Raw genomic sequence first — 72,089 nt, forward strand, 5'->3', positions numbered from 1 at the left:
CTTACAGAACACCGACAGCCAGGAAAGGAGTCTAGTAGCTGGAGCAAGGGCGAAAACCAAGAGAGTGAGCAGAGGGTTGCTGCTCTTTTTTAAAGAGAAATAGACCACGCCCCGTGGCTGGTATCTCAGCGGCTATTGGCTGAAGGAGCAGAAGGCGCTCCCGCAACACAAGTTGCCTTGGCAACCTATCTTAGTCAGTGTTTTATTGCTGTGAAGAGACACCATGACCACACCAACTCTTACTGTATCTTACATTTAATTTGGGCTTGCTTATAGTTTCAGAGGATTAGTCCATTATCAAAATGGTGGAAAGCATGATGGTAGGCAGGCAGACATGATGCCTAAGAAGGAACCTAGATTCCCACATTTGGATCTTGAAGGCTAAGGCAGGAACAAGCTCAAGTTCTCTTGTCTTCAGCAACAAAGTGAGTCCTAGAGGCTGAAAAGCTGTATTGCCACCTACTAATGATCAAACGTTCAAATATATGAGTCTACTGAGGCCATTCCTTTTCAAACCACCACACAGGGAAGTGACACCCAACCATCAGAAGGTCAGCACCTTCATTAGTTTTTTTTTTTTTTTTTTTTTTTTTTGGTTTTTTCGAGACAAGGTTTCTCTGTGGTTTTGGAGCCTGTCCTGGAACTAGCTCTGTATACCAGGCTGGTCTCGAACTCACAGAGATCCGCCTGCCTCTGCCTCCCGAGTGCTGGGATTACAGGCGTGCGCCACCACCGCCCGGCCTAGCACCTTCATTAGTTAATTACAGGTGCCCAGCCACTCAATTGCAGTAGTAAATGATCACACATGAGTTTTGCTGGTACCCTTCCTGAATGCTATGCTGATGTGGGAATAAAGGGTAAATGGAACATCTCTCAATTCAGAATTGAACTTTTCTAAAAAAAATATTTGATTATTTGTAAAGGAAGGGGTTATGGAAAGTGATATTCTAAGGTATACTATAATAAGGTTGCTCTATAGTGAGAATTGACCAGATCTTCCAAGAAAGTCTTAGTGGGAAACTTCACCAAAGAGATAAATTTTGAGCTGTGACACTGACACCTGAGGGAAACAGAAAGAGACACAGAGCAGATTGGTGTGAGAGCAGTATATGCTGGGCAGACCTGGAGGAGCATGTGGTGTAATCTCACAGGCTGTGCTACTTAGGATTCTTAACTCTAACCAGAGAATCACAGTGCAAGCTGCATATGAGTTTTAAGGTTTTAGTTACTATTTTATTGTTGGGATAAAACAGCATAACCAATGACACTTATAGAAGAGTTTATTGTATTTAGGGTTCCAGGCTGAGTTCATAACCATCATGCTGAGGAGTCTGGCAGCCATGATAGGCATGGTACTGGAGCAGGACCTGACATCTCATGTCTGATTCACAAACAAAAGGCAGAAAGAGAGCTGGCTGGGAATGACATGGGTTTTTGTTTGTTTTTTGTTTTTTGTTTTTTCTGGTTTTTTGAGACAGGGTTTCTCTGTGGTTTTGGAGCCTGTCCTGGAACTAGCTCTGTAGACCAGGCTGGTCTCGAACTCAAGAGATCCACCTGCCTCTGCCTCCCAAGTGCTGGGTTTAAAGGCGTGCGCCACCACCGCCCGGCTGACATGGGTTTTTGAAACCTCAAAATCAACATTAGAGACACACCTCCTCTAACAAGAACACACTTCATTCAACAATTTCATACCTTCTAATCCTTCCCCAATAGTTCTTGAAACTGGGAACTAAGTATTAAAATATGTGAATCTATGAGGACATTATCATTCAAACCACCACAGGGGCCCAGACAATATCTTAGTTTTCTTTGAAAATTAAAAAGAGTAAAAAGACCTTTTTGGTCTATGAAAAAAAAATGTATCAGTAGATAATTTCAATATATTTTCATTATTGAAGCATGATACTATTGTTTCAATATTGCCCATGTTTTTTTTAAAAGTGTATGTGTGTCCTCAGAGGCTATAAGATAGTGTCAATTGCTCTGTAGCTGGAGTTGTAGATGGTTTTGAGGCACCAAATGTGAGGGCTTGGATCCAAACTCAAATTGTTTGGAAGAACAGCAGGTGCTCTTAAACACGGAAACATTTCTTCAGTCACCTATGCTCATTTCTAATATTTATTCTAATTCTTAATATCACCATCTTAAAAATGAAGAGATATTTAAGAATTTAAAATTGCATTGATATGTGAGTAATTTTCTTGATTTAAACTAACTTGTGTGCAGTTTATTATTAATCAGTAAACACTAACACACTGAATGTGCATGAATTAAGGAAAGAATTTAAATAAATTTACATAACTTAAACTTTCAATTTTCATGTTAAGGTACAGAAAGCTGATATTACCCAAGTTTATGTAACTTTCTTCCTTTTATACATTTTAAGCTACTCACACCCACTTCAAAGCTGTGGTATAAAGATATTTAATGTCCAGAGCATATGTGTGGGAAAGGAAAATTTTCTGCATTGTCACTGACTTTTATGTTACATTTTGTAATATGTCTTTCTTTCTTCCTTTCTTTCTTCCTTTCTTTCTTTCTTTCTTTCTTTCTTTCTAAGCACAATACTACTTTTGAAGAGAATTAATATTTTCACAATATAAACTAAGAAATAATAAAAGACCTCTAAATCAAAATGAATAGAAATAATTAAATATGTAGAAATGTCCAAAATCAGAGAAAACTATCCCTGATCAAAAAAGGACGTGATTCTGGAAGTCAGCCAGAACAGCTACTTCTAACAAAAGAGTCAGGAGTTGAAGATTCCGCATAAATTGCTAGTCAATCATGACTATTGGGTTTTAAATATGGTAAGACAAACATTTTTGTTTTGTTTTGTTGTGAGTTTTGTTTGTTTGTTTTAATTTTTGGTTGTTTTGTTATTGTTGTTGTTTTGTTTTGTTTTTCGTGACAGGGTTTCTCTCTATAGCTTTGGAGTCTGTCCTGGAACTTGTTCTATAGACCAGGCTGGCCTTGAACTCACAGAGATCTGCCTACCTTTGCTTGTCAAGTACTGGGATTAAAGCTATGTGCTACCACCACCCAATGGCAAGACAATTTTTACTGTGAAGCTGTAAAGAAGTCTGTTTAAAGAACAGACCTAATTTCAGGAAACAACAATGTCTACCACTCATATGCTTATACTTGCCTCTCTTCTAAGCAGGAGGCCTCTGCAGGGAATTCGTTATCAGAGGAGAAAGGCATTTTTCTCATGCCCTGTGCTGGAGGAGAAGAACAAGGAAAGGAGTGAGACAGACATTTCTGTGTTAGATTTTTTTCTCGACACCAAGGAGCTACACTTGAAGTAGTATGTCCTAGGCCTCTCAATGCCAGTTCAGTAAAGCACAGATAAAGAAACGCACAAGTCTAAGACCATATGGCCAAGGTCAAGAGACACACAAAAGCTATCTAGTGGCCTCGGAGAAATGCTTCATCAGTGGAACAGATGTGGGCTAGAATGTCCTGCTTGGAGACAATAGGCATGACATTGCTATGTTCTACCATATCCTTCCTTTATGAATATGTTAACACTTTATGAAATCTGGAAGCTATACTTTCTAGAAGAAAAGTCGGCATCATTGTGTATGGGTAGGTACAATGGCTTCTCTGGCTTGTTTCCCAAGCTTTTATTATTTTAAAATAATTTTCCATCCTTCTCTTTTATGGACAACTTTGGTTTATCCTTATTATGCCATATGAAAACCAACCTCAGTGATGGTTAAGAATAATTCAAATAGATGGGAAATTATGAAAGGCTTTTATGGGTTTCTTCATTGCCTCTGAAATTTCATATGCATGCACACACACACACACACACACACACAAAACATGCTCCCAAGCAGTAGTGCTAACAAGGAATGTTTTTATACTAGAACAAACTGAACATATAAAGACTGGGAATCTTAATCTCATTCACTATTTTTCTTTATTAACTGTGAGCAACGTTAGATGGCCAATGAGATAAATACAGCAGCTTGTAAACAACAAACATTGTTTTTTTCTTGGTTCTGGAAGCTGGCACAATCAAGACCTGGAAGACTGTGTGGTTGATGTCCTCTTTCTTGTTTGATGGACACTACCTTGGCATACTGCATCCTTAGGTGTAGGGAAGGGCACATGACTTCACACAGGCCTCTTTCCTGTGAGGGCATCGTGCATTTGTGAGGGCATTCATTCTACTCCTCAGAGTTTCTAATGGATAAGTAACAAATTCACAGTTATCTAGAACTGCAAAAAAAAGCTCCTGGAAATATTTTTAAAACTGTCAGTTATTCTCTAGTCACCAACGTTTTAAGTTATTTTGGCTCAGTTGGCCTCGTAGACACCAACATGAAGACTGATAGGGTCCTGACACACTAAGTGCAGAAGCAAATGAGATGACATCATTCCCAGGTTCTTATCTAGAATTTTCAAAATTGCCTGAACATTCCTATCTTATGTGACTGTCATGAATATGTGACAATACCACAGATGTCCAGTACCTGCATCAAGTCCACCACACAAGGAAGCGTCTCTTCACAGTGTGTGTGAGAAACACAGAGACTCATGAATGCTTGGTATACCAAGAACTGAGCATTTATTGCTCAGCCATAAACCAGACACTTATTCCACAGCTTCTAAGACATAGATAACAATGTGAAAGTGAGGAAGTAAGGAACATAAAAGTCCAAAGATAAAAGAATTGTGAGACGCAGTCTTCAGCATCAGCAGCTGCCTACAATGGGACTGCAGAGACTGGACCTGTCACTAATCAGTCACAGGCCAGTCACAGAGGAGCATGTCTTCAATTCCAATATTCTGGACTAAGGGCAGACAGATTTCTGAGTTCAAGGCCATTCTGGTAAACAGAAAGAGTTCCAGGACAGTTAAGGATATACAGAGAAACCCTGTCTTGAAACAAGCAAGGTAACAAAAAAGAGATAACCACAACATTTCTAGGAGGGACCGACATACTCCTTCCCCTACAAGCTGAACTATGTGCTACTGACTGATTATGGAAAAAGGGCCAACATTGTACTCAAAGATAAGCCCACCATGCTTTGATGGATAGTCCCCAAAATACAGTTGGATCTTGTTAAACTCAGTGGCTCACAAAACAATAACAACTGAATGTTGGAGACGGACTTACAGAGAGGAGTGGATTACTAGAGGTTAGAAAGATATAGAAGAGAACAGAGGGTGATAGTGACATTAATTAGTATGTTACATATGGTCAAAGATCAAATATAATGAACATTATTATGAATATGGCTAAGTTAATAACTTGCTGCCAAACCTTACAACCTTATTTCAAAACCTATACATGGTAGGAAGAGAAACCAACTGCTGTGGAACGATTGTGCATCCTCCCTATCCAACTCTCACACAAAATTTTAATGGATTTATTTTTTTCTTTTAAAATTTATTACAATATATTTTAGCATATTCTTTCATCCTTCTCTAACTCTGCCCAAGATTTTGCCACCTACCTATACAGTCAGCTACACCCTTGTTTGATTCCCCATGCTTTCTCTCTTTTCTTTCCTCCCAATGGAGGAAAAACTAAGAAATAAAACCACACAACAAAATCAAAAACATAATGCAAAGTACCCAAACAAACATAAAGCATGCACACGAGAATCGTTGAGTCCATTTGCCTTTGGCCAGCTACTCTTGGGCATGTGGTCTGCCAGAGTGTGGTTCATATACCTAGTAACACCTCACCGGAGCTAGCTGATTCTTCTCTTCCCAGAAGGCATCGATTACAAATAGATTCTTGATTAAGGGTGGGACATTGCTTCCATGTCCTCTTCTCAATGATATGATTATTTTCTGCTTTACAGTTGTGCAGGTCTTATGTATGCTGTCACAGACATGATTGTCATATTTCATTCCCACTGTGTCTACATGATGCTCGCTCCTTGAAGTCATTTACCATCTCTGTCTCTCAAAGTTTGCTATCTCCTCTTCCGTATGGGTTCCTGAAACTCTAGGAGAGGTCTTTGATGGAGACATCCCATTTAATACTTACACTGTAAATTTTCTCACTTTCTATACATTGTACCGTTGTAAGCTTCTTTCTAAATTACAACCTACTGAAAGAAGCTTCTCTGATGAAGGTGCTCTGATCTATGGGAATAGTGACATATCATTTGGAGTCATTATATTGCTATGTTCCTTTAGCAAAACAATAGGTGTAAGATTTCCTCTAACCTGTGAATTATCAGGTTTGTTCATTTTAAGAGTGAATAAATATACTTTTTCAAAAAACTTTCATTATTAGTTATTCCTCCCCATATTGCCCTGTTTATCCTACCATCCACTCCCTTTTTAATCTTCCTATTATAATTTCACATTTATCTTTTTATAACACTGTATTTCTCCTTCCTTAGAAGACCCATCTTCCCCACTGGTCTCTTACTAGCTGCTTAACATCTGTGGTTATTCAGAGTGAAACATAGATATCTACAACTTAAAAGCTAACATCCACATGTAAGAGAAAACTTGTAATATTTGTCTTTGGGGTATGCCTTATCTCACTCAGGATGATTGTTTCTGGATCCATGCATTAATTTTCAAATTTTATAATTTCATTTCTCTTAAACTGCTGAATAGTATTCTATTGTGCAAATGTACTGTATTTTCATTAGCCGTTCACTGCATATTACAAATAGAACAGTTATGAACATGAGTGAGAAAGGGTCTCTGGAGTATGATTTAGAATCCTTTGGGTACATCCTCAAGAGTTATGAGGTAGGTCTTGAGGTAGATATAGTCCCAGTTTCCCAAGCAAGCACCACACTGATTTCCATAGTAGTTTTACAAGTTTTCACTTCCACCAGCAATGAATAAGTGTTCCACTTACTCCATATCCTCACTACCATGAACTTTCATTTGTTTCATTGATCTTGGCCATTGTAACTAGAATAAGATATAAGTATCAAAGTAGTTTTAATTTTCACTTCCTTGATAAAGAAGGATGTTGAACATTAAGTTCTCAGCCATTTCTGTTCTGTATTTTGAGAACTCTGTTTCATATTCTATTCTCAATTGTATTATTTGTATGCTTGTTGCTTGTTATTTTTAGCTATTTATATAGTGTAGCTACTGACCTTTTGTCAGTGTAAAGACATTTTTTCCACTCTGTATGCTCCTGTTGTGTCCTTCGACATATAGAAGCTTTTTATCTTCTTGAAATCCATTTTATTAATTATTGGACTTAATGCCTGTGCTACCCATGTCCTGTTCAGAAACCCCTCTGTCAAGGAGTTCAAACCTATTTCCTACTTTCTCTTCTATCAAAACAAGTACTTTATTTTTAAGTATCCATGAAACTAATACATGAGCCTTGAAGAATAAGCCTTGGTTTCTTTATAATAGATTTTTTTCTTTTTATTGTTGTTTTTTTGCCATTGTATTTGTTTGTTTAACTTGTGAAATGAAGATCTCAAATTGTCCAGGTGATTTTATAAATAGGAAAGCGGGGTGGGGGGGGAGGTAATGTAACGGAGGTTAAAACAAGCACAATGCATGTGATAGACAACTTTAAATAACTTACACACATGTGCTGACCACACAGTTTAAACTCAGTTTTTACATTAGTAAGTAAGGAGTTGAAGGGGAAAAACCATTCCATTAATAACTGCTGCTAAAGCTCAGTTCCCATAGCCATGTAGGTGGAGGTGAATGCAGGAGAAAAGAACAGGCTGTGGAAGCCCTGAAAGGGGTATAGGAAGGATTCCATTCTTTACATTCTGTAAAGAGCTCTTTTGCTGAGCATGGGAAGTGCTGTTATGCCAGTACTGAGCAGAAGACAAGATAAGAAAGATTTGGGAACTATAGTTAGAATCACTGTTTCCTCTATTAGAAATCACTTTGGGGAGATTTAAGAATTTTCCTGAAAACAAATGATAAGGGGAGGACCTAGGACTTAACACAGGGCAGGGAACCCGGACTGCTCTGTGGACTGGAGAGGGAGGGGGAGAGGAGTGGGGGGAGGGGGAGAAGGGTGGGAGGAGGGGGAGAAGGGTGCGAGGAGGGGGAGAAGGGTGGGAGGAGGGGAAGGGAAATGGGAGGCTGGGAGGAGGTGGAAACTTGTTTTTTTGTTTATGTTTTTTTTTCTTCTTTTCGCAATAAAAAAAAATAAAAAAAATAAAAAAAAAGTTATTATAAAGGGGGCAGTCCTCACCAGAACTGAGCTGCATCCATTCCAGACACAATACTGGATGAACAGCAGATTCCCAACATGATTTTACTACTGCTTTCTTGGAGCTGTCACCACTGTCAGCACAGATATTCCAGGAAGCTACTGCCAATGAAAGGGAGATGAACTGCTCAGCAGAGACTTGTGGGATGCTGAGCAAATCCAACTGACAAGGGTAATATCGGAAACTGCCAATGTATTGCTACTCTGAGCCATTGGCAAGGACCCCTATAAAATGGGATAACATTGGAAGGTTTCCCCCACCACACCATGATGGTTTGACACTAAAGCTACCTGTTTCTGTCTGGCCTCTCCTATTTAATCCTAAGTGACACTGAGTTTCTTGAATAATATTAAAAATTCAAGGTAAATGTTATAAACTGTGTATTTCCATACATTCAACCATATATTCCTCTTCATTCATCAAATATGTGTGGTGCCCTGCACAATATTAGAACATTTTCTGGTTGCTATAGATAGACTGAAATGTGGTTTGTGTATCTTATTGCATAAAATCAGAAGAAAAATTATACACAAATATAAAGTTTTAAAAATTGAGAGTAAACTAACAGTAATAATTTACTGTGAGATGTGTAAATGCTGAGTTGATAAATAGATGCCTATTATTATAAAATCTTACTGGTGAAATCTAGGGGATAAATATCCAGGAAGCTATTGCAAAAAAAAAGTTATTGTGAATCAAACCTCTTCTTAATAAATATTTAATAAAGATAAAGTATTTTCTCACTCGTCCTTGCTTGGTTTATACCCCAATTCATGGCAGGATTACTGAAATGCTATTTTATAATCTTCAAACACTTGGTTTGATGAATGCTTGGTTCTCACATTTCATGATGGAAATGAATGCATTTTCACTAATAGAAAGACATATGTTCAGCCCTTAGGTAGTGTGTAGGAAAAAAAAAATGTGATATTGCAGGGTTTCTTGTCACTTCTCTATAGCTGTCAGCCTGTCAGTTTCACACCCCAGGAGCTCAGAACACTGTAATTGCTGGAGTTCTCTGCTGAGGGCACACACAGTGCCTATAGAGCTGACCTTCCATAAAAGTCATAGAATCCTGCTACCATGAAAAGAAAAGAACAACTAAAAGGTTCTAAAATGATAAATACATTGGTTGCACAGGTAATCTGATCTCATTGTTCTCTTAATGTGTAGATGTTATCAATTATCGGGGCCCAATGCTAACCCAGACCATAAATTATTTCTCTTGACCAGACCCCAACATAAACTATCTCACTGGACTGGCGTGGAGGTGTGGAAATAAAGAAACAACTCACATGGCTTTATCGGGAGGGAGATTCTCAGTGATCCCTCATGAAATCCTGAGTTCACATCCTGAAGAATTCCTCCTGCTTTATTCTCCAAATAGTCTCTATACCAAAACTTAGCTGAAGGAAAATACATTAGCATTTTGTTTCCTAGGTAACCAGGTGAATGGTTTTTAATCACATCCACAACTACCTGTCTGCTCTGTATGCTAGCTGTCACGTAGGCTTAAATCAGTATCTCTATCAGGAATCCTCCAAATTACAAAGAAAGGAGCAAAACAACATCCTGACCCCTTGTTAGGGCAGTTACAGCCTGTCTTAAAGGCTACCTGACCACCTCAGATGGGGCCTATTTAGAGCCTGGCTGCCACACCATGTAGAAAAATGGGCCTACAATCAATACTGAAAGTCCTACTTCATGACCCAGTTTGTGGACTAAAGAAGCTTGGCTTTCATATAGTCAAAATAGATGCCATATGACAATTTCAATTCCCAAAGGATATTCTCAGTAGAACTACTTGAACTGTGTTTTGATTCCTTTTTTGGTTGGCAAATATGTGCAATTGATGTACAATATACTGCTTTGATTTATATAAATATTAGGTGATAGTCAATAGCAGAGAATGATGCTGGTGTGGAATTCACTGTTTGTTCATCCTTAAAGCATGGTGTGTAGTATGCATTCCTAATTTACCCTTTTATTACCGTGGTCTGTCACTTCTCAGGACCTCCAATAATCTCCACAGCTTCCTCCTTTCCCTGTTCTCACTCAAGGTGATCATATATATTTCCATGGATATAATGATCTAAACACTTTCTGTTTTCTAGTTTCATGTTTCTTGTCTCTCAGGGTGATGAACTGAATATTTTACAGATATCTTAGACCTAATATGTTGAAAACAAAACCCTTGGGTTTTCCAAAAATTCTGTTTTTCCTGGAGTCTTCTTCTCATATATTCAGAGCACCTTCAGGCTCACAGATACTCAGGCCATGGCCCCTAGAATGTTCCCTGACTCCTTTATTTTTGCAGACCCCACATTGACCAACCAATCTGACAGTCCTGGTTTCTCTCTACATCAGAAGTCTGATCAGTGTGCAGCAACGCAAACTTAGTTTCATTAAAACTATCTTGGAGTGAATTATTTTGATTTTTCACTTTAATAATAGTAAGCTTCCAAAATGAGTTCCTTGTTTCTTCTCTGGCTCTCTTGCCTTTTCATGACTCAACAATTGAAACTGTCTTGATAAGTAAGAGTAAAAGTATGTCACTCTTATGCTCAAAATATTCTAGTTTTTAGAATGTGGTCCAAGAAAGGATTATGTGACTCTAACAAGTCCTTGACCTGAGAGCTGAACTACAGAATAGAGGAGAAACTTGTATCTTTCCTTTGTGCTGTGCTGTCTTGAAAGAGAAGACAGTCTGCTTAGTTCTCAGTAAAGTATAGACAGACTCCACAAGTTAATACCTAAGTAGGCACACTGCACTGATAACATGTTATCATTAGTTTTTTCTTATATTCATATATCCTGCTACTTACCTGCAGTATTCCAAATTATCACAAAGGCAATGTAACACTCAGAAGGGAGTTTTTAAAAAAGCTGACTAAATTTAACCATATAGATTCATTTCTTTACATTTGAAATTCCTACAGTTTTAGTCCAAAGCCATCTGGAATTCTACTTGTAGTCTTGAAACAAATTTTATGAAGAATGAACGACTGAAATGAAATTACGTGTATACAAGGATTTACAGAATGGAAAAAAAGAGAAAATCTCATACAGATCATTATGATTGCAATTGAGAAAACAGACATTTAGTTATATTTGAGAGATCAGAAAAAAAAGATGTTGGAAAATTTGTCCTGATATCCAAAATGACATTGAGGTAAGCAAATTCTGGAATCCAGAACTTTGTTTCTGTCTCCTGCTGTATTTTCCCCCAAACTCATTAGGAGTGGACATGTTCTCACTATTCTCACAATTCTATCTCTGAAAGCCTTTAATATGGGCTTCTTTGCTGGGCAATTAATCAGTGACATCAAAACTAAGAAGCAGCCGACATAAAACAAACAATAAGCGGTCCCTGGTTGGTGAATGGGACATGTCATGCTAAGAGTTCCTCAGTCAGCCACCCCTCTTTCTAAAACTAGGTGACATACAGTTTGCTGAGGAACATGAGATTGAGAACCATGAGTTGTGGAAGTGGTAATAAAAATAAGGGACATGGTACAAAACAAGAGGATCCTACTCACTATTGATGTTCCAGAACCACACTAGTAGCCCGTAAATCTACCTCCACATGCTGATTACTGAGACCAGGTGCATAAAATACCCTGAAGACTGTATTTGGTCTACAAAAACTCCTCTACTAGACCATCCCCAAGTAGCAAAAGTGTAAAAAGTGAATTACAATTACCTACTGTCCAGTAACTGTGATCACAAATATTTGCATCTGTGTCTTAACTCCTAGAAACCCAAGTCCAAACCTCAGGCCCTCTGAGGAGTATTTCTGTGAACTTCCCATGGCTCAGTTATACAAATTGATATTCTATGTCAGAGGATGAGGCTGCCCACGTGGCTGCATTGTTGTAGTACATGTGAGGAGGAACAACTGGAACATTCTTGACTTGAGATTTATCAGGCATGTTCTACTTATAACCTATATCTTTAAGGTATACATTGTCTTCATTATACAAAAATATGAAACTAAACTGTATTATTTGGAGAGTTCAGCACATATAAGGAACTAGGTTCAATCTCAAAACTGAAAGAAAATTGTATTATTTTACCAAATGTTTCATAACTAGTAAAGTGGAACCAGTGTTAGTTCTGCAGCAGTCTTCCACCTGAAGCTTGCATTTGTTTTCTGTCTGTTTGTTTGGTTCGTTTTTCCTTTTCCAACTCATATCTCACCAAGCAGACCAAGCCTGGAACTTGGTGTCTAATTCAGACCTAAATTCACAATCCTTCTGATCTCAGCTACTCCGGTATTGTGATTATAGATAGTGCTACAACTCTTGGTTTGAAATTGGTTCATCAATAATGAGGAATGCTAAACAATCAGCCCTTCTTGTATGTCCCAGTCATTCAGATTTGACTTTCTAATGTATCACTACAATAAGCAAAAAAATAAATTTTTGTGAGTCACCTTTCTCTCAATTTTCAGCAGCTGACAAACAAAACATGTTTTACTCAAACATCATCTCTTTTTATTCTGCATAATTTCCCAACTTAGAAATTAACCAGATAGCAGAAAATATGTGCATTTATATGTATTCAAGGCATGAAGGCACATTTTTATTAGTCATTAGAATTGTAAAGCTTTCTTCTATGTGTCAACTAGTGTCCCTTTGAGTCATCTAGATAAAGTCATACCAATAGTACTAACAGGACTCATGACTTGCTGAGTAAATCTGGTAGCACTGATGACAGACTGGAACAGCAGGATAATGATACTCACTAGAGCAAGATTTAAAGTATCAACTTCTTCATCACTGTACTTTGCTGTAGGAAATTCTACAGCCTAGCCTTTAAGTTAACTGCCCACATGGGCATGGCCACTTATACTATAAATGCTGATGGAAAGCAGGAGTTCTCTCTCTTGTCTGGCTGTGGGATTCGGTCCCTGTTCCCTGTTCGAGCAGAGGACTGTGATCTGTGAGTCAACCCCTAAGTAAATAACATTTCATTATACTCAGTTCTGAGCTGGTGTAGGATTTCTTTTTACCATTTGTCTTCAACTGGAGCCCCACATGGATCCGAACTGCACACCTAGTGGGTGGATAGGCGCAAAGGCCCAAATGGTCTACAGCCCAGATGGTCACACACCCTTGCCGGCTTGGCTTGCTTTCATCTACTAAGTGTTTTTTTTCTTCTTGTAAAACCCTTGCAACAGCAGAGCTAAGTGCACATGGTGACCTGGAAATTTCCAAGCTTGCACACATCCCTCCACCCAACTGCTGCATTCCCTGATGCTTCTGGTGTGTGCTTTCTGCTCCTGATTTCTGGAATCCTTGCTCTGTATATGGAATTGATTTAATTGCTTTAAATTTGTTAAACAAAGCATATTTAACCAGCACCAAGGCAAAAAACCAAAGAAGCACAGGTCTGTTTGTGGCTCCACTGGTTGTGCTGCTGGTGGCTACTCTGCAACCACAACACTTGCTGGACAATAAAGATTATTACACCTAAAACAATTTACCAGACCTGATAACACAGGTAAATATATGATTCATTAATAAATCAATAAACCTGAAAGTTTCCATTTATTGGAAATTAGGACTCAGTTTTTGTCATATTATATCCTTAAGAAATGGTTTTATAACAGAACTAAGAGTGCAGAACTTTTAGAAATGATACATTCTTTACAGACTAATAATGAACAGCTAGCCAACAGGATTAATACCCTCAAAAATCAAAAGTTACCTAAAAAATTAACACTATTGAAAAGGATAACATTAATTTTACAGAAAAAATTCAATCCATGTCAAAGGATACTGAGAAATTATCTGAAAGAACACATACTCTCGAATTTGACACTCAAAATCTGTTTAAAAGTTATGTTAGTTTACCAGATAAAGTGTCTCTCCAGGAAGGCAATCTTGTACACTGTCCAAATAATGTCCAAAGATGAGATGTTGTCTTTAAAAGAAAAAAAAAAAACTTCAGACCTTGGAATCACATGTGCAGAATGAGAACCAGAGGCTAGGTGCCTCAATGAATATATAAAGGCCAAGAGATTTAGTCTTTAAAAAAGACAGTAATAAAAAGATTTGAAATGATTGAGGAAATTACAGGAGCTGATGAGCAGAACAAGAAGGTACAAGGACAGGATTTAACATCACCAATACCTATCAGAGATGACTTACCCAGGGTTTTAGCTTCCTATCCTGTAATCTACTCTGACAAAACATTAAGTTCTAAATGGTCAAAAGGATGCAAAGAAGGTAGATGGATACTTATAGGAATGAATGATCTAAAAGAAATTAAGCAAACAGTAGTAACTTATGGCTTGCCTTCCACATTTATTAGGGAGAAGATAAAGACGTAGGTTTCTAGCATTAAGGCTACTTCATATGACTGGCTTCAGTTAGTTTCAGCAGTCCTGGATGATGGGTCAGAGTTTATGTGGAAATATTATTTCAGAAAAGAGGCTAAAATTTTAGAGCATCAGGGAAAAGCAAAAGGACTTGAGACTTCCCAAGATCAAATTCTTGGTGAAGAAATTTATGCTGATCCACAGGTTCAAGCTATTTACCATGAACAAATCTTGTCCCTATGCCACAATATCAGACTTAAATGCTTGGGACAGGATTCAAGAACCAAGCAAACGTATTTAATGATATACCAGCATTAAACAGGGCCAGAGAGAACATTTTACAAAGATTAACTAAGGCTGTAAACATAGGAGTAACATACCCAGGTGCTAGATGAGTACTTATTGAATATCTGGCATTTGAAAATGCAAACGTAGAATCCAAAAATATACTTGGGCCTTTAAAGGTTAGATCAGCACCAATAGCTGAATGAATCCTGCATACAATTAACATTGAGACATTTGACTATAATACTGAATCTTGGGCAGGAGAAGCAGTTTCTAAGGGTATGAGGAGACACCAAAATGCCAAATGTTTTTATTGTGATAGAATAGAACACCTGAGAAGAGATTATAGACAAGGAATTCCTAGAAATAATGCCTCCTCTGGGAATGGCAAAAAAAAAAAGGTGTCAACCTTCTGGATTATGTAGAAGATATGGCAAAGACTGACATTGGACCAATGAATTCAGATCAGCAAAAGACAGACTAGGCAATCCAATACCATTGAGAAAGTCCTTGAGGGGCCTCTGGCAGGTCCCCAAGTCAAAAGTGGTCCAGTCATTCCCAGTCACTGTGGAGGACATGTCGTACCAGAAAAAAATTAAAAATCCAGAGCCTTCTGTAAAAAACCATACCTTTCTGGATGATGGAATAGACATGGAGGATGAACCAAAAATTCCAAAAAGAAATAGGAAACATATATTCTGACAGACTTCTATAAATAGTCAGAGACCAAAGCAAGAGTGCTTATAAATGGCATTATAATTGTGATTTTGATAGACATGGGTGCAGACTTATCATTACTCCAGAATCTTGAAATTCAAATTGGCTTCTTTAAAAGGCACATGTTCAATTCCTAGGAATTAAACATTATCTGAAATGAGACAAAACATGAGAAGCGTTGAATGCATAGGACTAGAAGGACAGAGAGGAAGGCTGAGGCTGTATGTGGCTAATTTTGCACTGAATTTATGGGGTCATGACCTGCTACAGCAATGGAATACCCAGATTAACATTACTGCAGTCCCAGAAACTCATATTTCTGGGAAGGATATTATAGGGTACTGTACACAAAGGTCACCAGTCATTCAAGCTGTACAAGAACACAGAGCAACTAGCAAACCTATAAAGGTACCAACAGCCCTACCTCTAAAATGGTTAACTGAGAAAACAGTGGCCTTTAACAGAGGACAAACTGCAGGCTTTCAAACAGGTGGTACAGGGGCAACTAGATGCTCACCACATTGAAGAGTCAACCAGCCGTTGGAATTCTCCTATATTTGTTGTTAAAAATAAATCTGATTAATGGAGAATGGTGACAAATCTAAGAGCTGTCAACAAGGTAATTCAACCTGTGGGCCATCAACAATCTGGAATTCCTCTGCCTTCTCTATTACTAAAAGAATGGCCTCTCATAGTTATTGATTTAAAAGATTGTTTCTTCACTATACATTTACAAGAAAAGGACAGAGGAAAAATTTGCCTTCACAGTGACTACTTATAATAATTCTCAATCTACTAGGTGTTACCAGGGAACCATCCTTCCACAGGGAATTCTCAGTAGCCCCACCCTGTGCCAATACTTTGTAAGTCAGTCATTGGAAATAATACATAATAAATAAATAAATAAATAAATAAATAAATAAATAAATAAATGGAGAGCACACCCCTGTGGGCTGGGATCTCAGTGGCTATTGGCTGGAGGAGAAAAAGGAGCTCCCATATCAATAGGTCAATAGTCATTTATGTTTGTCATACATATAATTAGACTAATCAGGTTCTTTAGATACATAAAGATTGTATTCTGCATGGATAGGTAATTTTCAACCACTTCAAAGAGCTGTGGAATATGGTATTTAAATAATTTAGGGCTCTGTTGACGTGAGACATGATTGTTCCTGGCAGCACCTATCTATTCCTGAAAGAATGTTGAGCACCAAAGATGCTCCACTTGGAGCTTGTTTTCTTCTTGGCAAAACTGAAAAAATGCATGATGTCCAGACAGGAAAATCAGGATACAAGAAAAAGACCAGGTAAAGCAGTTTTGAAAAATCTCATGCCTCTGAAAATGGTCTGTCATTACTCTAGGCCACAGCCAAAGTTGGTTAATCCAACATTGCAAATGAGGCTTTGGGTGATTGCACAGGAAGCCATTTATCTCTGTCATTTATTTTACATTTTTGAAGTTGCTTGATCGCACTCTCTGCTTACTCAAGTAATATTATTTTCCTTCTCAAGTCTTTGACGAGGTTGAAGACTAGATAGTTGTAGTTACTTTTCTCTCCTGACTTGACCAAGTTATTTATAATACAAGACTTCAACTTTTTAGGATAGGATAATTATTGAAACATTTATCACGGGTTTCTTGCTTGATATTGTTTATACTGGTTGTAATTATATATTTTATACCTGATATCTGTTCTTATTGTATATAATTTTGTATTAGGCTTGAAACTCTCTTTTTAAACAAAAGGAGAAGGTACTCTAGGAAATCCTACAGCAAATAGACTTTATGTTATCTGCCCACTTGGGTGTGGCCTCTGAATACTTTAAATGCTGATGTAGAGTACCTGTTTTCTCTCTTTTCTGGCTGTGGAATTTGCTTGCTCTTCCCCGTTCATGCAGAGAACTGTGATTTGTGAGTCTACCCCTAAATAAATACCCATTTATTATACTCAATTTTGAACTAGTGTGGGATTTCTTTTTAACATTCATCTTCAAGCTTTGATTAGGAATTTCTTTCTAGAATAAAGATCCTGAAAGATACTATTTTTACTATTAAAGCAAAGTAAAGTTATCATCGTCATCTCTATTTTGAAAGGAATATTATACTTGTATTTATTAAATGAAACGTACATCAGGGCTCATATCTTTGTAGCAATTTTGTACCTAGAAATCACAGATTTCTTATTTATTTGCAATCAGGAGGCCTTGTGTTTCATGTTCATTTCAAAACTAAAGAAGAGTTGGCTCTACTCCAATTTATGATCACATGACTGGTCTTGTTGAGTATCTTTCACTTTCTGTTCTCAGTCATAGACTATTCTTGGTAGACACTGTGTGAAATCTTAGCATCTTAGCATTTTACCTTAGTATTTTCCTTGCTGAAAAATTCTAGACTGGCCTATAAAAAACTGAGGTTAGAGGTTGAAATTCTTACTGCATTTCAAAATAGCTTATCTCACAGCTTCCTCAGCAGCTATATTCCCAAGAATTTTCTGAAAATAAAAATGATGGTATCAAATCATTTCTCCTATATATGAAACACTTCAGATGTTATATGTCACAGATACTATAGACAACCCAGATATGCAGTAAGGGAAGTCAACTACAGACAACCCATGGATGCATTAAGGGAAGGCCAAAGCAGACAACTCAGGGATGCAGTAAGGGAAGATATCTACAGACAACCCAAGGATTCAGTAAGGGAAGGGAACTGTAGACAACCCAGAGATGCAGGAAGGGAAGGGAACTGTAGACAACTCAGGGATGCAGTAAGGGAAGGGAACTGTAGACAACCCAAGGATGCAGTAAGGGAAGGGAACTGTAGACAACCCAGAGATGCAGTAAGGGAAGGGAACTGTAGACAACGCAAGGATGCAGTAAGGGAAGGGAACTGTAGACAACCCAGAGATGCAGTAAGGGAAGGAAACTGTAGACAACCCAGGGATGCAGTAAGGGAAGGCCTCTAAGGACAACCCAGGGATTCAGTAATGGAATGTAGTCGGCACATGTTCCATGTCTTTAAAAGAAGGACATTCCTAATCTTTTATCCAGAACAAAGAGAACTAGAGTATAGCAACAAGGCATACCAGGAGGTTCCCTCATGCATTGCTTAAAATTAAAAGAGCAATGTAGAGTGGAGAAGAGTTAGCCTCAAGTCTTCAGACTTGACACAGAATTCTTGTCATTGTCCCCATGTCCATGGGATTATTTCACATAACTCTAGCATACAATTTGTTAATTTGCTCTGTAGTAGTGACATTAATATATCCTTGACTCTTTAACAGGGCATAGATACTTTTATTATTTTTTTTACCTTATTTTGACATTGAATTCCAAACATTTGAGTACTTATTTTAAAAAAAAACACTAATTATTATTGCTCTATGAAATGGCCTAGATTTAAAATGTTTTACTGATAAAACAATTTTCAGGCTATCAACATTTTCAAAAATAAGATGTTTGGGGGTGCTGCAGATGCCTATAAAATTCTTTCTGTAGCTCACAGACTGATTACTGTTCATGTTCTATTCATGTTCATAGAAACAAATTGTTTTCTTCATTCCAACTGGTTGACAGAATGATGCAGAGCACATAAATTAACATCTACTTCCCAGTGAAATACATTAAAGGTGTGCCAAACTATAAATATAAAGTGTTATAAACAATAAAATATATGTAATTTATACCCAATAACAACCCCCAGTACTCTAACAAGGGGCTAGTGATGGTGATAATGATGGTGGTGATGAAGATATGAAGGTAGTGATGGAGATGGAGAGGATAATGGGATGATCTTGGGGGAACTATATCAAATAGGAACAAGCTATAAATAAAAACTACATAAAGTGAAAGAAGAAGATGCATGTCCATCATTTTTTAATCAGACAATTTACCCTGCCACTCTCTTCCACAGTTTAAAATAATTCTGATGATTTTTGTAATATTTTTGGAGATAACTCATGCCTTCTCTTTATTTTCAAAATCTATCACTTTTAAAATATTTCCATTTATGCTTCCTTCTTATCAAACACCTAACACTTTGTGATTTAATTTTCCAAACAGCAGACCTAATCATGAATAAGTTTTTCTACATTTTATTTGTTCCTTTAAATATTTCTCCATTTTATCAAAGTTTTTGATACATTATTAGCACTTGACTCAAATTACTTAGCATTCCTCTTTAACCTTGGTCTTTTATGAGGGCAAACAAATAGGTGATTATTCTATTTTGACAGGTATGTTTTGCAGTGTACAAAATAAACTGTGATTAGAATGATAATGCATTAAACTTTCACTTCAGCCTGATCGTCAAAATTCTTCTTGTAACATTTGAAAAGATAAAGGTTAAAATACCAGTTTATACCTAGTAATAACCTCCTACACTTCATAGAAAACTGAAGCTTCAAAGTCAAGAACACAGCAATTTAGTCATGGTTGGGGTTTTATATCTGTATAAAACATTTTTATGACATTTCCACTCATGTTGAGTTCTGTTTTCCAATGTATTACATGCCTTGTATCCTCTTATAATTTGCAAACGTAATTTATTCAGTACCTCCTATAGTTCTGATAAATGCGATATTCATGTACCTTCAAATGTTTACTTGAAGCAGGTTTGTTTACCTCTGGATCAAAGAAGTGGGCAGAATTTAAAGAAGTGAAAACCGGGGTTGCAAGGTTCCTGGCCAGCAAGGGAACCTGATCCTGTTCCGGGGGACCCATCAGAGTGGTTGGTGAGTGGGTTCTGGACCCACAGCAGGAGCCCAGAAACAGAACAGGGAAATTCCCCGGCCCCCTTACTCCCTGGTCATTCTGCAGGGGCTGCTCCCCTCTGCTGGGGCCTCTCTCTCCCTAACCCATCCCAGTTTGCACCCAGGAACCTCCTCCCTTCTTCCTCCCTTTCGCGAGGCCATGGGATCTGCCAGCTCAGCCTAAACAGGCGCTGGGTCAGGGTGCTGAGGGCAACAGGGCGGGTGGAAATTGCTTCACTTCAATAGCCCGCCTGCAGCAAGGTAGGCCGTTTGTCGACGAGGTCCTTGGCCAAAAAGGGAACCTGATCCTGTTCCATAAGATCCATTGGATAGCATTTGAAGGAGGAGATGGGAAGGTGCCAAGGCAAGAATTCTTTCACCAGTCTGAAAAACAACATGAAAACACCAGAACCCAGTGATCTTACAACAGAAGGTCTTGAACACCTTAATCCAGAAGAAGGGGAAAAAAACATTATGAAAGTGATAGAGTCCCTTAAACAGCATGTAAAAAAACTCACTTATAGAAATGGATGAGAAGTATAACTAAAAGTTTGAAGAAATGAATAAATACGTAAATGATACCCTGGGAAACCAAGAAAAAACAATCAAACAGGTAATGGAAACAGTTCAAGAATTGAAAACTGAAGTGGAGGCAAGGAAGAAAATACAAACTAAGGACCAACTGGATATGCAAAATCTAGGTCAATGAACAGAGACTACAGAAACAAGCAGAATCAATAGAATACAAGAGATAGAAGAAAGAATCTCAGAATCTGAAAACACCATAGAGAAAATAAACGCACTGATCGAAGAAAACAGCAAATCCAACAATTTACATCACAAAAATTTCAGGAAATATGGGACACACAAAAAAGACCAAACCTAAGAATAATAGGGACAGAAGAAGGAGAAAAATTACAGCTAAAAGGCTCAGAAAATATATATAACAAAATTATGGAAGAAAACTTTCCCAACATGAAGAAGGATATTCCTATGAACATTCAAGAAGCATACAGAACAGCAAATAGACTGGATCAAAAAAACAAAAAAACCATCCCCTCACCATATAATAATCAAAACACAAAACATACAAATTAAAGAAAGTATATTAAGAGCTGCAAAGGAAAAAGGTCAAGTAACTTATAAAGGTAAACTTATAAGACTTACAACGGACTTCTGTATGAAAACCATGAAAGCCAGAAGGTCCTGGATAGAGGTACTACAGAAATTGAGAGAACATGGATGCAAGCCCAGACTACTATACCCAGCAAAGCTATCATTCACTATCAATGGAGGAAAAAAATATTGCAGAATAAGAACAAATTTAAACAATATGTAGCCACAAATCCAGCCTTACAGAAAGTAATAGAAGAAGGAAAATCACAACCCAAGGAATCCAACATTGCCAACACTGCCTATAATAACTAGCAACCCTTCACCAGCACAACTCAAAGAAGAGAAACACACGAACTCTACTACCAAAAAAATAATAACAACTGGAGTCAACAACCACTGGTCATTAATATCACTTAATATCAATGGACTCAATTCACCTATAAAAAGGCAAAGGCTAAGAGATTGGATACGAAAACAGGATCCAACATTCTGCTGTTTACAAGAAACACACCTCAACCACAAAGACAGACATCTACTCAGAGTAAAGGGTTGGGAAAAGGTTTTTCAAGCAAATGGACATAAGAAACAAGCGGGTGTGGCCATACTAATTTCTAACAAATCTGACTTCAAACCAAAATCAATCAGAAGAGAATGAAATGGTCATTTTATACTCATAAGAAGGAACAATTCATCAAGATGAAGTCTCAATCCTGAATATATATGCCCCTAATATAAAAGCACCCACTTATGTAAAAGAAACATTACTAGAACTCAAGGCAGACATAAAACCACACACACTAATATTAGGAGACTTCAACACACCTCTCTTACCAATGAACAGGTCAATCAGATATAAACCTAATAGAGAAATAAGAGAATTAATGGAGGTAATGAAGCAAATGGACTTAGAAGACATCCATAGGACATTCCACCCAAATAGGAAAGAATATACCTTCTTCTCTGCAGCTCATGGAACCTTCTCGAAAATAGACCACATACTCGGTAACAAAGCAAAGCTCCACAGATACAAAAAATTGTAGTGACCACCTGTGTCCTATCGGATCAACACGGATTAATGTTAGAATTCAACAATGAGGCTACCTCCAGAAAGCCAACAAACTCATGGAAACTGAACAGTCAACTACTGAACCACACCTGGGTCAAGGAATAAAGAAAGAAAGAAATTAAAGTCTTCCTTGAATTTAATGAAAATAAAGAGACAACATACTCAAACCTATGAGACACTATGAAAGCAGTGCTAAGAGGAAAGTTCATAGCACTATGTGGCCACATAAAGAAAACGGAGAAAGCACATATCGGAGACTTAGCAGCACATCTGAAAGCTCTAGAAAAAAAAGAAGACTCACCCAGAAGGAGTAGAAGAGTGGAAATAATCAAACTGAGGGCTGAAATCAACAAAATAGAAACACAGAAAACAATACAAAGAATCAATGAAGCAAAAAGTTGGTTCTTGGAGAAAATCAACAAGATTGACAAAGACCTATCCAAACAAATCAAATGACAGAGAGAGAACATGCAAATTAATAAGATCAGAAATGAAAAGGGGAATATAACCATAGACACAGAGGAAATTCAGAGAATCATTAGATCTTACTACAAAAGCCTGTATGCCACAAAATTGGACAATGAGGGCTGCTGAGAAACTAAGGACAATGGCACTGGGTTTTGATCCTAATGTATGTACTGCCTTGTTGGAGCCTAGCCTGTTTGGATGCTCACCTTCCCAGGCCAGGAAGGAACGGGGAGGGCCTTGGACTGCCCACAGGGCAGGGCACCCTGAGTGCTCTTTGGACTGGAGAGGGAGGGGGAGGGGGAGGGGTGTGGGGTGTGGGGAGTGGGGGATGGGGTAGGGAAAAGGGAGGCGGGGAGCAGGCAGAAATTTTTAATAAAAAAAGAAGTGAAAACTGGCAAAATTAGAGTTCTCTTGCTTGTTTAATGACATCTTGAATCAATGTTTAGTGTGATTGGGGGTAATAACAGAACACTCATCTTTCAGTTTTACTTTACAAAATTATTTTTAGCCTAATTCATCTATTTCCAAGAACAAATTCCTTAATGTCATTAAGGATTTCCCAAAATTATTCTCCATAACACGATATACATTGACCCATATTTATACCAATGTCTTTTTCCTTTTCATAAAGGTTTGCTATAATTGTATGTTTTTATTGGAAGAACGACATGGATCCTGGAGATTAAACTTCAATAGATAATTAACCTTGGCAGTAGGATCCTTTACTGACCAAGTAGCTAACACATCAATATTCATCTTTGATGTACTTGCATAGGTTCAAAGATCAACTTCTAGTGTGCATTTTCTGGTTGCATTCTTTGCTGTAAGTTAAAAGGTTTCACACAACCTAATGTTTATCTTTAGTTTTGTTGTGTCCATGGAAGCATTGAGAGTAACACATTGAAAACTGCAGTCAGGACCAACATCATGTAAAATTTCTCACTTGTTTTTGTTGGAGTCTTACAATGTATCTAGTCCATTTTGAGTATGATTTTGTGCCTGGTGTAAATGAAGAGGCAAATTTCCTTTTTTATTATGGACATCCATCTCCAGTCTTCCACTCTCATGTATTGGGAGAGAGGAAGAGAAACACATGCTAACAGGGAATTAAAGAATTGGATCTTTTGGACACTCTTGGTAGAGAGCTAACACAATATAACCACTATGGAAAAAAAAAAGGTGGAAACTCCCAGCAAAGTTAAAACAGATTCATGCACAAGAGAACAGGAGAGTCTCAAAGAGACACTTACACACCCACATTAATTGCAGTAATATTTGTGACAGCCAAGATAAAGAAACAGTCTCATAGATTGATGTTTATGGATAGACATATGAATAAAGAAAATGTGAAGTATGCATAGAACAAAATATTCAATGGTCCTTAAAAGGAAGTTCTGAAAACTGGAATAAGCTTAATTTTTTTGAGGACATCTTTCTGAGTGAAATAAACTGGGCACAACAGAGCAAGTCTTGTATGATTTCAATCATAGCAAGTAATTATTACACACGAGTTCATATAGTCAAAGATAAAGCAGTAGCTGTCAGTGACTGGAGACACTGAAGAAAGGAGATAGTACTTTTAGGGCATAAAGTTTCAGCTAAGAAAAATAAATGAACTTGGAGGTTGATGGTGGAAATTAAACTTGTCATCAGTACTTTGTCCAGCATTTAAACTCCCTCTAGAAAGTAAAATGTTGTGTTGTGATTTTAGCACAATAAAATCAACTTGAAAAAGGGTCAAAATGCAGTATAGTCTCTTCTTTCTTTAAAAATAAAACTAATCTACCAGAAAAATCAATGACCATAGCAAAATGCAGAGCTTTTCAAAAATTTCTCTCCAAAATGTCTTCATAATTAATTAAATATTTATTTACTTAATATCTATTAGTTCAGGGTGCATAGTCTAAAACAAATAATTTCAAGAGAGAAATATTTTGTGGAAAATTACTTAGCTCAATTGTTTTTTTGAATAAAAGGCAAACCTATTTTTAAAAGCAGGCAATCTTTCAATGTCACCTGAGGTTTAAGACTCTTCTGTCTAGATCAGTAGTGCAGTCACAAAAAAATCTACACCAGGTGTTGTTTAATAAAGCTCCTTTATAACATCTGATAACAACACGTACTCAATAAAGGGATAAAAATCGTATAACAAGTCAGGTGGGGTTTTTTGTTGTTATGCTTTTTATGAAGGAAGGCAACAGAGTCATATTTTCAGATGTTAAAAAATAAAACAAACATGTTTTTTATAGATCATTATTTACTTGAAACAAACACAAAGATACGAATACACAAAAGAATATACAAATGATCACCCTCTTTTTAAATCTCGTTTATGCATTTTACTTTTTATTGTTTAATTACTCCAATTACATAGACCAATACCCTGTGTCAGGCCTCCTTAGCCTTATTCCCCAGGGAAAGATGAGTGTTCCTCAGCCCCATGACACAGGACAACCAGATCTGCAGACCCATGATGCAGGACAATCGGAAGCGATAGGGAGTCAAGTCAAAGCAGGAACTCAGTTTATTACTGTGAGCATCAGCTTATATAGGTTAAGTGACATCATGTGATGTGGAGATACCTCCAGCCAATGAGAGACAAGCCCTCCCTTTGGCTGGAGGGACATCTACATAGATTTTAATGTCTCATCCCCACTCGGTAGCTTTGAGACTATCTTTCAAACTCTAGCCAGGCTTTTTTCTGTCCTACAGGCCTTGAGGTACAGGTCCTAAGATAATTTTGTTTCAACATCTTCCCTTTTTTTGTTTTATATTCCACCTCCTACTTTGGTCACCAAGCCAGAATAGCCCATCGAAGAGAGGATATGAATCAGGGCCACCTTTATCTGGAGTTTTGGTTTGGATACACTTAAATTGAGAGTTCATGGGGGGGGGGGGGGTTGAGATGTATCAAGCCTATCATAATGAACTCAAAGTGTCATGAGTTTTACCTATTGTATCTGGTTTTGGAATGCTTGTTTCAGCCTTTGGAGAATGCATGGGCCAAAAAGACAGATCAACAAACAAATAGTCATTGGCCCAATTAGGAAAGAGATGAGTGAGGTAAGCCATGGGGACCAATTAAACTAAGTCTCATAGGGGTTCTTGACTTATACAAATGAATATCTTTTCTTAACTCATCTAAAGTTTTTGTAACTATCCTGGAGTGGTCCACATAGAAGCAACATTCTTCCCCAAGCACCCTGCAAATTCCTCCCTGTTCCATAAACAGCAAGTCCAAGCCTCTCCTATTTCATAAGATTACCCTTGCTAAGGAATCCAAAGACTTTTCTAAATAATGTAATGTAGTTTCTGTCTTTTCTAAGGTTGCTGTCAATTGTGAGCAAATTATTCCCATTTTTTGTTATAAAATCACCAGGGATGAGGTGGCCAGGGCAGTCCTGGCCACCCCTAGCCCCATCAATGTGGTGATAGCCAGGGCTATTAGGGGCTCTCTCTTATGACTTTGGGTCAGGAATTCTTCTTGTATGTGGTAAAGCACATGAGGGAAAATTAATGCAAGCAGGCAAGTATTGTCATGCTGAATGTGGGTCAGACAGAGAGGGAGTAATCCCTGTCTCTTGGCAGATCCAAAAATATCCACAATCTTTGGGCACCCTCCATAAAGCTATAGACCCATTAGCCACATCACAAGTGAGGTTAAGAAGAGGGTGTCTGGTGTATGAGACACAAGTTTCATTCAACATCTGCCAAAAGGGAATAGTCAGTCTCGACATCTCCCCCATTTCAGGGTTTTCCCTCTACAAATATCAGCTTTATCTAGTATTTCATAAGAGCCATTTACCACAAAGGCTTCAAAGTAGAAAGGATAGTGGCTGTAAGCAAAACCAACAGGCGCCAGTGGCTTCATTGGATGTAAGGTTTAAAGCCATAAAGGCCATCTTAATGGTCTTCATCAAATAAGGTGAGGCTTCTAATCCCCCTACATCTCTAGGCTGCTTGGTTAAGGATACCTTATGGGTTGATAATGGGGACTGGGGGTTGAGGTATGTAAAGTTGGGGTATATACAGGCATATCCCCCATGGGCATTAGCTTGGAAACAGGACCCAGCATCCAAGGTGGGTCCTCAAGAAGTATCTCCATTTGAAGCATAAGTATAAGGCCATGATCGTACCCCTTTTGATATAGTCTTAATCTCCACATCTTTCCTTTTCTTCCCCTGATCTGTAAATGTTAATACCAGAGGATTATATATAAATTGAGTACATCTTCCATATAGGGGTTTCAGAATAGGGGTACCTGGGAGACACTGGAGATCAACATATATCCATGTTCTTTTATTCATTGTCCAGTACCAATCCTCTCACATCCCCAGAAAGATCAGCATTAATCAGGAATGCCCCTCCTCAATTTCTAATAGCAGAGGCAGTCCGGTTGCTTCCTGGGCATACATAAAAGGGTGTCTGCAGGAGGGAATGTCTCCTAAGGACATAAGAACACTCTGGCTCATTAGGTTGCGATGAATGGTGTAGGGTGCACCCCCAAAACCTCTATATTCTGGTCTCCCTTCTATCCCCAGAATCCAGTCTCCCACATCCCAGCTCCCAAATACCAAATCACAGAGGTCAAACATCAGGTCAGGCTACCACATTCAGGGTGACATCATCTGAGAAGTCTGGTTTAGGATCCTTCTAGTGCCAGCACTCAACAAGATCCACATCACCTTCTGTGGTTGGTGGGGACTTGCTACCTAGACCTTGAGCCCTGTGAGAAGAGTTAACATTCTTACCACTGGGAGAGACATCTGAAATAGATAAACAGGCAACACTTTCCTCAAGGGTCAATCTCCCTTGGGCAGTGGTGATTTTTCTTTAATTGTGTTTGAATTTAAGGGTTGTCCACCATAATTCCTTTCTTCCTTTATTGGTCATCTTGGTTTTCCCCATTGTCCTGACGGGAGGAATTTAAAGTTATAAGTGGGTAGCCATATAGGTGTTTACCTTCTGTTTGAGAAGACAAATCCATATCCTTGGCCCTGTTTCACTAAGGGATCTGGGCCCCTCCATTAGTTAGTGAGAGGATCCTTCCACCTAACCTTTATTCAGTGCCTCATTGGTAGGAATCTCCAATGTTTCTGGAATCTATTTTGTTCATTTGATTTTTGAAAATTTAAAATATTGATGGTTAATAACACCTTTTGCAGTTATAGATGAAGGAAGCCTTCTCCCCTTTTTATTTTATTAGAACCTCTTTGAGATATTGGTAATATCTTTCAACAATTGTTTGAGCCTGAGGGTTGTATGGGATTCTGGTGGTATGGGATATATTCCATCTCTGGAAGAATTCTTTTAATGTTTTACTTATAAAATAGGTGCCATTGTCAATCTTGACATGTTGTGGTAGTCCCAACATAGCAAAACATTGTGAGAAGTGGCTTTTGGCATGGGTTGCCTTTTCCCCTGTGTGGGCAGTAGCCTAGCAAACCTTAGAGTATGTGTCTACAGTAACAAACATCAATTTTAATTTGACAAATAGAGGATAATGTGTTACATCTATTTGCCTGATTATATTGGGACCTAACTCTCTTTGGTTCACCCCTGGCTCTTGTAAAAGGGGAGGGGTTGCTGAACAAATGTTGGCAAATCTTACATGTATGAACAATTCTCTTTAATTCTCTTGCAGGAATCTGAGGGCATAAGTATTTGAGTCCTCTCTAGTTGAGAGAAGTTAATTCGTGTATTTGGGTAATATTTTGTATGGGCAGAGTAAAGACATTTATGAGACAGACCCCTGAAGCTGCAGCATCCACAGAAGCATTCCCTTGGGAAATGAAGACAGGGAGGTTTTGGTGTCCTCTGAGATGTTTAGTAAATATGTTGACAAAGAAAAATTTCTACCTTCTAAATATGTTTTTTCTACCTTCTAAGAGTTATCCAAGTTGTATCTTTTTTATTATTATTAAAAATTTGTGCCTCCTCCCCACCTCCCATTTCCCCATCCCCGTTTGCTCCAGTCCAAAGAGCAGTCAGTGTTCCCTGCCCTGTGGGAAGTCCAAGGTCCTCCCCACTCCATCCAGGTCTAAGAAGGTGCACATCCAAACAGACTAGGCTCCCATAAAGCCAGTACATGCAGGAGAATCAAAACCCAGTACCATTGTCCTTGGTTTCTTAGTCAGCCCTCATTGTCCACCATGTTCAGAGAGTCCGGTTTGATCCCATGCTTTTTCAGTCCTAGTCTGGCTGGTCTTGGTGAGCTCCAATTAGACCAGCCCCACCGTCTCAGTGGGTGGGCACACCCCTCAGGGTCCTGACTTCCTTGCTCATGTTCTCCCTCCTTCCGCTCCTCATTTGGACCTTGGGAGCTCTGTCTGGTGTTCCAATGTGGGTCTCTGTCTCTGTCTCCATCCATCGCTAGATGAAGGTTCTATGATGATATGCAAGAATTTCATCAGTATGGCTATAGGATGGGGAGACTTAACAGCACACCTGAAAGCTCTAGAAAAAAAAAAAAGAAGCAGACTCACCCAGGAGGAGTAGAAGACTGGAAATAATCAAACTCAGGGCTGAAATCAACAAAATAAAAACACAGAAAACAATCCAAAGAATCAGTGAAACGAAAAAGCTGGTTCTTGGAGAAAATCAACAAGATTGACAAACCCCTATCCAAACTAATCAAACGGCAGAGAGAGAACACACAAATTAATAAGATCAGAAATGAAAAGGGGAATATAACCATAGACACAGAGGAAATTCAGAGAATCATTAGATCTTACTACAAAAGCCTGTATGCCACAAAATTGGAAAATGTAAAAGAAATGGACATCTTTTTAGATAACTACCATATACCAAAGTTAAACCAAAACCAGGTGAACAATCTAAATAGACCTGTTAGTCACAAAGAATTAGAAACTGTTATCAAAAACCTCCCTACCAAAAAAAGCCAGGACCTGATGGTTTCAATGCAGAATTCTACCAGAACATCCAAGAAGAGCTAATACCTATACTCCTTAATGTATTCCAAGTTGTATCTTTAAGATAGAAATAGGATTAGCATCCAATCTGATATAGGCATAGGGTAAGTGTGGCAGTAGGTTAACCACAAAAGAGCTGTCTGAATAGAGGTTGCAGGGTTCTGGAACCTCTTGTAGAGTAATATATACAGCCATCATTTTCTTATATTGATTATATCGCCCTCAAGGGAGAATTTTGGTAATATTTGTCTTGGTCCCTCCTGCAGGGAAAACTATAAATGCGACCTTATTCTTCCCGCCATCTGTGCAAACAGTGACTGCTTGGGGCAGGGGCCTAGTAGAAAAGACTAAGGGAACTCTCCAATGTAGTTCATGATATAGCTTCACTAACCAGAACTCCCCAAAGTGGGTGTCCAGGGTCCACAGAAATCCCTCCAGGGCAAGGCTCAATCAAGAACAATGTCTGGCTGCCTATTCTAAATCCTTAATTTTGAATGGAATTATTAATTTAGAGGGATCTTTCAATAATGTCAGAGTGACATGTCCCTGATTTTTTATGATCATATCAGCTATTTGATTGATTGGAGAGTACACTCTGGGAGTGCCCCCCTGGGTGGTGTGTATCCATTCTAGTGGTTGTGACTGCTGTACAATGGCAGCCAGCGTGGTCTTTTTCCCTAATAATATCCAGCCTTGGATTGGAATGTTAGGATTGTATCTTGCCAACAAAGCCCAAAGGAGATTGTTGACTAGTTTTGGCCCTCAGGAGCAAAAATATGATCTCATAAGGTTGTGCCCTTGTCTCCCAGTCTCTACAGGGCAACCAGGGACTTACCCAGTTCATTTTCCCCAGTATCTTTTATAACCCAGATAAAGTGAGAGGCTAAGGATTAACTGGGGTCCATTCACTTTAGCTTGAGTGAATGTTAGTTGGAATTCCAAATATATGAAATGGGAATACCTTTTGTATTTTGTTTAGGGCTATTTGAAAGCCATGTTATTGGAGGATATCAACAATAGTGGTTACCCAGGGAGTTAGCCATGATTCCTCCAAATGCCCAATGATTAGATCATCCATATAAACATATAGGAGGGTATTATCTTTGTCAAAATAAGGAGAGAGGACACTATACAAATATTATTGGCAAAAGGCTGAAATATTGGCCATCCCCTATGAGAGAACAGTCCATCTGTATCTTTCATCATGTTTGAGGAGTTAACTGTAGGAATGGAAAAGGCGAACTTTTCACAATCCTCTTCATGAAGAGGAATTGAGAAGAAGCAGTCCTTTAGATCAATTAAAGTGAGGTGAAGCTGGAAGGAGATTGCTGTGACCTAAAGTAAGCCCCGTAAAGGGGCCCCTACTAGGTCCATATGGGCATTGATTTCTCATAGGTCCTGTAACATTCTCCAGTTCCTATTAGGCTTACATATCGCAAACACCAGGCTGTTCCAGGGGCTCAATGAGGGCCTTAACTGTCCTTCTTTAAGCAGATTAGAGCATCTTAAGTTCAGGTAATGGCCACTGTTCCACCCATACAGGCTTACCAGGTGCCCACCTAATGGTAGGGGACTCTGGGGGCCATGGACTCTACTTTTTGGGTGTATCCAGGTATCGGGGGTCTGTCTGATGACATTTTGCTCAGTTTTACCATCATAAAAGGCTAGGTGGTCAGTGGTAATAACGGCATCCATTTGTTCTAACAAATCTTGTCCCAGGATGTTTGCAGACAACCCCAGGAGGATAAGAGGCCTAAACTTTTCTTTGTCTCCGTCTTGCACCACCCAAGTTATGGGTCTGAACATTTTTTGGAGAGGGTTCCTCCAACCCTGCAGCAGGCAGAAGAATGCAAAGAGCTTGCTGACAGCTCAGCAGTGAGAGCCAAATTCCTCAAGAGACACTCTCTAAAAATTTAAGATGAAGAGTCATGGTGGAAGACACCCAACATGAATTTTTGGACTCCACATATATGTGCATAAATAAGAATAAATGCCTACATAGGAATACACATACACACACATACACATACACACGTCCGCGCACACATACACACACACACACACACATACACACACACACACACACACACACACACACACAGATCTACATTTCCACAAAATGTAATGACTACTCAAAGAATATTGTAGTAGCTAGACTATTAGAGGACAGCAAAGCTATCAGGTTACATAGGAAACTAAAGTGTTTTCCATAGTTCATGAACTTTGGGGATAAACCCTATCATCAATCTAAAATTATTTGTATTTTTATTTGACAAAATAGTGTAAGTATTACTAAATCTGGTGTTTTGAGTCAAGGGTAAGGTCTTTCAGCAACCAAGAAAAATCTTTAGCTGCATTCTCCCTACACATGACATATACTTAACGTATTTGTATCACACATTGTTTTCTATTAGGGATAGTATTAAAACTATGCCATTTCTCTCAGGTGATTTCTTATCAGCTTTTCCAGTATGCTCAAAATGTGGAACTTTCTTCCTGAAGTCAGTGCTGTGTGCTCCTAGCTCAGCCCCCACTGTTTTCAGCAGTCATCTCAGACACTTTAAAATAGCACGGGTAAACCGAATGTAAGTACCTAATAGGCTTCTAGGAATGTAATTGGCCAAACCTTAAATCAGATGTTCAATAAGCCACAGTCTCTCTTTATATCATTGAACAACAAACTAAACAGGCAATAGGAGAGATTGTGCCTGTGTCTGGGGGAGACTTTTTCTGAAGCAGCAGATGGGAAAGCAGTAAACTCCACAGACACATTTCTGGGAGTCCCTAATAAACATCACCATGGTAATAAACAATACTGCTGTCACATAGTTATAATGCAGACATTAGATATTGAAACACCATCTCTGATTAACATCATATATGAGCAAACATATGAAAGAGATATATGTCTAGATGCCTTGTCTAGCTTGATTCTAAAATGTTTCCCATAGTACTGTACCAGCAGTTTATAATTAATGTAGGCCTCTGTGTGTTTCCTTGGGGTTGAATAACTACAGGACCAGGTGGTACAGAAACTTCTGTCAACAAATGCTGCCGTCATGGGCAACTACATCCACATAAGAAACCCACATTGAGAGAGCTTGGGAAGTTGATGGAGGTGGGTCTTTTATCTTATTTGTTGCTTTCATTGGTTAACTAATAAAGATAACTGCTTGGCCTGATAGGACAGAAAATTAGGTAGGCAGTGTAGACAGAACAGAATGCTGAGAAAAAAAAAAAAAGCCGAGTCAGGCAGTTGCTATGATTCTCCCACTCCAGACAGACACAGGTTAAGATCTTTCCTGGTCAGTCACACCTCGTGGGGCTACCCACATTATTAGAAATGGGTTAAAGCAAGATGTGAGAGCTAGCCAGAAAGAGGCTAATGCTAACGGGCCAAGCAGTGTTTAAAATAATACAGTTTCCGTGTAATTATTTCGGGCATAAGCTAGCCATGCGGGAGCTGGGGTGGCCAAAACTCAGCCCCACAGCTTATTACTACAGGAAGTAATTGTAGACACAAAAGAACAGAGGTAAGCATGGCTTCTTGGTAGCAGCATTATCAGGTGGGCTCTGTTTGCTAAAGGAAAGCGTATCTCCTTAAGAGAGGCTCAATTTTAGCTGCAAATACCCTGTAGCTCTTTTAAAAAGCCCTGCCACGAAGCACTTTAATGCTTCTTGGTGGTGGCAGGGACCTTGACACTCCATAGAGTTATGGCAATAAACATGGCTCCTTCCAGTACCCCAGTAATGAAGCTAACCTCTTCAAAAGCTAAGGAATGGGTGGATCCAGCTGTCAAAGCCACGGATTTAATCCTAGCCACATTAAAGACTCATGTGGTCAAAGAGAGATATACAGTAAAGATAGATTCAGATGAAAAGAAACCTCTAAATGGTTCACAGTGTATTTAAAAAAAAATATGTAGGCCTGGAAGAGAAAAGAAAAAGGATAAAGGCCTTAAAATATGAAAGAGAATATTGGGTGTGGTGGCACAAACCTTTAAACCAAGCACTTGTGAGGCAGAAGTAGGTGGATCTCTGTGAGTTCAAGGACAGCCTGGTCTACAGAGTGAGTTCCAGGACAGTCAAAGATACAAAGAGAAACCGTCTCAAAAAGAAGCAAAACTAAAACTAAAAATATCAAAATATAGTTTAAAATAAAGATGGAAAATATGCAGGGAATCTAGATACTGTCTTTTAATTGTTTTACTACTGAGGGAGGAACAACAGCTGATAAAAGACATTTGATTCTAAATGTTGCTGGGTTATGTATTTTTAAAAAAATATTTTTTTAAAAAAAAATATATATACATATATATGTATATTTATACATATATATGTATAAATATACATATATATATGTATATATGTACATATATATATGTATTTATATTTATATATATACATATATATGTATATATATATGTATGTCTTGGTTTTTTTCCCATATATATATATATGGAAAACCAAGACATACATAAGTCTGGCAGGAGATAGACTGAGGTAATGGTAAGTGGATATAATAAAAAGGCATTGTACTCATGTATGAAAAGAGTAAATAAAATATTTTAAAAGAATAAGGACAAACATACTAAATTGATGGATCACATTGAATGCTAGTCTAAAAGGCAAGTTCAAATTCTTCAAGGAGACACATAGAGAGTGCAGGCTATATCTCCAGATAGTGCCACAGGAGACATCTTGGAATGACCTTTGACCTTTGGTCTTTCATAACAGTCCAAACCCAAGCTATTTGGACAGTTCTCGCTGACAAACTCAATGCCCCAGGCAGCCCAAATTTTCATAAGTATGATGTTAAGATGCTCAGTTTGGGTGTTGTTACTCAAAAGAACAAACTAATGAATACAGCAAAGAATAAGCCTCAATGGAAGAGTAATAAAAGACCAACAGTTCTTTATGTCACCCTGTGTTTGAAATTTTGTTAGTTACCAAAGCCACGGCAATCAATACATTGAAATAACTTATGGTTCTGATATCTATCATATTGTAAACTGAGGAAATAATAGTATATCCCTCAAAAGAGTATTGGAAAATTTGTAGAAGGATAATATTTATCAGAAATCATCCATAAAATAAGCAAATGTCATTATCAGTCTACAAGGTGACAAAAGAGATAGCACTCAGTTTGGGGTTTAAAGTATGATGATTAGTATTTATAGTGACAAGTCAAGATCATGTTGGGACACCCACTGAAACATTATACCTGAGCTAATGGGAGCTCACCAACTCCAGCTAGACTGGGAAGGAACTAGCAAAGGACTAAACTAGTCCTTCTGAACGTGGATGACAGTTGCATGGCTGGGGCAGACTGAGAGGTCAATAGCAGTGGCACCAGGATTCATTTCTACTGCATGTACTGGCTTTTTGGGAACCTATTCTCTTTGGAAGTATACCTTGATCAGCCTAGGTATTGTGGGGTGAGCCTTGGACCTTCCACAAGGCGGTGTGCTTTATCTTCTCTGGGGAATGGAGGTGGGTTGGGTGGGTATGTGTAGGGAGTGGGAGTAGGGGAGGGAGTGGGAACTTGGATTGATATTTTTTTAAAAATGTAATAAATAAAAAAAAAATGAGAGTGAGGATGCCAGATATCTAAAGATATATCACAGTAGAGGTGAGAGGTGAACATCTTCCTAGGCAAAACCCTGGCCTGAATAGTAAGAGAGGGAAAACGCAGAACTCATGTGCTTTGGGCTTAGTGTCCCTTCCTTTCAACCTACATGTTCACCACTTTCAAGTTGCGTGATGTTAAGAAGCAAATTAAACTTCATTCCATTTTTTTTCTATTTTCTGCTTGTCATAAAGAACAAATTTGATGCAACTGGATTGTTTCCTGAAACACACTGGCTATAAAATAAAGTGCTGCTCTGTCCCCGAACACCCCCAAACTGTGAGACCATTTTCCTTCTGGACCTTTAGTTCTCCAAGGACTATTTATATTCCTCTAAATTAGTGCCTCTACTTAGACAAACATTTTTAATTAATTTGAATAAACATCCATGGTTTGTCTTTGTTTTGTAATAAAGAGTCTTGTCATAATGAATGTTTCTCATTTCCCACAATCTGTATTTTATAACATGAGTATCAGGATGTAAAATGAAGGAGAGGATATAGGTCTGTGTCTTCTATAAGATGCTAAAAGAACTACTACAGCAAAAAAAAATGCCTTTTTCTTCTACAGGACCTATTTTCAGTAAAAAATGCAAATTGCAGATTGAATTTTATATCTGCATCCTGTCATTTGCAATTCCTTTCATTTCTTTAACTGCTACCCAAAGTACCCTCCACAGTCCGTGTGGTATCATAGAATTTTCTTGCTGGTCCACACAACAGAACTTTATGAATCGCTCATGGAGAAGTTAACTAAATAAAAACCAATGTGTTTGTGACACTTCAAGTATATGTTTATTCTGTTATATGCCAGCTGTCCAAGTAGAGATTTGACTCAAATTGATTTCAAAGACAATGTTAGGTTTGGGTTTATGATATTTCCACTGGAATTTACTTATGTAATTCAATATTTGTTAGATTAAAAATAAGTAGAATGAACAAGTTACTTATTTTTCACATAGAAGTCTCTGTCTAAACTCAAAGATAATTTTTAAAAAAAAAAAGCATTCACTCATTTCTCTGAAACTACTCTAATTTAAATTTGTATTGGCATGAAAAGCTTCCAAGCAATTTTCTTGTTAATCCATTAACGAGCATACTCTTGACAGATGGAGCTATTTTCTGCTATTAATCTTACAAATAGTATCATCTTGTCTGTTCTCAATATGAAATGTTCCCATGGTTGACTCAGTCTGATAACCTCTTGACTTTCTTCAATACCTGATTTCTTCCAAGAACAATCTGCAATCTATTCCTTGTCAGCAGATCCAGTCACAATTCTAAAATTGTTCTCCTTTCAACTAGGATAGCGTGCTTGGGCTCCAGTAGAACTTGCAGAAAAAAGAAAAAGCTTTCTGTTCTTGTGATACAAGCCACTGATGTATCTCAACTCCATAAAGGTGAGTGGCTCTCCTTGCTAAACATAAAATGTTTCTGCCCTATGTTGGAAGTTTTTCAGACTACATAAAGCATAAATTTGACATTGAAGGATCTCTGAAGGCTCTCAGGTAAGAAGAGTCAAATAAATTAAAAAATACATATTATCTCATTCCCCTCTTCCTTTGAGGCACAATGAAAATATAGACAAATGAGAACAGCATCCAAGTGCATAAAAATTGAGCCTGGTTTAATGAACACATTTTTCTTATTTTTTCCCATTTTAAAGGAAGAAAAAGTTCAAATGTAGATAAGTCTCCAATTTGCTTCTACCATATACTTCCTCCCCTTTTTAAGATGATCTAATTCTTGAATTTTGTATTTTTAAACTTCATGTTTTGCATATGTAAAAATATAAATATGCATCATTATTTTGAATATTTATAATTCTACATGAATTATATTATTCTATATGTATCCTTTTGCAACTCAAATTGCTTAGCATTGGGTGTTTTAGATTTACCCACACAGTTCATCGCAAAGGTGCTATGGTATTTAAATGTGGTGTGGTAAGGAAACACAAATGTCAGTGTGCCTAGTTCCAGTTGCTGAGAACTTTAGTAATTTTATGTTCCTGTTATTCTCCCATTGTTGTTGGGCACTATTTGTGCATTTCTCTATGTGAAGTCTGAGAACTCTTACCACACAAACTGTTCCTGTACATTATGAACAACCACACAGTGAACTGTCTGTGCATTTCTCTACTGTGCAGTCTAGGAACTCTTAGAGCACAAACTGTTCCAGTACATTATGAACAACCACACAGTGAACTGTCTGTGCATTTCTCTATGTGAAGTCTAGGAACTCTTAGAGCACAAACTGCTGCTGTGCATTATGAACAACCACAGCCCCCAGAACTAAGATGCTTCAGTGTGCAATTTCCCCCTTTACCCAGAAGAATGATTTTTACACGTTCTCTGTTTACAATTGTCAAATTTCTTGTGCTTTCTTTTCTAGATTTAAGCTGGTTAGCTGGTAGCTTGAGGCACCTGTAATCATCACCTCTCTGGGTTTAACAGTGCTCAGCCTCTTCATGATTAATTGATATGGATGTAGTAATAGGAGCGGCAGGCCTGTGTCCCCAGCACCCGGCCGCCCACATGGCTAGCTCTAGCTGATGCCCCAAAATAATTACACGGAAACTGTATTCTTTTAAACACCGCTTGGCCCATTATATCTAGCCTTTTCTTGGCTAACTCTAGCACCTGGACTAGCCCATTTCTAATAATCTGTATAGCCCACGAGCTGGCTTACCAGGAAAGATCTTAACCTGCGTCTGTCTGGAGTAGGAGAATCATGGCAACTCCCTGACTCAGCTTCTTTCTCCCAGCATTCTATTCTGTTTACTCCGCCCACCTATGTTCTAAGCTATGAGGCCAAGCAGCTTGTTTATTACTTAACCAATGAAATCAACAGATTGATATATGACACTCCCACATCATATGGATTTCTTTTATATCAACATTTTATTCTCCCTCTATTTTTTATAAGCTTTAAAAATGATTTCAGAAATATGTGATATATTCTTCATACTAATTCTATTCTGAAACTAGAGTCTTATTTATACATTTTTATTTTATCTTAGAGAAAACTGCCACTATCAGGAATATCAACAAAAATAATATATTTTGCCCTCTTTTCTCTGGTCTCATTCACTGTCATGATACTTACATTTTAAAGAGAAGTGGAAGAAAGATGATTCCAATGAGATCGCTGGTCTATGCTTTCTTTCATCATCCCTCTCACTTCCAAACATTAGGATCTCCTCCAAGGTCCATGCCATATCCTTTGGCTAAATGTAGTGATTTAAAGTGAACAGCTAGATAGGAATGGCATGGTCTCACTTATATACAAAATATAAGATGTCAAATTTATAAGAAGAGTAGAAGGATGGTTACTGGAGCCTGAGAAGAGAGAAGAAGGAGGAGTGGAAAATAAGTAGATGTTGATAAAACATACAAAACTCCTCTTAAACATGAAGCATGTGCTGTCAAGGTCTATTTCATGATAGTAGATATGTTAATTAGTTTAATAGCATTTTATACTTTATGCATATATCAAAACATCACATTATGCTTCATAAATATATAATTATTCTCTATTGATTAAACTAAAAATTTAAACAAACTTATAAAATAAAACACCAGACTGAGCAACTAATTAGTAGCCATTTTTCCAGTGTGTGGGCAGCCATTACTGGACTACAAGGCCTAGCTAATATAAGCCAACCTAATATCCAGACTGGCAGTTCTGTTCCTCTAAATAAATAAATAAAACCCCGACTAATACAGATCTCAACACAGAAGTAATATATGTCAAATCCAACCTCATGTCATTGTCAAAAAATCCTGTAAATTGGCTAAGATTATAGATCTTTCTGAAAAACATATTTTCATCCCTGACTCCTTAATGAGGATGTGGGATTTGCTTGGATAACTGGCAATTGTACCATAAACTACTAGGTTAGAAGCAGTATGTTGGGGGCTTATTTGTTGTCAATTTCTTTCTTGCCCTTACTCTTATCTTTGCCATAGCCACATTTTATAAAATTGTTCATAACAGAGCAAAATAAGTAATCAGGCAGCCTTTTCTATTTCTGACAGATTCAAAAGTGTGCATGAACATCTGATAAGTCTCCTAGTGGGTTTAAATACCATAACTGAACTAATGCTGAGAACTGTTTCTCCTCATTGACAAACACATTTAGGAGGAAAATATTAAACCTATGTTGACAGAAAAAGAAGGAGAAAGAAATAAAAGGGAAAAGAAGGAAAAGGTATGAAAGAGGATTCAAATTAAGATCATGAAAGAACGATAAATCACTATTATTGAGCTTATAGAAATTTAAAAATAATATTGTAAGTATTATTATAAAATTGTTATAATAATATTAGAAATCTATTTTAAAAAAATCTGAACTTTGGCAAATTTCTGCTGTTCAGGTACAAGACACCCCTGTCAGAACACATGAAAAGAGACCATTTGTTGCACCAAAGGACACACTAGCACCCAGAAGGCCAACACCAAACTTGGACAAGGACTTCTTAGTGGATCAGAGGCCATGCTGACTGCCAGAAATCCAGACCACAAAGACCAGAAGACCAAAAAGGAAACAAAATCCAAAGAACAAAACACCCAGCCAAGAAAGGTAAACTCAGAAATCAGCACCTAGACCTATAATCATGCCAAACCCAAATGCCTAAAAACCAATGTAAGAATGCAATCAACAACAGCTGGGGCAATATGGCGCTACTAGAGCCCAGATATCATATGAAAACAAGACCTAAATATTCCAACTCAGCTGCAGCACAAGAAAACAACTTTAAAAACAACTTTATGAAGTTGATAGAGGTCCTTAAAGAAGAAATGAAAAAAATCCCCCAAGAAATCAAGGAAAAGACAAATAAGAACTGGAGGAAATCAATAAATCCCTTAAAATTTTCAAGAAGGCCAAGAAAAAACAAACAGGTGAAAGAAATGTTTAAGACATGAAAACTGAAGTAGAAGCAATAAAGAAAGCACAATTTCTGGAATTTTGGAAATGGAAATTCTGGGTAGGCTAACAGAACTACAAATTCAAGCAATACCAACAGAATACAAGAGATATAAGAGAAAATCTCAGGCATGGAAGATAAAATAGATGAAATAAATTTATCTGTCAAAGAAAATGTTAAATCTTAAAAAAATACACCTGACACAAAACATCCAGGAAATCTGGGATGCTATGAAAAGACCAAATCTAAGAATAAAGAAAGAGAAGAATCCCAACTCAAAAACCCAGAAAATACATTTAACAAAATCAGAGAAGAAAATTTTTCTAATCTAAAGAAGTGCATGTTTATAAGATACAAAAAACTTACAGAACATAAAAAAAAGAGGTGGAGAAGGACATTTCATAATCATCAAAAGAAGAATGCACCAAGATGGCATTTAATTCTAAACATCTAGAACATCTATGTCCCAAGTTATAAGAAGACCCACATTTGTTAAAGAAATATTATTAAAGGTTAAATGATACAGTGGCACTCACACATTAATCCCCCACTCTCTTCAAAGGACAGATCATCCAGACAAAACTGAATAGAGAAATAATGGGGCAAAGATACCTTATGAATCAAGTGGACTTAACAGATATCTACAGAAAAATTCAACACAGAACTTCACAGAACATACTCCAAAATTTAACCATGTACTCAGTCACAAAGCAAGTTTCAACAGATTCAAGAAACTGAAACAATGCCTCTGTATCTTATCGTATGAATGAAAGCCAAATTTCAAGAACAAAAACAACAGAAAGCCTACAACCTCATAGAAACTGAGCAAGTCTCTAGTGAGTGACTACTATGTTGAAAGAGAAAATGAAAAAATTAAAGACTTCCTAGAATTCAATGCAAATATGTGCACAACAAACCAAATTTATGGGACACTATAAAAACTCTGCTAAGTGGAAAGTTAATAGCACTAAGCACCTTGATAAAGAATTTGGAGAGATCCTACAACCTGTGTGAAACTCTGAAACACAGCTTGCTCCAATATTGAGGGGACTTAAGAGGTGAGTGAATAGCCACATGGCAGGATGCCCCACTCTCAAGAACCTCCCCAATGGGACAAAACCCTGGGCCCCTCCCCCAACTCCCTTGGCTTTTCTAGCTAGCAAGCAGGGAGTTTCCTGCACACAAACCCATCCAACCACCACCCAACTTATAGCCACACCTCACCCCCAAACCTGCCTATCCTGCTACAACCTCAGTGGAACTCTGAAACACTGGTTGCTCCAATACTGAGAGGACTTAAGAGAGGCCAACAGCTTGCTATAATACTGAGGGGGTTAAGAGAGAGTACCAAGAGAGCAAATCAGGAGAGAAGACCAAGAGAGCAGGCTTATAAAGATCTCAGAGGCTTTCTGAGAAAGACATTGACAGTACAGAGCAGACCAAGAAACACTCCCAAACACGCAGACAGCCACAGCAAAGATTAGACCAAGATGCAAAGACACTGCAGGACTCATTTGAAAGAAGAAATGGGTACGCAACAAAACAATAATTTCCCCAACAACCTAAAAAGCAAGTTAGAAACCCAAAACACAGCAGTCACACAACAGGAAGACTTGATCATCGTAACACAGAAGACGTAGAAGAAAATGACTTTAAATGTAACTTTATGAAAATGATGAAGACCTTTTAAAAGGAAATTGAAAGCTCTCTTAAAGAAATGGAAGAGAAGACAAACAAAATATTGGAAAAAAATAATAAATCCCTCAAAGAAACACAAGAAAACCAAGAAAAAAATCAAACTGATGAAGGAAACAGTTCAAGACTTGCACACTGAAATAGAGGTAATTAAAAAAAACACAAATAGAGGGAATTCTGGATATGGAAAATCCAGGTAAATGGACAGGAACTACAGAGACAAATATAAACAACAGAATACAAGAGATATAAGAAAGAATCTCAGGCGCTGAAGATAATATAGAGAAAATAGAATCATTGGTAAAAGAAAACATTAAATCCAACAAATTATTACCACAAAACATCCAGGAAATCTGGGACACCATGAAAAGACCAATAATAGAGGTCGAAGAGGGAGCAGAACTCCAGCTCAAAGGCACAGAAAATATATTCAACAAAACTTTCCCAACCTAAAGAAGGATATCCGTATGAAGGTACAAGAAGTTTACAGAACATCAAATAGACTTGATCAAAAAAAAAATCCCCTTGCCATACAATAATCAAAACACAAGACCTACAGAATAAATAGAGACTATTAAGAGCTGCAATGGGAAAAGGTGAAGTAACATATAAAGGTAAACCTATCAGAATTACACCCAGCTTCTCAATGGAAGCAATGAAAGCAAGAAGGTCCTGGATATATGTGCTACAGACACTGAGAGACAATGGATGCAAGCCTAGACTACTATACCCAGCAAAGATTTCTTTCACCATCAATGGAGAAAACAAAATAATCCATGACAAAAACAGAGTTTAATAATATGTATCCTCAAACCCAGCTTTTCAGACAGTACTAGAAGGAAAACCTCAACCCAAGGAAGTTAACAACACCCACAATAAAAGAGACATCTGATAACCCTCAACCAACAAAAGCCAAAGAAGGGAAACACACAAATATCACCAAAAAATAAGTAGAGTTAAAAATCACATTTCATTAATATCACTTAATATCATTGGATTCAATTCATCTATAAAAAGACATAGGCTAAGAGAATGGATATAAAAATATAGCCCTCTGCTGTATACAAGAAATGCACCTCAACCCAAAGACAGACACTATCTCAGAGTAATGGGTTGGGAAAATGTTTTTCAATCAAATGGACCTAAAAAACAAGTGGTGTAACTATCCTAATATCAAACAAAATTGATTTCAAACTAAAATCAATGAGAAGAGATGGAGAAGGACACTTTATACTCATAACAGGAACAATGTATCACAATGCAGTCTCAATCCTTAACATCTATGTCCCTTATACAAGAGCACCTACATATGTAAAAGAAACATTACTAAAACTTAAATTTCATATCAAACCCCACACACTAATAGTAGGAGAATTAAACATTCCACTCTCACCAATGGACAGGTCAACCGGACAGAAACTTAACAGAGAAATAAAAGAACTAACAGATGTAATAAATCAAATGGATGTAACAGACATCTATAGAATATTCCACCAAAACACAAAAGAATATACCTTCTTCTCAGCACCTCATGGAAACATCTCTAAAATTGATCACATACTCGGTAACAAAGCAAACCTCCACAGATACAAAAAAAAAAAAAAAAAAAAAAAAAAATTGGAGTAACTCCAGTGACTTATCGGATCACCAGGGATTTAAGATAGAATTCAACAACAATACTACTCTCAGAAAGCCTACAAACTGATGCAAATTAAACAGTGAACTACTGAACCACCCCTGGGTCAAGAAAGAAATAAAGAAATTAAAGACTTCCTTGAATTCAACAATAATGAAGGCGCAAGATATCCAAACTTATGGTACACCATGAAAGCAGTGTTAAGAGGAAAGTTTATAGCACCAAGTGCCCACATAAAGAAAATGGAGAAAGCTCACATTAGTGACTTAACACCACACCTGAAAGTCCTAAAACAAAAAGAAGCAGACTCACACGGGGATGAAAAGAAGATAGGAAATAATCAAATTGAGGGCTAAAATCAACAAAATAGAAACAAAGAAAACAATCCAAAGAATCAATGAAACAAAGAGATGGTTCTTGGAGAAAATCAAGATCTTCACCAACCCCACATCAGACAAAGGGCTGATCTCCAGAATATAAAAAGAACTCAACAAATTAGACATTAAAATTCTAAATTAAAAATTAAAAAATTAATTCCCCAATTAAAAGATGGGGTACTGATATAAACAGAGAATTCTCAACAGAAGAATCTCTAATGGCCAAAAGAAATTTAAGGAAATGTGTAACATTCTTAGCTATCAGGGAAATGCAAATCAAAACAACTCTGAGATACCATCTTACACATTTCAGAAGGGTTAAGATCAAAAACACTAATGATAGCTTATTCTGGAGAGGATGTGAAATAAGGGAAACAATCCTTCCATTGATGGTGGAAATGCAAACTTGTACAACTACTTTGGACATCAGTATGGTGGTTTATCAGGAAATTGGGAATCAACTTACCTCAAGATCCAGCAATACTAGTCTTTGGCATATACCCAAAAGATGATCAATTATACTACAAAGGCATTTGTTCAACCATATTCATAGCAGCATTATTTGTTATAGTCAGAACCTGAATCAACCTAGATGCCTCTCACCTGAAGAATAAATAAAGAAAATGTGGCACAATTACACATTAGAGTACTACTCAGTGTGAGGGGGGATGATACGTTAAATTTTTCATGCAAATGGATGGAATCAGAAAATACTATCTTGAGTGAAGTAACCCAGACCCAAAAAGATAAATATGGTATGTACTCTCTCATAAGTGAATACTAGCTATAAACAAAGGACATTTAGCCTATAGTTTACGATCCTAGAGAAGCTAAGTAATAAGGTATACCCAAAGAAAAACATGTATAGATCGACCTAAAAATTGGAAACAGACAATATCACCTAAAAAAAATTGGGAGCATGATGGTGGGGGGAGAGGGAAAGGTAGGAAAAGAAGCATAGGGGAAATTGGGAGGGGAGAGGAGAACTTGATGGAATGGGATGATTGAGATGAAGGAAGGACAGAGATAAGTGCAAGGAGAGAGATATCTTGATTGAGGGAGCCAATATACGGTGAGCAGAAACCTGGCTCTAGAGAAATTCCCAGAAATCCAAAAGACTGACCCCACCTAGGACTGTGGGCAATATAGGAGAGGGGGCCTGATCTTGACTGGCCTTGTAGTCAGACCCATGACTTAAATTATGGTGATTATCTTAAATATCACCATAGAGCCTGCCTATAGCAACTGATGGAGACAGAGATAGAGACCCACATTGGAACACTGTACTAAGCGTCCAAAGTCCAGCTGAAGAGTAGAAGAAATGAGAATATGAGCAAGGAGTTCAAGACCGTGATGATGGTTTCAGCCACTGAAACAGTTTGTCTGAGCTAATGGGAGCTCACCAGCTTCACTCAGATTGGGAAGGAACAAGCATACAACCAAACTAGTTCCTCTGCATGTGGCTGACAGTTGCATGGCTGGGGCAGACTGAGGGGTCACTGGCAGTGGAATCAGGATCTATCCCTACCACATGTACTGGCTTTTAAGGATCCTATCTATTCTCTTTGGATGTATACCTTGCTAAGCCTAGATATAGTAGGAAGGGCCTTGTACCTTCCACAAGGCAATGTACCTTACCCTCTCTGAGGATTAGATGGGGTTGGATTAGGAGGCTATGTGGAGGGAATGGGAAGAGAGGAGGGAGTGAGAACTTGGATTGCTATTTTTTTAAAATCTAATAGATTAAAAAAAATCTAACATCAACACAAGTGTCCACTTTGGTCTTACAGAGCCTCTATAATTTGACATTTCCTGTAAGGTTACGGGATATGTTAAGATTGGTTTTTGAAAAACTTAGGTTGTTCCTCTCTAACCCTATAATGTAATGCTGAAACTGGTTATCCATTAAATCTGTCTGTCTGGATCTGAAAAAAAAAAAAAAAAGAATTTGGAGAGACCCCATACTAGCAATTAACAAGACACCAAAAAATTCTAGAACAAAGAGAAGCAATTATATCTAAGAAGAATAAACAGTGAGAAATAATCAAACTGAGGACTGAAATCAAAATAGAAACAAAGAGAACAATCCAAAGAATCAATTTTTTTAAAAAAAAGAGCTGGTTCTTTAAGAAAATCAACAAAATAGACAAATCCTTATAGAAACTAACTAAAGGACAAAGAGACAACATCCAATTTCACAAAATTAGAAATAAAGGAGACACAAAATAACAGACCCAGAGGAAATTCCAAGAAATGGACAAATTTATTGATAGATACCATTTACCAAATTTAAATCAAGGTCAGCCAGGTGATGTAAATAAACCTATAACACTTAAAGAAATAGAAGCAGCCATTAAAGTCTCCAAGCCAATAATAGTAATACCTACACAAATAAATACAGATAATAGTTCAGCATTTATCGCTAGGAAAATGAAACGGTTTTTTGCTTATTATGATATTAAGCATGTTACAGGTATATCATACAATCCTACAGGTCAAGCAGTTATAGAAAGATCAAATTGAACTATAAAGGATATGTTAAACAAACAAAAAGGGGTGGGAAATGCCCCCAGAAATAGATTACATAATGCTTTATTGACCTTGACTTTTCTTAATGCCAATGAGAAAGGAATGACAGCAGCAAAAAGACAGTGGGTAATGGAAAAGTCCTCTGAATTAAATCAACAGGTTTATTTCAAGGATGTATTGACCTCATAATGGAAGCCAGGAGATGTGTTGCATTGGGGAAGGGGTTTTACTCTTGTTTCCACAGGAGAAGAAAATTATGGATACCATCAAAATTAATAAATATTCGGTTTGAAGAGAAGAAGCCTTCTGAAAAGGAGAAATGACAGCTAATCCACAATGGTGATAACCATACAGGTGGTAAGAAAAGCATATAGGATGGGGGCAGGGTTCTGTTCTTGTGTTTGCAGGAAAACACTCATCTTCAAAAAATTCAAGGGACCCTGGATGTTTGAATACTGACAAATGGAAAAATTACTACCCAATAAGGATCATCAAAAAGAATATGCTCCTTACGCACAAATGAATTATATATATATATATATATATATATATATATATATAGAGAGAGAGAGAGAGAGAGAGAGAGAGAGAGAGATGGTTTTGGAGTTGAACACTGGTTCTGTCCCTCTAATTTCAAGCATGTTGTTAAAAGAGAAGCCCAGAGTTTCTGTCTCATGTCAGAAGCCATGATATGGGACAGAAAGAATAAAGTATTTAGAAAAACATTTTCTACTTTTCTTCATCTCTATTTTTTGTCTTTATCATACCTTTCATTGAATATATATGTCTGTATATATCTACATAAATAATGTTTAGGTTTTCAACAATGAACAATACATTTTCCTGCAGTAATTTTTGAAGTTTTCAGGAAGAATATGGGGCCCCACAACAGCAATTCCACCTGGTTGATAAGACGTCATAATGCTGATAGCGATACTACAGGACCTGTTTTGGGTACCAGCTGCACAAGCTGTCTCCAAATTGGTTAGCTAAAATGGTGCACTTTTTCACAACGTTCTGGCCATACCTACACAAAATACTCAAAGACTATTTGCAATTGTACAAGATATTAATCTTGACCCTTAACTATCATTTTACTTTCACAGAATCCCATAGAAAGTATGTCGCCCCCATGAGAGGTGGAAGTAATTCTAGAAGACGATGGCCCCCTTCCCAACAAAGTCTATCCTCAGGGTTAGGAACATTATTTAGGGGTTGATTATAATTTGTATATGGTTGAGGGTTGGGGAACGAAATTTATAAGCTTTTGGGGGGAAAAAAGAAGAAGAATTGGATGGGATAAGAGATTGGTATAAGCTTGCTCACACTAATAGTAATAGTGAGTAATAGAGTAAACACTTGTGAGTTATTATTTATAGACAATTACATTGGTATAGATTATTGTATATTGATACAAAGATAAATTATATTGAATATTGTATGCATGCATGCTTCTACCTCTGTCTAAAACATTTTTTATATATTGATATATAGTTACCATATTGCAGTGTACATTTCTACCTCTGACAAAGATACTTACACATTGTTTACATTTGGAGGTCATTATCCTCATTTATTGCACAGTTGTCTTAGTCTTTATATAGATATTATGAATTATATATGAATAGTCATCTATGTTTATCATCCTTAGAGTTGGACTAATCAGGTTCTTTAGATACATAGAGATTATATTCTGCATAGATAGATAATCTTCAACCACTTCAAAGAGCTGTAGAAAATGACATTTAAATAATGTTCTGTTGAAGTGAGACACAATTGCTCCTGGCAGCACCGATCTATTCCTAAGAGAATGTTGAGCACCGAAGACATTACAATTAGAGCTTGTTTTCTTCTTGGAAAAACCTGGCCTTTGGGCAATGTCTCAATCAGTGACAAGATATATAGTATCTGGAAATGGATAAACAGGACTGAAGAAAACTTGCCAAGACAGGATCAGACAGTTTTGAAAAATTTCTTGCCTTTGAAAAATGGTCTGTCAGTTATTCTAGGCCTTAGCCAAAGTTGGTTGCTTCAGTGTTGCAAATGAGACTTTGGGTGACTCTCCAGGTAGCCAGTTGTCCCTGTCATTTGTTGCGCATTTTGGGTGACTGCCCAGGTAGCCAGTTGTCCCTGTCATTTGTTGCGCATTTTGGGTGACTGCCCAGGTAGCCAGTTGTCCCTATCATTTGTTGCACATTTTGGAGGCTGCTAGATTGCATTTCTTATTTACTCAGGTAATATTGTTTCCCTTCTCAAATCTTCAATGGGGTTGAAGACTAGATAATTGTAATTACTTTCCTCTCATGACTTGACCAAGTTATTTGTCATACAAGACTTAACTAGGATAGGATAATTATTGAATATATTTGTTTTTATTGTATATAATTTTGTATTAGGTTTAGAACTCTCTTTTTTAATATATATATGTATGTATGTATATAATGTATACAATATTTTCTCTGTGTGTATGCCTGCAGGCCAGAAGAGGGCACCAGACCTTATTACAGATGGTTGTGAGCCACCATGTGGTTGCTGGGATTTGAACTCGGAACCTTTGGAGAGCAGGCAATGCTCTTAACCGCTGAGCCATCTCTCCAGCCCCATGAACTCTCTTATTTAAAGAATAAGGGTAGGTGCTGCAGAAAGTATTACAGCTTGTATTTGCCCACCTACTGGGTCGTGGCCTCTCTTACTATTTATGGGGAAGCAGAACATGTGTGCACCCCTTCTTCTCTTTAGTCTCCCTTGCTCCATTCCTGGTCGGCTTCTCCTTTGGATCACGTGATTCAAATGATCAAGTGGAGAATTCTGATTTGTGAGTTTACCCCTTAATAAATTACTATCTATTTGTCTATTCTGAGCTAATGTGGGATTTCTTTTAAACATCCTACCACCAGAACAAGTAACAACAACAATAATAATAATACCCATTGCCAGATAATTTTAGCACAGAATTCTATGAAATTTTCAAAGAAGAGCAAATATCAATACTCCTCTATTTATTCCACAAAATAGAAACAGGAGAAATATTGCGAAATTTATTTGATTAGATCACAGCTACCCTGAGACCAAAACTATGCAAAGACTCAACAAAGAAAGAGAAATGCAGACCAATTTACCTCATGAACATTGATGCAAAAAGTATTCAATAAAATACTTTCAAACCAAATCAAAGAATACATTTAAGAGATTATTCACCATGATCAACTAGACTTCATCCCATAAATGCAGGGGTTATTTAACAAACAAAAATCTGTCAATGTTTTCTTTCATATAAGCAACCTGGTTAAAGAATGAAAAAAGAAAAAAAGCTACATGATCACCTTATTAGATGGTGAAAACTCATTTTACAAAATCTAACACCCCTTCATGATAAAAGTCTTCAAGAGACCAGGCATACAAGGAACATACCTAAACATTATAAAGGCAATATACAGCCAACATCCAGTTAAATATAGAGAAACTCAAAGCAATTCCACTAAAATCAGGAACAAGACAAAGCTCTCTACTCTTTCATACCTACAGGGATGTGTTTTTCTTCTTCAGTTACTACTGTTTAAGTTTGTACTAGGAGTCCTACCTAAGGTAATAAAGCAAGATGAGGAAATGACAGATATCAAAACTAGAAAGGAATAAGGAAAATTATCTTGATTGTAGTTATGAAGTAACAGAAGTAACAGACAACAAATGAGGTTATTAAGGATGGACTGTAGTTGTCTAATTATCAACTTGAGAATCTTGAATCACTTGAAAAAGACATCTCAGGCAGGGGTTGCCTAAATAAGACTGGTTTATATGTCTGTCTATGGGAGATTATCTTGACTATGTTATTATAGGTAGAAAGATGTGACCACTGTGTTTGGTACCATTCCCTGAACAAAAGATATGATACTAAGAGTAGCAATTATGAGACAGTAGATATGAGCATTTTGCTTCAGTTTCCTATTGCCTTTATTTTCCCACAGTGATGAAGTATAACCTGGAATTGCAAGCCAAAGAAAGCCATTTATTTTATCAAGATACTTATCTCATCCATAGGTAATGGTGCTAGAACAGAGCCTAAGAGCCACACAAAAATCAATTACATATATTATTATTAATAAACAGTCTAAAACCTAAATTAAGAAAATTCACCAGTGATTTTTTTTAATGAAACACTGTGAATCTCTGCTGGAAAGTGGCTATACAACTGTTTTAATTCTGTAAGTAGGGCAGATGAGAAACACTAAGAAGTTTGTCCTAGAAAAGGGTTCTTTGCCATGAACGGGCAGGAACCAATTGATAAGTAACTGAATTTCAGTGTCTCTTCTGTTGACTGAGTGGTAGATATGTTTATACTGTTTCCAAATTCATTTGGGAAATTAATTCCTCTTTCCTATGCTTGCAGACTGAAGAACACTCCCCCAACACACACCTCACCCTTTCCCAGAATTCTTTATTCCCATTTTTCACCAAAATAAATGTGTCACATACATCAACCTTTCTCTCGGAATCTGCACCTGAGGAAATGCAGTGCAAGTTCCCCCAGTGTCACATAAATTCCTCTCTCCACTTTGGGCAGTTCCTCTAGTGTCACATACATTCCACTCCCCACTTTGGACAGTTCCCCTAGTGTCACATACATTCCTCGCCCCACTTTGGACAGTTCCTCTATTGTCACATACATTCCACTCCCCACTTTGGACAGTTCCTCTAGTGTCACATACATTCCACTCCCCACTTTGGACAGTTCCCCTAGTGTCACATACATTCCTCTCCCCACTTTGGACATTTCACTTCTTTATTCCAATTATATCTCACTCATTCAGAGAGAGAGAGGATTGTGTTGAGAATTAGAACTGAGTTTGGAGCTCTCAACTCAAGTCTTTTAACTAATCTGTTTGAATTTATACATGTCACTGTCAACGCAGATCTGAAATTAGGTAAGAAGAAACGTGTTTCTTCAGTGTGATCACACAGGAGAAGGAACTATTACAAGATGAAAAGGGAGAATATCCCAGTGGGGTGAATGAGGCAATCATGACATCTGCAGGTTATCTCCTAAATTAGAAAGAAAAGAAATTCTTTTTTATTATTATTTAAATAAAATAGCATTTATTTACCCTCTCCTTTCCCTCCATCCTATCCCTTTCACATACAAATCCCCTGCCCCAAATTCATGGTCTCTTCTTTCTCATTCATTCTTTTTATGTGTAAATATAAATAAATCGACTTGAAAACACAGCCTGCTGAGTCCATTCAGTGCCACCTGCATGCTCGCAACTATCTCTCTGGAACTTTTTCTTTTATAAGAAAGAATAAGTAAAGCTGTAAAGGATGATCCCGGGAAATTGGAATGTGTTGGGTTGAAAATTGGAATGAACTAACTTTGAACTCTGATCATCCTTGGAGGATACAGTTTCACTGTATGACAAGATATGAGGGTAGGGCATCAATAAATATCTATTAGCAAATACAGTGCCTAAATTAGCACTTTTCTCATGGCTATAAGGAAATATCTCAGAAGAACCACCTTAAGGAAAGGGCTGCTTTGTATTGCTCTTTGAAGTTGCACTCCTGCACCACTGGGAAGGAGAGCAGGGAGTGACTGTCTGCTGTGCTGTCAGCAGAAGGCTGGCCACATTGCCCTCAGCTGGGAAGCAGAGGGAAGAATGTGCTGCTCCCTTTTTATTTGATACAGGACCCAGTCTCTGAGTTGTTTTCACTTATGTACCCTCAGGCTATGGCTTCTCTCTGTTAGACAGTTCTGGAAATTCCCCACCTATGTGCCCAGAGTTTTGACACTTTCTCTTACCAGACATTTTTGGAGAGTTTTGCAAGAGTTACCACAAATAACCAGGAAATTGGAGTCTCCTCCCTAGGTTCTCAGTCTTGATAATAAAAGAATTTAAGACTGACTTAAGAAAGCAGGAGGACAATTTTATTGGTGGAAGAAAGAAAAAGAAAAAGAGAGAGAGAGAGAGGAGGGAGGAAAAAATGATCCAGTGGCTTGCTATGAAATTGACAGCTTTCTCGAAGAGAAATGGGGAAGAAGTCTTAGGCTGGCCTGGAAGTCAGCCACATGATGCAGAGGGAAGATATAGAAACAAAGTAATCCCAAAGGGTTATAGAAACCCTGGCTAGAGAAGAGATAAAAGGAGAAAGTAAAGGTTAGGCATTTCAGGAAAGATGAAGCTGTACAGAGGCAGGTCTTTAAGAAATTGTGCTGGGGTGAGAATTCTGGGAAGAAAAATACACGATTTCTTGAGTAGGATAATTTATTTTGCCTATCTCTTTAATATGTCTTTCTAGAGTGTAACCTGGTGACGAGCAGCTCGGCCAGAAAGTTGTACCCACCTAGACCATGTTCCACTTTCTTGATCCGAAGAAAACTGTTTTCCCTTGATGGGTTTCTCTTTACTGTTACTATAACAGTAGACAACCCCAAGGCTTGTAAAACTGACAGTCAACTTAACCATCACATGACTTAATTAACCAACTTTCTAATGTCTATTGTTCTCTTTCAGGGGGCTAGGAAATTTTATGACAGGCCCATAATAACTCAGTTAAGAACTAGGCCTCAGTTCCTGCAAGCACTAGACCTGGGCCAAATCCCTCTCTTCCATAGCTGATAACCAAATAAGGACAAAGTCTGGGACTTGTCCAGATTTGCCCAAGAATGGAATAACCATAGCATTAGCCTAGGCTTTGCTAGCCCTAACCAATTAGAAATGTACTAATATGATGGCCACTTGTATAGCCAATCCTAAGTACAATGATCACATTGCTTTTAAAATTCCTGTTACTGTGTTTACAAGTCCCTCTCAGGGTTGTCACCATTTTGTACAGGCTTGTGTATCCCCAAATGCATGTGGTATAAAAAATGTTCTTACTGATTTCATGGTGACTGGTGGTGTTTTGGAGACTTCTCACAGACCCTAAAATCCTAAAAGTTCATTCAGAGGACAATTTGCCAGATCAGCACTTCTATATTGGTCTTTTTGTTGTTGTTGTTGTTGTTGTTATTGGAGGAGAAAGGGACTTTCCCCATTGTTGGAGTGCGCTGTGACACTGGTGTCAGCCTTAGATCCTTAGCTCATTGTTAGAAGCCAGGTGTGTGCAGAGCAGATTCCTAGTGGAGTCTCCTCGGGTTGTTAGACCTTTCCTTACGCCTACATACTTCCACTTGTTTTAGATTTTGTTTTCTCTCACAATCATTTCTTTAAAACTCACAAACTCCCATTTTAACTATTATTGACCCAGGGTCAAAAACAGGAAAACACACACGTACATGGCCCTGGTGTTCTGTCCCCCCAGTCTTGGGGAAGGCTCTGGAACTTCTTTGAAAACTTACTTTGAGGCAAACAGACAACAACAGCTTTTGTTAATGAAGTTCTTTCTCCATCCTTTCCCGAGACCACCTTCATCAGGACACTCAACCATATGCATTCAACAGCTGTATATCTGGAAGCACAGTCGATACAGCGCTGGGGCAATGGGCGACTCAAATGGACTGACCAGTCAAACCGCAGCTGCAGGGAGGGACCACTCAATTCCCAGAAAATAAAAAAAAAAAATTAATTAAAAAAAGTGCGTGTGTGCAAGTTCATTGAAATAATGCTTTTTCTTTGCTATTCACTGCCATTAGCCAGGTGTCTCCCACTCTCCCTCACCACCTTTGGGGAGATTTGCATATAAATGACACTTTGTGTTATTTTGTTGGAGTTCATCAGCCCCTTGTTGTTTATCCCCCACCTGAAGTCTAATCCCTGCTTTGCCACATCACAGTCGTTGCTGTAGAAATGATTATGTTGTCACAAACAGAGGATTAGAACTTCAGGTGGAGAATAAGCAGCAGGAACAGATGAACTTTTAATAATAATAAAAAAAAAAGAGCCTGGTAGCATACAAATGCACCTAAGTAATACAAAGTGCATGGCCACCAGAGGGAAAGGAGAACAATCCAAAAGTGATTGCTAAATCTTGCCAAATTGGAAAAGACATTGAATTTCAAAGGGAAAGTCATTCTGCTGTAGAAATCACAACTTTGGGCTAAAATATAAACACTGTATCCATAGTGGGAAGAGAACTGAGCAGTTTAGTGTTCAAGAGTTCTAAGTACAAGCGGAAGAGGATATGGAAAAAAAAATAAGAGAGAGACGCTTAGAAGTCACAGAAATTTTAGTAATTCTGGTCTCCCTGTCATTTGCAGAGACCATTCACATCAGCAATCCATAGTCACTGTCACTGAGCCATGTGTCTGGAAAGGCTATTGGCAAGGTCACGGTAAGAGCTCATCACATAGTAAATGCAGGGCAAGGATGAAAGAGCTGAACATTGCCAGGGGAAATGCAGAAAGCCAGTTTCACTTTTCACACCACTTCAGAGCATGTGAGAGAGAAGCTAGAGAGGAGCCTGGGGGAGTGGCTGAAAGGCAAGCAGGATGAAGTCAACACACATGCTGGCTCCAGATATGTGGATCTGGAGAAAACACCAGTGTCTACTGCAGATCAGAGGTGACCCTGAGGGAAGCACAGGGATCAGGTGTTAGATTACTGGGATACTGGCGTAAAGGCGACAGAGAGAAGGAAGGAAAGAGAGAGGGAGTGAAAAGGGCGGAAGAGAGGGAAAGAGTAGATAAAAAGAGAGAGGGAAGGAAGGAGGGAGAAAAAGTCTCTGCTAACCTTTTTTGTTCACAGAAACAAGAAATTTTTGCCACACACATGTGTGGATCACAAATGCTTTTTGGAGCTGCCTTGCCTGGCAGCAATTGAAGCTTGGATGAATGGTCTTATAACAAGAAAATATCATCAGATGTTACTTTACCTACTCCACTATTACTCTTCTAATAGTGATGTCTTCTCCATCACTTTCCATGATGAATTCAGGAGGATAAACTTCAGCTTTGTATAATTGTATTTTGTATAATTGTATATAATTGTATGTGAAAGGTATTTGTATAATACCTTTATGCAAGAGCCCTGCAGAGAGAATAGCACAGTTTGAATGTTATCTCTCAGTGGCTGCAACCATCTCTCCTGCACATCTTTCATCACAACTGCTTGCCTGGATTACTCATCTCTGTCTATAAAGTGAGTTTAAAATGACTCTTGTTTTCTCCCACTTGAATAATACTATTACACTGCTATCTATTCAGAGGTAAATTGTCAGAAGCCCTCAGTGAAGCTGCATTCAACGCTGTAAAATGACATTTGAAGTTAGCAGGAGATATTGGCAGTCAGAGAATCAAGGAAAAGAAAATTACTGTAATTTCTGGTTTTAGTGCTTGAAAACATCTATTTTTGTCTAAAATTTAACCATCTATTTACATGCAGAATTTGTAGAATGTATCAAATAAAGGGACACTATTAATGATCAAATAATATTGTCTTTATGTCTTTTTTTTTCTTTTCATTTAAAGGTGAAAAGGGGACAGAAACAAGAGACTGAGGAAATAATCCTTTGGTGCCTACAAATGTCCTAATGCGCATTGTGTCTCCCAAGTGTACATCTTATCAACACTGACATATACTGAGGGAAAAAGATCATGAGTTTGATCTTTGATTCTGGGCGTGAGATGCTAATGCCAGCAGGCCTGGATATCTGCCATGAGGTCAGGCCTCAAAGATAAGAAGCTGTCAGTCATGGTATTTCAGGATACACAGCAAGAAGGACAGAGCACTGAGGGCAATACCAACATTGTACAAATGACACATACTCCAGAAGATGCCCAGCCTTCTCAGAGAGTTCTCTGTGACATACCACTGCCCTCCACAGCAAGAGAGTCTTTCTAAGACCTTTGAGAATAGTCACAGTTTAGACAGCAAAGCAATGCAGGATTTCCAATTTCTCAAGGAAATTAAAGCCACATGGAGAGTGACAAGCACCAAAGGGGAAGAGGAAGAGGAGCTGACTTGGCATTCATCAGCCTCAAGGTCTCTCTTGAGGTTGTTTGAAATCAAGAGGGAAATGACATGTACAGAGCTTGAGAGCTGCTCAGGGCAGCACAGTGACAGGAAACTGACGATTCCTATCCATGTGAAAAAGCAAGTTAAACTCATTTACAAGGGTCAGTCCACTCCTTCCAAACCAATGTAGGCACCACATCAAGGACCACAGCATTTCAGCTGGCTTATTAGCATTTCAGCAGAAAATGTCAGTCAAAAGCCAAGTAGGATCCTTTGTCTTCACACTTCCCTTCTTTATATCCTTTATGCTGAAAATGAGCTTGGAGCCTTGAAACCCAGGCCCATTTTAATAATATTTAAAAAAAAAAACAAAAACACAAAAGAGTCCATTTAAAGTACAGTCATTTTTCAGAGAGTTAGAATACAAAGTAAGAAACTTAAACAGACAACAATAGGTACCCATGACCTTCATTCATTCATTTGACACATATCCAGGAAGCAGAGTCTGTGAGGAAACAGAAAACTTGCCTTTGTGATTCTTTATTTGAGGCCAGGATGCTGACAGTAGTAAGCAGACACACATGGTCAGTAAACAGACATTTACTTGAGTGGTAATAAAACCTACACTCTAATTGAGGACCTGTCATTTGTGCCATTCTGTGTCCCAGAGATTCTTCAAGATTACAGCAAGCCCAACTGGAATACAGATCTAAAAATGCAACCTGCTGTTCTGATCCTGTGTCCTCATCAGCCACAAACTAAACAGCATAGTTATTAGTCTGTGCTCAGAATAGATTCAAGTTCAATTTAGCTACTGTGGAGAATAGTTATATGCTATTGAGGAAAGATGAACAGATGGGACATGGGAAAGAAAGGAATCCCTTCTTCTTGGATTTCTGTTTTCAGGAGGCAATAGTTCTGAAGTTAGAAATTTCTTAAGGCCCTTCCTCATCCACATCATAAATCTTCAACTTTCTGCGAATCTCACCAGAAACTTTATTTATATTGAAAATCAATACCCTAAATCCCTCGTGCCACAGTCATTCTTGGTTTTCTTTACCAGATAGCAATTCTACCCAATGATTTGTAGAGAGAGCCCATAACCTGACTTCTCAAAGAAGAGAGAAAAGGAAAAGCATCTTATCTGCTTTTGAAATAAATAAATCATGAGGGTTACCAAAGTGGGTGCACTGCTGAGAAAGTGGTGTGTACAGCTAATGAAGTGGTGTATACAGCTAATGACATAGTGTGCACATGTGATGAAGTGCTGTGCACAGGTGATAAAGTACTGTGCACATCTGATCAAGTGGTATACACAGCTGATAAAGTGGTGTGCACAGCTGTTGAAGTGGTGTGCACCCCTGATGAAGTGGTGTACACAGCTGATGAAGTGTTGTGCACTGCTGATGAAGTGGTGTGCACAGCTGATTAAGTGGTATGCACAGCTGATGAAGTGGTATGCATCCCTGATGAAGTGGTGTACACAGCTGATGAAGTGGTGTGCACAGCTGATGAAGTGGTGTGCACCCCTGATGAAGTGGTGTACACAGCTGATGAAGTGGTGTGCACAGCTGATGAAGTGGTGTGCACAGCTGATGAAGTGGTGTACACAGCTGATGAAATGGTGTGCACCCCTGATGAAGTGGTGTACACAGCTGATGAAATGGTGTGCACCCCTGATGAAGTGGTGTGCACAGCTGATGAAGTGGTGTGCACCCCTGATGAAGTGTTGTGCACAGCTGATGAAGTGGTGTGCACCCCTGATGAAGTGGTGTACACAGCTGATGAAATGGTGTGCACCCCTGATGAAGTGGTGTGCACAGCTGATGAAGTGGTGTGCACAGCTGATGAAGTGGTGTACACAGCTGATGAAATGGTGTGCACAGCTGATGAAGTAATGTACACAGCTGATGAAGTATACACAGCTGATGAAGTGGTGTGCATAGCTGATGAAGTGGTGTGCACAGCTGATGAAGTGGTGTGCACAGCTGATGAAGTAATGTACACAGCTGATGAAGTATACACAGCTGATGAAGTGTTGTGCACAGCTGATGAAGTGGTGTGCACAGCTGATGAAGTGGTGTGCACCCCTGATGAAGTGGTGTGCACAGCTGATGAAGTGGTGTGCACAGCTGATGAAGTGTGGTGTACACAGCTGATGAAGTGGTGTGCACAGCTGATGAAGTGGTGTGCACAGCTGATGAAATGGTGTGCACAGCTGATGAAGTGGTGTACACAGCTGATGAAGTGGTGTGCACAGCTGATGAAGTGGTGTACACAGCTGAAGAAGTGGTGTGCACCCCTGATGAAATGGTGTGCACAACTGATGAAGTGGTGTGCACAACTGATGAAGTGGTGTGCACCGCTGATGAAATGGTGTGCACAGCTGATGAAGTGGTGTGCACCCCTGATGAAGTGCTGTGCACCGCTGATGAAGTGGTGTACACAGCTGATGAAGTGGTGTGCACAGCTGATGAAGTGGTGTACACAGCTGATGAAGTGATGTGCACAGCCGATGAAGTGGTGTGCACAGCTGATGAAGTGGTGTGCACAGCTGATGAAGTGGTGTACACAGCTGATGAAGTGGTGTGCACAGCTGATGAAGTGATGTGCACAGCCGATGAAGTGGTGTACACAGCTGATGAAGTGATGTGCACAGCCGATGAAGTGGTGTGCACAGCTGATGAAGTGGTGTGCACAACTGATGAAGTGGTGTGCATAGCTGATGAAGTGATGTGCACAGCCGATGAAGTGGTGTGCACAGCTGATGAAGTGATGTACACAGCTGATGAAGAAGTGGTGTGCACAGATGATGAAGTGATATGTATAGCTGATGCTAAGATTTTTACTTGAGTCTCCTGTTTGATAAACCAATATTCAGACTTATGAATGTCTTTCTGAAGCTGAACACATACATGTCTTCTGACATGTCTTCTTCAGTATGTTTTCCGAGCAGGATTGTTGTTCCTAATCCTTATGCTTAAAGTTTATGTGAGCATTTAGTAAATTATTCAACTATGCTTCATATTAGGCAGTCATTTTCTGTATCAAAGCCACGAATCCTAGTTCAGCCTGCGTAAAATGCCATAAAAGACTAAAGAACCTTCTCAGCCAGCTTAGAGTAACAGTGTAGAAGTTAATCTTGCCCCCCTTAATGTTCCCAGTGTAGGAAAAGATATGTAGACTCTCTAGGCATTGGCTTCCTCATTTGTGAAACTCATGAAATAATACCTTTTATCCCCCATGTAGGGTTTAAGATGCTGCCATATAATAAGGTTTTCTAGCACATTATAAGTCTTACATGTGTTACTTGTTGTTAGCATAGACTACAAAGCCCCAAGTTTGGGCATTCTGCTTCTTTTCAAGTATTCAGACCACACATTGATATTCCAAATGACTAAAGCTACATTCTTCTCCACTGGAACTTTTTGCTCTGACTGCCTGTTAAATGCCCAAATGCAGCAGTGAATTAAAGGCAGGATAAAGGCCTGGAACCCTTGGTTGCACCTTGCATCTGACTCCTTGATCTTAAAACTTACAATAATATTCCTGCTTACTGTTGTGGGATAATGTATTCAACAACCTTCCTCAAGACCCAGTAACACCACTTTTGGGAATATATCCAAAGGATGCTCAATCATGCCACAAGAACATGTGCTCAACTATGTTCATAGCAGTTTTGTTTGTCATAGCCAGAACCTGGAAAAAATCTAAATGCCCCTCAACCAAGGATGGATAAGGAAAATGTGGTACATTTACACAATGAAACACTACACAGCAGAAAAAATAATGACATCTTGAATTTTGCAAGAAAATGGATGGAGTTAGAAAACATTATTTTTAGTGAGGTAACCCAGATACACAAAGACAATTATGACATGCACTCACTCATAGATGGCTTTTAAACATAAAGCAAAGAAAACCAGGCTACAAACCAAAATCCTAGAGAACTTAGACAACAATGAGGAGACAAAGCGAGACTTACATAGATCTAATCTACATAAGAAGTAGAAAGTAGAAAAAGACAAGATCTACTGAGTAAATTGAGAGCATGCAGACCTTGCGGGAGGGTAGAAGAAGGGAGGAGAGAGGCAGGGAGAGGAGCAGAGAAAAATGTAGAGCTCAATAAAAAATCAATAAGAAATTTAAAAAATATATGTAGGCTTGAAAAAAAGCATAAAGTACTTAAACTAAAAAAGAAAGAGAGTAGTTGGGTGTGGTGGCACACATTTTTAATCCCCAGACTTGGGAGACAGAGGCAGATAGATCTAGGTGAGTTCAGGTATTGTGGTACACACCTTTAATCCCAACACTTGGGAAGCAAAGGCAGATCTCTGTGAGTTTAAGGTGTGGTAGAACACACACACCTTTAACCCCAGCACTTGGGAGGAAGAAGAAGGCTGATCTCTGTGAGTTCAAGGACAGCCTGGTTTACAGAGTGATTTCCAGGATAGCCAACAGACACAGAGAAACCCTGTCTCAAAAAGCCAAAAATTAAAAATAAAATAGAGGTTAAAATAAAGCCATGTAAAGATGACAAATACACAGAAAGTCTGGATATTGTATATTATGTTCTTTTTTAATTGCTTGAATGCTGAGGAAGGAACAATAACTGTTAAAATATATTTGTTTATAAATGCTGCTAAACTAATCCAAAATAAATATTTTGAAAATACATTGACTTCAAAATTGAAGCCAAAGTTATGTTACTGTGAAGAAGAGGATTTGCTTTGGTTTCCATAGGAAATGAGAGGCTGTGGATTCATTCTGAGTTAAGAAAAATTAGGTTTAATAAAGGAAAACCACCTGAGAAATCTCCAGTAGGAACAGATGGCCTAGATATCTGAGTTCTACATCCATAAGAGATTCAAGACTGCTGCCTGAGATGATCAAGACTCACAGGATACTCCAGTCATGACTTGATCATAATTCTAAATTTTCTTTATGTCCCCATAAGATTATCAGTGCTCCCCCCAGCAGAAAGTAGCCTGAAAAACTACTCCCACATTCCCAAAAAATGGACTATGGACAGTTTCCTTTGTTTAGAATGTTAGTTATAAGTTGTTATGGCTAATGGTGAGGAGAAAATCTAAACAAAGGATATTAGATTCAGAATTATTGTTTTTTAAATAAAAGGGGGAAGTGCTATAGGACAATGGTCTGTATTCTGTCAATTATATTTTAAATAATTGCTGATTGGCCATTGGTCCAGCAGGAAGCATAGATGGGACATCCAGACAGGAAATAGAGGCAGGTAAATAAGAACAAGAGAATTTTGGGAAGTAGGAAGTTCCTTCTGCATTCCTGACCCAGACACAGAAGAAGCAAGATTTGACTGCCCCACTAAATAGGGTACTGAGCCACATGGCTAGCATAGACTAATGGGCTAATATAAGTTATAAGAGTTAATAAGAAAAATGAGCTAATGAGCCAATCAGTTTATAACCAATGTAGACCTCTGTGTGATTTCTTTGGGACTTAATTGCGGGAACCTGACAGGACAGAAAATTCAGTCAACAGCTTACTCTGTAGGAAAATGTGTTAATGCATCAAGTATTGTAAACACCACAGATACCTGAAGTGCCTTACCCCCTTTCAAGGCTAAAGGCTCAAAATTAAGTCATTTGGGATGTCCTGATGGCAGTTTTCATGATGTCCTATTCCCAACCTCCAAGAATGTTCCAGAATCCCTCTGTCATTTTGTCAACAATCTTGTTTGCAAGATGACCAACTGATCACTATATGATGAGATTGCCCATGCTAGAAAGAAGTCATTTCTTTCATCCATCTTATAGAATTAAGATGGAGATAACAAATAGCCAGAAGACTGACCAATATTCCTTAATTAGGCATACATTTCACCCCATCCCAATTTTTCTGTATTTAAACCAAAGTTCTTAATACTATTCCAAATATGGGTTGAGAGGCTTGATCTGTTCGTCTTACAAATACAGCTTGCCTTTTACCTATTGCTTTATTCTCTTTGGGGTCAGTCTTGATATGCTGGAATCAGAGTTGGATCTCTGACAAAGGACTCCAGTTAGACTCTCACCTCTCTTTCCCACTGTATACCTCTGTAATTAACCTGCTTCTTTAGGCCATTACTGGCCCATATTTGTGAGAAGTAAAAGCATTTCCCCCTGGAAAAGGACCCACAAACAATCAGCAAGAAGCTTGCTAGTTTTTCCTGGGAGCTACACAGGATTTACGTGTTAAGATGTTCATCATCTCCTACACCTATCACACTCCAGAGAAGACTCTCTTTAATGTCAGCTAGACAGTGTGCTCTACATTGCCCTCTTTGAGAAACAAACAAGAAAAGCATGCCTTTGAACATTGTTCTTAAAATTCTTTTCTAAATACATAAAGTTATTTTCTATTCCATTTCTATGATTCAATGGTTTTCCTTTTGACAATTTTTTCTACAGGACAATGCCAAAGTGTGTGTGTGTGTGTGTGTGTGTGTGTGTGTGTGTATGTGTGTGTGTGTGTATGTGTGTATGTGTGATTGTGATATGTACAGAAGATTTACCTTGTTTTAGAAGAAGGTAAAAAACAAAGACAAGAAAACTCTGGATGGGGGAATTCTTTCGGAGAGGAAAAAAAGCCTTATGATAAACATCACTTTCTATTTCTATTTTGTCGTTCTTCAGAAGAATAGAAAGTATTAAAATTGAAATCAAATCTTTTTGTTTTCCTCAACCAGAGCTCTTCTTGTCTGCATATGTTAACAATTGCCTATTTCTTGCCTTGGGTTCCTTATTAGAATTTATGTGATTCTTTTTTTGTATTTTTTATCTATTATTTTTAAAACAAACTCGTCTTATTTTGAATCTAAGTCCATCTGCTTTGCTTTCTTCTTTCCCCTTCCTTCCACCTACCCCACTCCCATTCACTCCTCAGAAAGAATTTGGCATCCCATGGGAAGTCAATTCTTGCACATTACTTTGAGGCAAGACCAAGGATCTCCCCACTGTATCTCGGCTGAGCAAGGTATGTCTCCAGAGAGAATGGGCTCCAAAAAGCCAGTTCAAGCACTTAGAATAAATTATGATCTCACTGCCAGAGGCCCAAAAGACTGCCCCAGTTAAAAAAAAAAAAATGTGTGATTCTTTATTTTTGTATTGTATAATGCAGTAGTTCACAACCCATTTGGTGAACAAGGACCCCTTTCACAGTTATCACCTATGACCATCAAAAAACACAGATATTGAAGTCATTGTTTATAAGTAGCAAAAACATAGCTATGAAGTAACAATGAATATAATTTTATGGTTGGGTGGTGTAGGAGGTCCTTTTGTCTATGTATTGCTTTCATTAGTTAATAAAGCAACTGCTTTGGGCCTATATCAGAGCTGTAGGGAAACAAAGATAGACAGGAAAACCTAAACAGAACACTGGGAGATAGAAGGTGGATTTGGGGAGATGCCATGGAGATGCTATCAGAGACAGACATGCTAAACGTTTGCTGGCAAGCCACTGCCAGATACATACAGATTAATGGAGATGGATTAAATTATAATGGAGATGGGTTAAGTTAATATGTAAGAGTTAGCAAATAAGAACCTAGAGCTAATGGCCCAGACAGTGATTTAAATAATATGGTTTCTGTGTGATTATTTCGGGCTGAGCAGCCAGGAACTAACTAGCAACTTCCTCCAACAGTTGGGATCACCACAACAAGAGGAACAGTATTAAAAGGTCAGCATTAGGAAGGTTGAGAATTACTCCCACAATTCTTTCAGAAATTTGATGTATAGCTCAGTAGTTCTAAGGAATGCAGCAAACTTCTGGGAGAAAACCATAGCTAAGTGAGGAGACTCATACCCAATTATTCTAGAACTCTGCTGCAAGGAACCAGCCCAGCTCTGGGGGTTGACATAGGCAAGGAGAGGAATGAGTCAGGCATGATATGATGATAAGGAGAATTTGTTTTGAATATCTTGGTCCTGAGTAAGAAGTCCTTGAAGTAGATAAGGCTATGTCTCTAAAATTAGAAAGAGCAATATGCTCAGAGCTTTTCTGGGGAAGCAAAGAAACCATAGTCCAGGGAGGAGGCATAACTGATTCATAAGAATTTTCCCATCAAATTTCCAATACCTTCAAATTGCACAATATTAAAAGTTACCCACATATGCACCAGGTGGAGATGAAAACCAAATATATCATGGCAGCTATCATGTGGCTTAATATTGCTAGATCTTTGTCAAACAACTGTGCTGGCCTTATGGCTTTTGCTGTTCCCATCAAAAATGGCTGCGCCACTCTGCCAGGCTCCCAGTAAAGTCATTCTGGAAACTGACTCCTCAGTGAGTTATTAAGGGAGAAACCCACCCACTTCTGAATGCAAAACCACAGCAACACAAACAACTGGTTTCATGCAAAGACTGTTGGACTCTGGAGTGTGGCTCCTCAACCAATCCCTTGATCCCTTCCTACAAATGCTGTCCTGGGTTTCCTCTCTTCTTTCCTTTGGATGAAACCTCTGTTTGGGGAATGACCTGATACTTGAAATTGAACAACAGTGAAAACATAGCAGATGTTAAATTATTCAGACCTTTATAAAGCTTTCTAATAGTAGACTCAGAACTGTCACTTACTGAGCACTCTTTCATTTATTATAAGTGTCAGTCACTCCGCTCCAGTCTGGAATCACAAAGTTTTGCACATATAAAGTTTTTTAAAACTTACAAAAGCTGCTACATAGTTAAGCTCATAACACTGAATTCTGAGTCACAAGCTAACAGACATGAGTTCTTTGCTTTGCTTCTTTCATGACTAGAGCACAGTAACCATTGTTCCATAGTTCACAAAGAATTTAAAATCTCAAGGTTGTGTCAACTAGATTTCCAAAATAATTGAACTTGAAATGAACAAAAATAAACATTCTAACTTAATACTGATTCAATGAAGTAGAAAAAATATTACATTAAATTAACAGTTTGCTAAGTGCAGTGAGGGAGAAAGAAAAATCGTATTATGCATCAGATCAAAAATGTTGAATTTTATTTGAATTATTCATTTATTCATTGAAATCTTACATAAGATTACATCATACTGAACAGTCTTTCAAGAAAAAGAAAATTGTTCTCTATATTCCAAATACTGGGAAAATGTCAAAAATTCCAACATAAAAATGTTAACATAACCCAGCACTGGTAGTGGATGACTTTAATCCCAACATTTGCAGAGGCAGGGAGATAGCTCAGTTCTAGGCCAGAGTGTGTTCTGGGACAGCCAAGGCTACGCAGAAAAACCTTATCTTGAAAAACAAATTAAAACAAATTATATATCTATACATATTTTTAAATATTCACATTTTCAATTATATATATTCAAAATATCAAAATCCAAGCTAATATACAGTATATTATATAATATTTTAGTATATTATTGTGGATTTTGAAATTTTGAGTATATATTGTTCGTTTATAGCCATATTTTTTCCAAGCAAAAGTTTTTTAAAGTAAACAAGCAAGTCCAGTTGTCTCTACTGTTCTTCAGTCTCATTTTGGCTCTGTGAGCTCAGGTAATCTGAGGCATGGTTTAAAAAAGCAGTGTTGTTCAGACAAGAAATATCACCTGCTATATTTATATAGCATGTTTACATAATCCTTCAAATATAACTGCAATAATATTAATTTCTTCCATGTAAGTCATTTTGTTAAGCAACATAAAGAGTACAAAATTGAGTAGCAAAAGAGTGCTAGCAGGGAGAAGCTGAGGCAATGAGACATAAAAAAATTCCCATAATGAAGATAAAACAATTGGTTCCATAAAATAAAAAGGGAAAGGAAAAGGATTCTTGTAGACAGAAGTTTTTTTCATCCCACCCATTCCACAGTCAGGCAGTCCCAAACACATAGAGGCTGATATTAAATATTAATATAAACTATTTGGCCTATTGGCTCAGGCTTATGGTTTTTGGTTTATTTTTTGTTTGTTTGTTTTGTTCTTGTTTTTGTTTGTCAAGACAGGGTTTCTTTGTGCAACAGCCCTAACCATGTTGGAACTAGTTCTTGTAGATAAGGCTAGCCTTGAACTCACAGACATTTGCCTACCTTTGACACTCAAGTGCTGGGATTAAAGACATGTACCACTACTGTTCGGCTTTCAGGGTTATTATTAACTAGTTCTTACATCTTAAATTAAACCAGAATTTTTCTCTAAGCTTAGCCACATGTCTTGGTACCTTTTATTAGTGAGGCATTATCTTGCTTCCTTTGCATCTGGATGGTAACTGATTCTCTGCATTCCATCTTCCCAGAATTCTCCTTGCCTGGTCTCCTAGCCTATCTACTGCCTAGCTACTGAACAGTCAGTGTTTTATTAAACCAATATGATTGATAAATCTTTACAGTGTACAAAAGCATTTTCCCACAGCATTTCCCCCTTTTTTCAAAACAAGACCCTGAATCTTTTCTGCTTCATTTAGCTTTTCTCCTGACCATTATCTATAACAACTTGTAACCAACACACTAAACAAAAACAAACATCTATAATCATTTCTTTGGAAATGTGGGCATTGTTTTCTAGTCTTCTTCCTACTAAATGGGGGCACTGATAATCTAATGGAGACCCAAAGAAAATTTAGGATTATGATAAAGTCCTGACTGGAGTATTTTGTGAGGCTGGATTATCTCAGCAAGCAGTCTGAAGGCTGTTTTAGATGGAGAACTCAAAAAGAAGTACAACAGAGGTGCTCGAAAACATTGAATCATCTGAGCTGTCTGTTCCCACTAGAGATTTTTCAGGGGATCTTCCTCAATCAAACCTTATTTTTCATAACCCAGAATGAAACCTCAGTCTCTTGTTTCCTGTGGAAACAAAAGCTAACCCTCTTCTCCAAAGTAACATTTTTTTTATTTAAATTGTAAAATCAAGGCATTTTCAAAATATAAAGGTTACATTAATCTGGCAGCATTCATAACCACATATATTTTAGCAACTGTTGCTTCTCCCTCAGTAGTCAAACAATTAAAAGACAACACAATAACCTTTAGTATCTATATTCTCTGTGTGTTTTCCTTCTCTATGTGACTTTTTTGAAAAAAAAAACTTTTATTTTTTTATAAATAAAGAAACTTTCTATTTCTTTTCTTTTCTTTTTGACAGGGTTTCTTTTTGCACTTTTGAATATCTTGAAACTCATTATGTAGACCAACCTAGCCTCAAACTCACAGAGATCCATCTGCCTCTACCTCCTAAGTGTGGGAATTAAAAGCTTGTGCCACCACACCTGACCTCTCTATTTCTCTCTTTATTTTAAAGGACTTTCTTTATCCTTTATTGCTCTTCCAAGCCTACATACATTTTTAAATACATTGTAAACCATTTAGTGGGTCCTTTTTTGTCTGAATCTGTCTGTATGTGTATTTCTATTTTTTTCTGACCCCATGAGTCTTTAATCTGCTAAGCAATATGGATAGGATTAACTCCACCCCATTCCTTAGCTTTTTGAGAGTCTAACTTTATAGTGGAGGTACTGGTGGGAGACAGATTTATTGTCACAACTCTGCAGAGTTTCTAGGTTTATGCTACCACAAAGAAGCCTGATGCTGGCTGTGCACCACCATTTAAGTGTTTGTTGGCAAGGCTTCTTAAGAGATCTATGGGTTTTTTTTTTTTTTAATTTATTTATTTATTAAGGATTTCTGCCTCGTCCCCACTCTATGGGGTTTTTGCTGCTAACACTGAGCCAGTAAGCCTCTCTTAAAGGAGCCATGCCTCTACTTTCTGACAGTAAACAGAATCTACGAGAGAAAAGATAGTTACCAAGAAGCTGTACATGACTGATTTCTTGTCTATCTAGAATCCTTTATTTATTTGTTTATTTATTTATTTATTTATTTTTTAAAAAAAAGCCTTCTAGGCTTTATGTGGAAATATTTTACAGATGTCTGGGCACCATTTATAGACAGAAGTTTTCTGTAGAGGTGAGAACCAGTGGCTGAAGGTGAAAAAGACAAGATCTCCTGAGTAAATTGGAAGCATGGGTGTCAAGGGGGAGGGTAGAAGGAAAGAGGGGAGAAAGAGAAAGGAGTGGAGTGTACAAAAATGTATAGATCAATAAAAAAAAAAAGAACCAGTGGCTGTCACTTTTGTTTTTATGACCTTCCGGTTGAACCCCATTATCTGTCTCTGGGTTTTTATTAATCATGCTACAGATTCTTTTTGTTGTTTTTATTTTTGTTTTGTTTTCACACATTGGTAGCTAAGTTTCTGAAATTAATATTAAAATTACAATATATTTTATAGCCTATCTCTTACATGTATTTTCTTTTTTCTGACATTTACTTTCCTTTTTTCTTTTATTGAAAATAGATTCATTTCTCATAAAATATACCCTGATTATAGTTTTCCCCTCTTCCCACTTCTTCTCCATCTTCTGTGCCCTTTAGATCTACTCTTATTCTGTCTCTCATTAGAAAAAAAAATCAGTCTTCTAAGAGATAACAAACAAACAAAATATAATAGAGTAAGAGGAAGCAAAAACTATAACATGAACATGGAAATGACTCAAAGCAGTCAGACTCAGAGATGGATCAACTGATTCTCACAGCCAGATATACCATAAAAATAATAAGCTAATAGCTATAACACATGATAGAGGATCTGGTTCAGATCTATGTAGAATGTATGCTTACTGCTTTAATCTCTGTGAGGTTATATGCGCATTGCTTAGTTGATTTTAAATGCCATTTTCCTGGTATCCTCCATCATCTTTGGCTTTTAGTCTTTCCACTTCCTCTTCCAGACAATTCCCTGAGCTCTGAGTGAATAGATTTGGTGGAGACCTCCAATTTAGATTCTCCATGTAGTATCTGGCTGTGGGTCTCTGCATTGATTCCCATCCTACACCAGCTTTCTGGTCTTGAGGGTTTTCTTTGTTGCCTAAGCTTGATTGTCCTGGAGCTTACCCTGTAGACCAGAGATCTGCCTGCTCCTGCCTCCAGAGTGCTAGGATTAATGATATATACTACCACACTTATCCCTAAACTTTTCTTTAATTTCTTTTCACTTTTCTTTAATTGTTTTTCATAAATTGGGAGTTTAGCTGTGTGTGGTCTTGACCTTATTTCACAAAATATACACAGAAAGAACATTGCCCAATTCATTTTTATGAGATCATGGTCATCCTGACACTCAAACCATACAAATACTCAACAAAGAAAGAATTACAGACCACTTTCCCTCGTGAACATTGATGCAAAAATTCTCAATAAAATATTCACAAACTGAATCCAATAATACAACTAAAAGATCATCCACCATGATCAAGTAAGCTTCATTCCATGGATGCAGAGATTATTCCACATATGAAAATCTGTCAATGTATTCCACCATATAAACAAACTGGAAAAAAAAAAAAAAACATGATCATCTCCTTAGATCCTAAAAGTAATTTTGAAAAAAAACCTAACACTCGATTTTTTCAATTAGCATGAGGCTTTTACTTAGTGTGTTTATACTTTCTGGTGCTGCTTTCTTTACAGGCCATACACTTTTTATTTTTCCTTCCTCAGTTTGCCCCTTTTCATTATATATCTACATAAGACTGGCCACTAGCAACCACAGGAAACAGTCAACAGTAGAATGCTTTGAAATCTCCTCTGCTTAAACTGTTAATCAGTAACTTCAATATAGCCTCAGGCAGATTTTTTTGGAGAAAGACAGAAAGCAGCCACATTCTTTGACACTGTATTACAAAGAATGTTCTCTAGACCACATACTAAAGTTCTTTGAAATTTCTTGTGCCAGGCTTCCCACAGCAAAAATCACCCACAGTACCACTGTCTTCCATGTTTCTACTAGTTTGACCCATTCAGACCCATAAAATGTTCAACCAGTTTTCTAATTCAATGTTTCAGTTTGCATTCTTCCAAGCAAAGGCATGGTCAGGCCTATCACAGCAACATCCCAAACATGTCTCTCTTAGTTAGGGTTTCTATTGCTGTGAACAGGAATTCTTACATAGTAAAACAATTCATTGGGGTGGGATTCAATTCAGAGGTTTAGCCCTTTATCATCATGGAGGAAGCATGGCAGTATGAGGCAGACATGGTGCTTGAGAGGTAACTGCAAGTTCTACATTGGGATTGCCAGACAGTAGGAAGGGAGAGTCTAGACCTGTCTTGAGCATCTGAAGTCTCAAAGCCCACACACAGTGATGCACCTTTTCTAACAAGGCTACATCTATTCCAACTAGGCCACAACTCCTAATGAGTCTAAGGGGACCATTTTCTTTCAAACCATCATATTTATGAATGTAAATTTATGTCTGGATCTTCAATGTGATTCCTTTGATGAATGTGTCTGTTTTTATGCCAATACAATGTGGTTTTTATTACGATAGCTCTGCATTATAACTTAAAATTGTGAATGGTGGGATATCAAACAACTCTTTTATTATTCAGAATTGTTACCTCTTCAGAGTATTTTGGTTTTCCATATAAACTTCAGAATTATCCTTTTATGTTCTGTAAAGAATTATTTTGAAATGTTGATAGGGATTGCACTCAATTTGTAGAGTGCCTGTCATTGGATGACCATTTTTACTATGCTAATCCTACCAATCCATGAGCATGGGTGACAGTTCCATTCTGCAATTCCTTTTTTCAAGGACTTGAAGTTCTCAACACACAGGTACTTCATTTTCACTTGTTTGGTTTGAGTAACAACAATATATTTTATATATCCTCTGACTATTGTAAATTGTGGTTTTTTGTTTTCCTGATTTCTTTCTCAGCCTGTTTATAATTTGTAGAGCAGGGTTACTGATTTTTTTTAAGTAAACCTTATATTTAGACACTTTATTGAAGGAGTTTATCAGTTGGTAGAATTTTTGGTATCATTTATGTATATTACCATATCATCTGTCAATAGTGTTACTTTGAATTCTTTCTTGTCAACCTATATCTCATTGATCTCTTTTAATTGTCTTATTGCTCTACCTAGAATGTCAAGTAATGTATTGAATGGATGTGGTGAGAGTGTACAGCCATGTCTTATTCCTGATTTTAGTAGAATTATTTTAAGTTTTTCTACATTTAATTTTATGCAGGTTATAGGCTTGCTGTAAATTACCTTTATTATGTTTAGTTGTGTCTCTTGTATCACTGGTCTCTCTAATACTTTTATTATGAGAGGTGTTGGATTTTTGTCAAAGGCACATTCAGTATTTAATAAATTGATCATGTGTTTTTTGTTTCAATTTTTTTATATGGTAGAATCCATTGACCGATTTTCATATCCTGAACCATCTTTCTCTGCATCTCTGGGATGAAGCCTACTTGACCATGTTGAAAAGAGGAAAGCTGAAATGACCCTATCCTATAGCTATACTGTTGAATATCTTGCATATCACCTTAGAACCTTCATCTGGCGATGGATGGAGATAGAGACAGAGACCCACATTGGAGCACCGGACTAAGCTCCCAAGGTCCAAATGAGGAGCAGAAGGAGGGAGAACATGAGCGAGGAAGTCAGGACTGCGAGGGGTGCACCCACCCAGTGTGACAGTTCGGCTGATCTATTGGGAGTTCACCAAGGCTAGC

Source organism: Microtus oregoni, unplaced genomic scaffold, assembly GCF_018167655.1.
Source record: "Microtus oregoni isolate MIOR12 unplaced genomic scaffold, Mior012 000003F_ref0000135, whole genome shotgun sequence".
Classification (NCBI taxonomy): Eukaryota; Metazoa; Chordata; class Mammalia; order Rodentia; family Cricetidae; genus Microtus; species Microtus oregoni.